General features: G+C 38.7%; 1 protein-coding gene across 2 annotated transcripts; it reads left to right on the top strand.

Moving 5' to 3' along the window:
• Nucleotides 1-36,402: 36,402 nt before the first annotated feature.
• Nucleotides 36,403-69,905, top strand: THRB (thyroid hormone receptor beta). Of its 2 annotated transcripts, none has more exons than XM_041411570.1 (7): nt 36,403-36,850; nt 54,214-54,314; nt 58,093-58,240; nt 59,637-59,842; nt 62,652-62,798; nt 66,828-67,086; nt 68,551-69,905. In XM_041411570.1, exons 1-7 carry the CDS (start codon nt 36,403-36,405, stop codon nt 68,790-68,792), a joined length of 1,551 nt encoding a protein of 516 aa, XP_041267504.1. In that variant the 3' UTR covers nt 68,793-69,905. The 2 variants fall into 2 exon arrangements, with proteins under 2 accessions (XP_041267504.1, XP_041267505.1); XM_041411571.1 differs by lacking the exon at nt 36,403-36,850 and adding an exon at nt 43,641-43,987.
• The last annotated feature ends 2,184 nt before the right edge of the window (nt 69,906-72,089 follow it).

Raw genomic sequence — 72,089 nt, 5'->3', positions numbered from 1 at the left:
AGCTGCTCAGGATGAGTGCTCTCAAACCACAGCTACAGTTCAGTGCTTCAGCATGAAATGAATGGGAACAGGGAGTAAATTATAATTTAGGATTGTGTTGTTCATCATGCAGGCTAAACAGTCTGGCTTAACAAGAAGAGGTCAAAATTCACAGGTCTACCCAATTCTTCAAGGGAGGCAATGATTTGGGTAAAAATTATGATCCATTTATAATCTACTTGAATTTCCAGAAGTTATTAAAAGGGTTCTTTCCTGAAGGCTTATAAAGAATTAAAGCTCCTGTGCAGTGAAAGGGAAACTCTTGTAGTGAATTAATAGCAGGTTAAAAGTTAGGAAGCAATAGGGAGTAAATCATCAAGTGGGGGAATCCTGTAAGGCATCAATCCAACATAAGGAAAAAGGGGTTAATATTGAAGTAATAAAGCCTGATGGTGGTGCTTGAGTCAACTGGGAAGAATTGTACAAGGATTTGACAGTACTGAGTGTGACTGAGCAATATGATGGCAGAGGGAATTCAGTCACAATAAATGTTAATATTTTAAAAGGAGAAGAATGCAATCACAGTGGTCTTACGGCCACTTAGGGAAAAAGTGTTGGTGTCTAATAGATTTTTAATAAAGGTAACAGCTGAATGTCCATCATATGTCAAAAGCAAACATTGTGAATTTTTAGGAAAGGGACAGAGAAAAATGTCATATTCTCAGTGTTTTGCTCTACATAGGACTGCAAGTAATGTGGTCTTTGTTCTGACCTGTTAGATTTTCATGTCTGTAGTGTTAAAACATGTATAATAGCACAGTGTTTTCTGTCCTCAGATGCATCTTTTTCTGACATGATCCAAAAGCCCTATAATATGAAGAACAAGTGAGGATAGACTAATGCCTACCAATGTTGTAACACTTTGATAGAAGCATCTAGCAGTTTCTTACTGGTAATTAAGAGAGGAAGACACTGAGAGCATATCTGAAAAATAAAAGGGGTGAAGGCTGTATGAAATTTTAGTGAGTGAAGGCTGGGAAAAACTACAAATGTAAACAGCTTTATGCTGAACAGAAGCCCTCCTTAGTAAATAAAGATAGTTCATCTGGGGACTTTGCTGTAACAAGTCGGTCTTCCATAATGTTTTATTCTGGAATGGGTTAGTCCCAAAGGACTTTTTGACTGTGTGGATTCAGATATGTGTAGATATAACTGCTGTACCTATCAAATCCTCTATTTATTTCAGAGCAATTTTACCCAGCAAAACTTATGCCTGCTACGTACTAAGCACCAGTATTGTGGCCATAAATATGCAAAATTAACCACTTTGCCAAGCACTTCCCGGTACAATAACTGCTACATATTTTGTATATATTTCAATTGTTCTCTTGGTTACAAACTTGCACATGAAGTATGGGATACATACTGCTCAGAATGATTTCTACTTTCCCCTGCCCATCCATCTGAAGATCTCAGATATTAAAAAGAAGAAAAATATTCTAATCATGCATTCATGAAAGTAATTGGTCTTTGGATCATTTTACTTATGGTTTTTTATAATGCTAAAATTTCACAATTTCTGGCAAAAAAATAAAATTACAAAATTCTTTGTCACCTACAAAAGGCTTGAGATTACACTGACCAGGCTGTTCTTCAGAATTATATAGGTGTATTCAAACAGTTTAGAAGATCATTATCATTGCTTCCCCAATTAAAAAAAAACAAAATTAAGAAAAAAATATTTATGCTCATATTGTTCTAATGTTCATCTAATATATACATAGAAGTAATAAGTAATTTTACAATTTACACAAATTTAAATAGAAAAAGATTAAAATTAAAAGCAGAAAACCCAATGGATAATAAAATATGTTTCTTCACAGAAAAAGTGATATGAAGATTTCTACTATATAAATAGACTCTGCATAGTGACAGAAAATGTTATTTCTACGTTGCTTAATTTCTCATTTTTCTCCCTGACATTTTGAATCTCGCATTAGTCTATAGAACAGATTCAAAATATCAGAGGTAAAACAAAAAGCCAAACTTTGTCTTCAGGATGTAGTTTCACTAACTTGATTGGGCATTACTCAGAGCAGATCCATTTTTAGCATATTGCAATTTGCATACTGACCTTTTCTGCACTGTGAATGAAAATTGATGCTGTGATGTGTTGATTAGTCCTTAAAATAATGTTTAAGATTTCATTTAATATATTATTTGGTGAACAATAATGACATCTACTCCATTACAATAATAAAAATGTCCACTACAATAATAAAATAAATCTAGATTGCTTCCAGAGAGCTGAAAAAGATGATCTTACAAAGCTAAGCTTTGTTTTCAGAAATGCTCACTGACATTTTCTGTCTTTGGTAGCTCTCAGTAAAATGCAGAACTGTTGAAAATTTAACAATCTTATGCAGGATGGATGTAGACATCAGGTCTGAAATGGGGGAATGCGTACATTTGCGTGTGTGCATATGCTGATGATAATAGTTTGGAAAAATGTCACCTCAAAACTTTAGACAGAGCTGCTACTCCAGGTGAGTATGTAAATGGATGCTTCTATTTCTCTTCCAGTGTGCTCGCTGCATAATTTAATATAAACTGAAGGCAGACTTCAGGGAGAATAATCTGAAGCAGCTAATGTGTAGATTGCCCTAAGTAATGACTGCAAAATAGGTGCATAATTACTTCGACCTGCTGAGGTCCCAGGTGCAGTACCTGCTCCAGTTTAGTGGGAGAGAAAGTGAGCAACAGGAGACCGTCTAGACAGGAGTATCACAAAATACCAAAGGCATGGGAAGCTTGAGTTCTAAGTAAGGTTTTAGCAAAGCACAGCTGCTTAGTTTTGTGAAAAGGTGATTGGGAAGACCATGACAACAGTTCTCATTAAATGGATATAAGTTAGCTGTGAAGCAGAGCCAGCATTGATTGTGGATCTAGCAGGACACTGACAGTTGTGTCATATACAGTAAGAGAACCCTGTGCTGGGAAAAACACTCAAAAGAAAAGAAGAGATGAGCAATACAAGATGTTGCCTAGGGTAGGTGTGGTGTTTGAAACTGGCATAAACGGGACTGGGTGTGCAGGAGAGATGCGCCAACTGACAGATCTCCCTTAGTCAGAGCTGGTGAGGTGCTCACTTTGTCTCAGGTGAGACATGCTATAGTAGTCCTAATAGGTACCTAATAGGTAGCCTGCAGAATTCATATAAACCCCTTGTGAGATGAAACCTCTTTTGATTGTTGCTGTCCTTCACTACTTCACCCTGCACTTATGCAAATCCTGCTCACAAATTACAGCAGTGAGTCTGTATGGACAGAAGGAGTAAATCCACTGCTGGACTGGAGCTGATCCTGCATTGAAAGAACAAACTTTAAACTTGTTGAAATGCTAAAATTCTGTTGAACGCTGCAGTTAATTTCTTAATGCATGGCTTAAGGATGTTTCATTACTATACAGAAATTGGGAAAATAAATGCAGATTGTACTGTTTCAGAGAGGTCATTCAGTGTTGAACTTTCAGCTATGTGTCTTGAAAAAAGGAAGCAAACTTTCCATCCTTCACACTCCAGTGTTCATTCTGAATGATGTTTAATGTACAGCCTACTGTGGCACCTCCTTTAATTAGCACTTGCTGCTTTTCTTCTTCTGAAGACAATTGTGATAGTGGCAGACTTCATGTCTTTATTACCAGCAAGATGGGAAAGGCTCCTGTAACTTCTGTAACGGATGGGCTGAGACAGTCTGGGTGCCTGTAGCTCCTAATGAGCAGCGCATGACACGGTGCAGAGTATTGGCGAGATTAACGAGCCCAGATTTCCTTACCAGCACACTGCCTTGTCATAGCAGCACAGAGAAGGAGTGAGAGAGCTTTAGCACATAGTCTGCAATGTGCCTTTGTACTGATGGGAAAATCCTGTGTAACCAGCCGCAGGAATAGATGCGAAAAAAACTTCAGGTTTCTATTTGCAAATTAGGATTTGTGCAAATGGTTGGGGACTGATGATTTTTATCAGACTGAAGCCCTAAAGGGGGAATCTGCCATTGACCTTGTTTTGGGAAAATATTCCCATACAGGAAAACAGATCAGAATATGCTCCCCTCCAAAACTGTTCCCAGTTCTCTTGGCAGCATGAAAGGGTGTTTTTTATTTTGTTGAAGTCCCTGTCAGTAATTTTCTGACATCTTTAACAACGTGCTTCATTTTAACAAGAAAACATTATCACATAAGCCCCTTGAATTAAATAATACTAATTCTGATGTTTTCTAATCAATAGATTCCTGCTAAGTTTTCCTCTGTACTGAAAATTTCCTCCATACTGAAATTGTTTTTTAATTGCCTTAGTTTGGAAAGCTAATGACACTTGCAATGCTTTCTGACTAAGACTTTGCAAATATCTGATTTTCATCTGAAGTTTCTGATTTTGTGATACAGACAGCTCTAAGGAAGTGTAATCTTGTGTAATCTTTAGATTGTGAGGACACAGAAAGACTCACTTGAATTGAATCACATATTATAACCATTCAACTCGTAATTTGGCATTGAAGTGCTTAAAAACACCCACTGATTTCTTGTATTTCCTGACTCTTGAGGAAGACCAGAAAGATGAAATGTTAGGAGGCTGTATGAAGTGGGATGAAAGAAGACAAACTTGAGTATGTGCTTTACCCTACCTCCTTCAAGGAGATGATCACTGGAGACACCAGAGACTTCATTTGGGATCAAAAAGCTAAGTGCTGTACAGGACTCCTTTGTAGGTAAATACATGAAGGGATTGCTTTGCGACACCTTGTGACACCTATTTTTCAGTCTGAAGGTTATTTCAGGTGTAATTCTTGGTGCTCTTTATTGCACTTACACACGAACCCCTTCCAGCTGCCCATAATGAGAGATGCCTTGGAGAGGAATGGAAGCAAAGTCTTACCCCTAAGATGCTAAGTTGGGGCTGACAGTGCTCAGTTCTGGAGCCAGGCAAGTTGTATCCCTCCGTGTCTCCCAAAACCAGGAGAAAATGCCCGATACACAACAGTGCAGGTTGGCAGCACTGAGGCTTTCCTAATTCTGTCTCTCATCTTGTCTGATCTCTGACTATGAGCTTCCTCAGTAAGTAGGTAGAATTAGCCAGTGTGGGTCTCCCAGCAGCCCTGATGAAGCTGTTTCTCTTTTTACATAAAATATTTAAATATTGCCTGAAAACACAGAAAGAAAATTATCAGTCTTTTCTGGGAGAAGTCTGTGCAGCATGGAACTGAAATCAATTTGGAGTTGTTTTACATAGATTTAGAAAACAAAACAAGACAAAACAAAATATCCACCAGCTGTGAAAAAGTACTGAGAGAAGTAAGCATTGCCCAGCATCAATTGAGGGTTCATTTGGTGAGTACGTAAAAACGTAGATTTCTTCCGATGATTTACATGGTAGTACTAATTTTGTAAGACAGAAAAATATTTCAGAAATCGGCTGTCCAGCTCCAGAGCAGCTGATACTTATAAACAATGGATTATAAACACTGGGTGAAATTTCATCTGAAAGGCTTGATCTCAGGCAGTGCATCTGAGTTGTGAGACAGTGCACCAGTGAGGGCTGTGGAATTGCAAATGAGCACCGTGCTCCTCTTCTCCTGGGTGGTGTAGGCAGCTTTCTGCTCCAGGCTGCTGCCTACCTTGCCTGCTGCCTTGAGCTATCTCTGCTTTTCCATGAAAGAATATAAGCAGTGGGTAGAGAAAAATTCTCTCCGGTGAAATGGGAACAGGATCAGGATCAGACTGCTTGTTGGGTTTTTTTTTGGTTTTGCAAAGTCAAAGCATTTCAGGTGAATGTCATCTTTATTCAACCACCCAAAACAGGGAATTGATGATCATTGTAAAGGGGCTTTCGCTTGAGATCATTCTTGTGTACAGCTGCTGAATGATATATATGGGCCTCAAATAAAATCTGAGTGTTATATCAAAGACCAGGAGAACTGTGATTGCCACTGCCTAAGAATTAGGAAAGTCATCCGCCCATATATTCATCATGTTTTTTTAAAAATAAAATTAGTGCAAGTTCTTTCCATCTGATTTAATTATTTTAAACTTTTTTGGGAATTGCAATAGCTTGTAATTAAGAAAAAAATAGTTTTACCTGCATGTCAGAAGTTTTCCCCACTGAGCAGTAACAACAAAAAAGGCATACAGGTTATTTTGTTACTTACCTTGTAAATGTGATTTTTGGCACTGCATGTAGGTTGATCTACTTCCAAACTCTTGGCTATTTCAGTGCTGAACAAATCCTAACAAATAGAACTTTTTGTTTAGCAGTTTAAAATCTTCTTCCTATTAACAAACACACTATGTATAAAATATCAGTCTTCCTGAGAGAGCATTAATAAAGATTGTATGGTACTGTTAAATATTCTAGTAGCAAAACCAAGCAAGAAATACGCTGGCAATGACTAACATCCCAAATCTCAGATTCTTCCTAGGAGTGCCTGTATTCTCTGGTATTATGCTGCTTTTTGTGCAATTGTTTGCATTTTGTAGCATTGAATAGTGCTTTTGCTCCGTTGTAAATGTGCTGTGAATGCAAGTGGACATTTTTTCAGTGGTTATTCAGAGACATTCAGTCACTGTGTCTGAAAAATTGAACAGATTTTAATAAAAAAAAACCTTGTAATTAATAAGAGTTAATACATTTAGTGATGTTTCTGGGTTTATATCTACTGTAGTTGTCTTGGTGTGGAAGCAGTCAGATTTCTTTCTGCAGGCTGGTCTCTGGATTTTATTAAGTCCTCTCCTTAATGAACAAGCCTCTATTTCTTCTTTTTGTCTAGCTCTCTTTGAAAGCTGTAGAACTCCCTTTTGTTTTTGAGGATAATGACTCTTATATATGATTTCTTTTTGTTCTGTGGCATCTCACTTCAGCATTTGAACTAAACTTCAGAAGCACAGATAGCACCCAAAGATAGAACATCTGTCTGCTGGAAAACTAAGCCTTAGTTGTTTCGACATCAGTACTTTACACTCTGAGTGGGGGCACTTTGATTTGATATCTGTGAGGATAATATGCTATATGCTCCTTTTAAGGATAATTTGTGCATTATCTAAAGGCAGTAATACTTATAGGAAAATTTTGTCTGTATGAAAAAAACTGGAAAGAGATCTAAGGGTTATTTTAGAAAAGCACCAGGGAAAAAAACAATTTGGAAGGAAGATACTTTTGCCTAGTTTTCTAGCTAAGTCCCTATTGTCCCCAAAATAATGCTTTCAATGTAAGAATGCAATAATTTCATGTAGCATTTTTGCTAAGAAATGTGCAATTCAGTTTCATTACCTGCTCTTCCACTTACTGAATTTGAAGACATTAACTCCTTCTTTGGGACTAGGCAAGCAGTGAAATGACTTCAGATGATTTTTCCAGCATGCATATGTTGTGTAGAGACATCTAAAAATAATCATCCCCTCCTAGCTGGTGAAATTATCCTGGCAAAGCCCCTAATACATACAAAGCTATGCCAATGGAAAAGTGCTGCCGCCTTTATCAATTTAGCTGATGCCATTTCGGGGAGATGACGCAGTGTTGGTGGGAGAGGGTTTCCTTCTGCTGGTGTGCATGTGAGGAGAAGGTCAGGAAGAGGCTGATGCTGTCAGGCTTGGTACATGCACCACCACGACAACACGGAACGCTCGATCCATATGCCTTGGATGTTCTGCTGTGCTCATCCCACTCAGTCCTCCCGAGTGCGCCGGCAGGTCAGCACACATGATGTGCTCAGAACAACAGGCTGGATTGGTTGTTCCAGTTTGGGACAACAGGCTGCAGTACTCAAGTGCACCCCCACCTCATGGTTACCCCCAGGCCGCCCTGGTTAACGTCATCTGCATCTGCTGTTACTGCTTCTGCCATTTCTTGACCCTCCTTTTTGCTGCTCTTGTGTCTCTTTTGTCCACTCCAGTCTCCTCGCCAATAAACAGCCCCGCCCTTAATTGCTTGTTCCCCACCATGATCCCATTTTTTCCACATCCATCTCAACCTTGTAAACCTGGCCTCAGGTGACAGGATTGGCCCTGATGGGCCTGTGTGGCTGTACGCCCAGCAGATCCTCTGCCCTCCCCCTTCCCTGTCTGTGGCACTTGGCCATCTCTTGCCAAGCTCCCTTTCACCCACCAGTGAAATCATTGAAACCTGTATAAAGGGTGCAGGAGTGACAGTCCCAGTAGACTTTATGGAGCCTGCTCAATGGAAATGAGTGCAAATGAAGAAGTACAGAATTTGGCATGAGAAGCTCTTCTTTGTGTCCTAATCCCTTGCTAGATGAACATGGTACAAAATAGCTGACTTCAGTAGAGACTCCATTGGCCTCATAGGCCTTCCAGCAGACACTTATATTTTCTCTTACTATCTTAATGTTGGCAGGATGACTAATACAGACAGATATCCTAAAGCTGACAATGACATCTTAAATCTGTCCTAAAGGATCTAAGAGAATACTTATTGCTACAGCTGAGCAGATTTTTTATGAATTATAGCCCATTATTCTACAAAAGAGTGCAAGGATGAATAAAATCAAATTAAGAAATACTTGTAAAATGTAGCAAAAGGATATATGATTGAAAAAATATAACTGGAAGAGATACACATATTTTGGCTATATCTGTTGACGACAGTACCTGAGAAATAAAGCCTAGTGGGGTTATGAAATTCCAGCAAATTGATGGATTGTAACCATGTCAGTTTGTTCAGGAGAGATGTCTGTGTTACTAAGGCATTCCTAATGATCCAGTGCTGTCAAATTCCAGCACTCAGGAACTGTGAATCAGGTCATTACTGCCAACTCTGCTATTTCATTCTGAATTTTTAAGACTTTTTTTTTTTCATTTTATTGTCTGTATGTAGTCAAGGACAGCATTTTATAGTCTACTGTCCCCTGTAGCTTCTGTGCCACTTCAGAAAATGCTGATAGTATACCAGTCTCCTTTTTGAGAGATGGTTTAGAAAAAAAGGTTTTTTAAACCTACAAAGATGGTTAAAAAAAAAAAAAAAAAAAAAAAAAAAAAGCCTGGTTTAAAAACACATCTCATTCTGTTTCTCAAGTCTTCTTTTTCTATAATTTGGATAGGATACCTCAAAGAAAATTCTATTTTTAAGTCATTATAAATAACTTCTTATGTAAGATTCTCCAACAACTTCACAGATACTAAAAAATAAGCCCTCTCTAGAAGCTAGTACATTTTGTACTTCCCATATAAGCAAACTGCTTTGTCATTTAGACCAAAGTCTCTTAGTGGATGGCAGAGCATGAAAATAAATCTGGGGATCCTGTTCTGAAAAAGTTTTCCTGCAGCTGGTTGCAGATACCTTCCACAATCAATACAAGGTGTTCTCTCATTCTGTCATTATCTTTGGGTTTTTTCTAATTAATCTCTCTGGTTTTCATAGTAGGGATACTCTGTTTTGAATTGCACAAAATAACAGAATCCTCCATGCTGTATTTTTTTTTCCACAGAAATTTCACTATGAGCTACTGCAATCTCCACATATTATATCTTGGCACAAAACACTACCTCAGCTTCTGGTTTGCATCATTAGCTATCAGATTGGCTGCTCTCTGTGTTTATAGGATACAACAAGAAATAGCCTGTTAAATCTGGCTGGCTGGTACAACTGATGTTGAATCATTCTGCTCCTGTGTTCTCACATCGTACAGAGAACAAAATCCCATAAAACTAATAAGCTGTAAAATAGAATTAAAGTCAAAGGCAAAGAATATGCCCAAGTGTTGTTAATAAATTGAGAATAACTTTCCTGAAGTCTAACACAGTAAACACTGAGAGTAGACTAGAACACTGAGAGTAGACTAGAAGTGGATTCTGTAAAATTGTTTTGAAGTAAAAAATGCATGCCAAGCATATATGATATTAATAATAGCAGTTCTGATGGCTTATCTGTGGATCTTACTGGCATACTGTTGGAACTGAGGCGGGTATTATCATCTCCACCTTATGGATGAGGAAGCTGGGTAACCGTAAGAATAAATTTTCAACACAGAACATGAGGCAGTGCTGATTCCAATTCCCATTGCACTCCCTAACTTTAATTATTTTTCTGTGAGCTTCAATTGTTTCTCTTCATTATACAGAACTTGTTCTTTCAGCACAAGGTAATTTCGATAACACTGAATGTAGATTAGATCCATCTATTAATACTTATGAAACTTATTAATTCTAAAATTGCTGTGATAGATTAGCTCCTTCCCATCACTGCATGGGAAAATGCCCACATCCTTAATTTAGACCGGTGGGTTGCTTTTCACACTTAATATTTTTCTTCTTGAGACACTATGGAAAGCAACAGGAAAAGAATGTCTCTGATGCTTATTTTAGCATGTTTCCAGATAAGCCTGGTGGGAAGTATGTGGAATATCACTTCTAAGATCATGTATTTCCACTGTCCTTTTTAATATCTATGTGATGCTGCTGAGATAAATCATGGGAAGCCTCAGTATCAGCAATACAAGGATGATTTCCCATTCTACTTCTCATTGATGTGAGTGGCATAAAAACTGTCTCTGAGTGTCTGGCAAAAATCAAACTGCATATTAGTTAAATAGAAATGATGCTAAATGGAGGACTGAAATCTACTGAAAAAGTAGCAATTTCCATCTTGACTTGCGTTTGGGACTCATTTTGCTTGTGGGTTCTCCCTTCTCTCTTTGGCTTTCTTACTGTCTTTATTTTCAGAGCAATCTTTTCTGAGATAAGCAGCGAAAATTCATCTGGTAATTTGACTTGGGTAATCCTCACATTTGTATCTTCCATCCCTTACCATTGCAGTGTGTTTATGTAGAGTTTTAACCAGAAAACTCTTCCGTTCCTTGGAACTGTTCTGTGTGCTGCACTTCTGGGAGCACTCCCTGCTTTATCACTGTCTTGCCCCTGGCGCTCCATACCAGGTGGGATTCAGCATCTTCCTGCTAACCTTTGAAGTCATCTCTGCTGGGTGCCTTAAAACAAAGTTTTCCTTGAATGGAGATTGCCCCTGCTTGCAGCTATGCTCTTCAAGGATCTGTTTGTTTGTCAGGGAGCAGATGCACAGGAGCAGCACACAGAGATGGAGTCATCAGGGCCATGGCTTTGGCATTTGGTAGTGAAGCCCCTCAGGAATGAAATGCAACATCCAGTTTTCCTGTTGCACAGCTACATAAAGAAGATGTGAAATTAGAACAGAAGGAGAGATTAACTGGAAAATTGGAAAGGAGGAGAAAGGAGAGAATTATGTATTGAAGAAAATCCTGGCTCATCCCACTGACTCAGGAGAACAAAGAAACTCAGATTGATACCTTGGTGTTACCTCGGTCACATAGCCATCATGAAATATTGTAGTAATGAGAGTTTAATGAACTTAGTAAAAGGGGTGGATAAGATTTCTGCATGTGATTTTTGGTGTTCTTTCTGGGGAAAATGTATCTGCTCATACAAGGGTTTTGCTTCAGACACTGGGAGGATGCTGCTTCCATACTGACCTCCCTCTGCCCTTTCAAGACCCTTGGTTTCACTGCTTTGATAAATACATCCTCTAAGTAAAAAATAAGGGTTGAATGCAGGCAATAGTGAAACTGGAAAGATCTGAGCCAACTACTGACAAGCCAGGGAAAGCAAAACAGCCTCAGATGTGCAACTCACAACTCAGGGGAAGCAGGTGCTGCTGTACAGGCCTTACAATTGAATTTCTCCTGCTCTATTTTTCCATGTTTTCCTTCCAGAGGCTTGGATTCTTTGTGTGTTGTCTCCAGCATGGACCTATGCCTCTGTACACCTACAAGTAGGCCACCCTTAAAGCTGTCATTTCTTTCAGTGGTTTGGCTTTCTTTATCATTCTAAGCTTCTAGAACAGGTTCCCAAAGCATCATCGTTTCAGGACAGGTCAATATGGATGGGTCATAGTGAAGCATGTTCAGAATCAGCTGTTATTTTGAGTCTTACTGCACTTCCACTGCTGCTTCTTTGATTCTTTACCTTTTATAGGCAAATGCAAGCTTTCTGAATGTATTCTCACTCTCTGTACAGAAGATACATCTATTTGTGGAGCTTTTCATGGCTTCTCTCTGACAGGCTTTGCTGTCCCTGAAGGCCACCCAAAAGCTCCTTGTTAAAAAATTAATTCTCCCGTTCTCATTTACATCATTCTGCAGCCCCTCATGTTCCTCCTCTGTACCTGTGAGCTGTCTCACAGTGGAAGTGCCATCACAGCAAATGCAGGGATGGGGTGTTCTGCCGAGGAGTGGCACAAAGACTGGGGGGTGGCAAGGTGAGCTTCCCAGGCATGCTGCCTGTGGAAGTGTGGAGCTGCTGAGATCAGCGAGGAGGGCATCAGGGTGAATGCAGTAGTAGAAATCTGGCAGCAACAAAATGCTGCACCAGAATTGTCTAGCCATGTCTTGGTAGCCTATAGGTGAAGGTAAAATACATAGAGGACATAGCAAGCTGAAGAGGTCAATTGCAGCTTCCTCACTGCTCAGAAAGATTGTCTTTTGGATGGGTTATTGTAGGTCTTGTTCAGGTGTGCTCCATAAGTTACTTTATTTATTCTGTTATTTTATTCATTTTACTCCTGATTTCATATACTTGCTTTTCTCTGATAGAAACAGGGAAGAAAATACTTAATGTCTAGGCTGGTCTTGGATTTTAGTGTTGTTAACAAATTTCCAGAACAAAGTTTGTGTGGCAAGTTCAGCTAGCTAACTCTGCCAGCTAAGTCCTTCCTGTGTGTGGTCTTTATTGTTTATTTGGCCCACTGTTAAGTTTGGGTAATTTAGCAATGATGTGGACTTGGGTTCTTGCTGGAAATGTATTCTTGTAAGTACTAGATTCATGGCTTTACTTAGTGCTAAAGGGAAGAATGACTACCAATTCCAGAACATACAACTAGCACTTTTTAGTGCCTTTCTTCAGTGTGCAAGGATCTAAACACAAAAAAGTTATAATTAATTGTGGTTTTTTTAAGTTTTTTTTTTCACAGTGCAAATCCTCAAAGGTGTTTCAGAAAGCTTCAGAAATAATTAACAATTTAAAAGTAATTTCAATGCATAGAGTCATAAATGCCCTAGTTTATTACAAAAGAAATCAACCCATCCTGCATTCTTCTGGTGTGCCATTTTATGAGACAGGGTGAGCCTCATCTCCATCCCCTTGCCTTTGAGCAGCTGTGGTCTCCTGCCACTTGGTGCCAGCTGTGGTGGTCACCAGCCACCTCACAGGGATAATTCAACTCACTAACCCAGCACAAAACTTACCCAGCAAAAAATGGGTATTTTCTGCAGAGTCAGTGAAGCAAGTCAGGTCATGCAAGGGGTAGAAGGGGGCTGTGCTACAGAGAACAAAATCTTTTATGTTTGTCCTCATTAAACATTATGCCTATCCTTAAAGTTATCACCAGTTTTTATAGTGTTTTGCATGAAGATTTTTAATGGGTTGACTGTTAGCCTCATACTTAAAACTCCCTGTGTCCCATGTGTTAGGCCTTCTTTATTATCTTTATTTTGAAATTTGGCTGTTACTACTAATTAGTTACTATTAATATATAGTTGTGTTGCATTTCAAAGAGTTATGGCTATACAGCAAAGTAAGCATTGTGGTATTGGCATTTTCTAGAGCTATTAGCATAATTATTCCTTTATTAAAAATTATTTCAAGCAATAAATTAATGCCTGATGTGATCTACATACTAGGAATAAAAAATGCCCTCCTGTATTTGCAGTAAACTTTTATCCATTAGAAATATGCCACTAGACATTAAAATCAAATCACCTAAGGAAAGCAGCTTAACTCCTCTTTATCTTCAGCAACTTCAGCAGTTTTGCAGAGCCACCTGTAACTCAGAGTGGTTCAACAGCTCCCCACTCATGACCCCGTACAGCCATACCAGGAACTAAATAAACCCTACTTACTAGCAATTAAAGTGATTTAATTTAAAACACACTGACAGATGCATAATGGGTTAATTAGAAAATAAGTAATTAGCAAATAGGATGGAAAAGGTTAAAAGGTTGTGGACTTTTGTTGTTTGCTTGGGAGAGATAGCAAAATCGTCAGTGATTAAACTTTTTCTTTTAATTTCTGGGCTTAATTCTATTATTGTTAGCTGTAAATGAGGCAGCAAACAAGAAGAGAGGGGTAAAAAAACAAGAAGAAATCACTGTTTTATCAGACATACTGAAAGGCCATTGTTAACACTTAGGCTATGTGATTTATTTCCAGTCTGCACACAAAAGTAGGCACACATCTATGATGTTTGTACTTAATATCAGTATGTATACATCTTCTGAGAAGAAGTAGTTGTCCTCTCCTCTCTACACTGTGCCCCCAGTGAGGTCAGGAAAAAGAGTATAAGACATGATGCCTTAAAGATTAAATCAGTCAATTACTTAGTTGGGAATATGCCGCAATGTGTTTGCTCTCAAAAAAAAAAAAAAAAATTAAAAAGGAATAGGACTTTGAATATGGCAACTTCTGAGCTGTGAAAATCCTCAGCTGAAATCCAGTTAATTACATGCAGTGCTGGTTATACAGAGCCAGCCATTACAGAGGGTATGAGCAATTTTCTGTTTAAAGAAAATAGCGAAATAAGAGTTTCTACTTCATTTTCACAAGTATCATTCCTTCTCTCCATGACTTTTGTCTGCCCAAAACCAGAAGAAAATGAGCATTTAGGTCATTTTAATACAGTCATATTTTATGACCACTAGCTTATTGCCAGGTAACTTGAAACTCTTTATTTATTTATAATAATTATAAATTTATTGATGTATCTATGAAACATGTGGTTTGTATTTTGAAATTTCTGAGAGAATGTTTGCAGAAAACCTTCTCCAGTCTGAGCCTAATTTTTACTGAAGTCATTGAATTTTTTCTTTTGAAAAATAAGCTTTTGGGTGAACCTCAGAAATAGCAATATAAAGTTTTCCATTTCAAAATATCAATTAAAACCAGGCATGATTTTTTCTTTTTAAATATAGCTGCCTGCTAACCTAATTATATGTCCATCAATAACCATTAGCATAATTTGACCAAATTTCCCATAGCAGACACATTCTTCCATCATTCCTTGCTCTCTTTTGAATATGGCTATCCCTGTGATCACGTCCTCGTCACTTCACCAAGCCGTAGTTAACTCTCAACAGATATTTGTCACTCCAGCCCCATAATCATTTAACTTTACATGTCTGTCCCTCCCTTTCTATTAGTCATATTTTTTGTGTCTCTGGTGTGCTTTCAATGTGCCTTCAGGGATGTTTTCTGCTTTACTGCTTGATATAAAGCCTGAACCTACACATCCAGAGATGCCTTGTCCTCTTTTGGTGTGTCACACTGTCATCAACCCTCTGACGCCCTTTTCCCTTGAGCCGCTTCTGGAGTGGCAGGCAAAGGCTCCAGGTCTGCCAGTTTGACTTGTGGAAAGGATCTTGCACAGATTCTAGCTAGACTTTATTTACCCACCATAGTTCTTGTTGGCTAGGGATACAGATCTTAGAAAACAACTAACTTTTGGTTCTGGTCTGTTACTTTGATTTTGTTGAAAATCAACTTGTTCAAAATTCTTTCCCGATTATAATTGAGTTTAAGCCATATATTTCATGTCTGGAATCTGTGTCAAACATTTCAGAATTTGGTGGTTTGGCAATTTGGCTATCAGTTTTTAGGGAAAACAGAATCAAATTTGGAAATTCATCAAGTTACACAATAAACAAAACCCATGACGCTAGATCCATAGCTATAAAAGCATCTCTTGTTTTGTTTTCCAAGGTTTTCTGCAATGTTCTATATATTTGCACGCTGTAATTCAAAACCTGCAATACAGGTAACAATTTTTCATTTAGATTTTTCTTTTCATTTCACAATTTATAATTTTTAGCTAAGTGGTGACTTTCTGAAGCTCTGGTTAAGAAAAGCAGAAAGCCTAAAGCTGAATTAATTCTGCTGTTCATATCTGAATCCCTGAAAATAGCTCAAACAAATGCCAGTACCAATCTTTAGGGTAATACTTATCCCTATTCAGAATGACATTTGTAGATTAGAACATACTCATTTCTGCTTCACTGATTTTTTAGGCACAGCATATATAAGATGCATTGACAAAATGCATTCATGTTAACAACAGTCATCCAGGTACCTCCCCTCCCGACATTTAGAAAATATTCTTTTTCTTTATCTATTCCATCATAAGGGGGGAAATTCACCAGTTTCAAGGAAAGTCTTTGAATTTTATTATCTTTGGGATTAACTAACATCAGTCAGTTGCAGAGTAGGTAGGTAATTCAAGACAGCCTTCATATAATATACATTTCTAAGTGAGTAATAAGAGAAATTAGCTTCAAAGATAAACTGTCCCCTGTTGAAATTTCAGGAAGAGCTAATGTTTCCTGAGTCAACAGAACAAAACAGACAAACAAGGATTAAGTTTTATGTCAAAGCTGTTGTCTGAATGGAACACCCGTGTGCTGGAGAAAGAACACAAAAGCCATGAAGTATCTCAAAAAAACACAAAATTATCACTCAAATTAGAGATCTTTTGTATAAACCCTCTCCCCCACCTTTGCTTTTCTATCATTCTTGGCCCTCCAGGATCCTTGCTCAACTGATATTTATTCAAGTTGGTAGAGATCTTTGTGAGTTAAGGCTTAAATCTTTAATGATAGAAACATCACTTAATTCACAGTTACAGATCAGCTACTCTTTGGCAAAGCTGGCTAGCTCACACAGTAACACTTCATGGTCAGAAAATCGCTCGGGGCGATAGAAGCCTGATTATCAGAATAGTGGCTAAACAGGGCTGTCTGCAGTTCTATGCTCCTCTCATGCCCTCCTGTGTACACATGTAGTAGGTCAAAGCAAAGTGCTGGAGAGCTGACATTTCTGCTAGGGGATGAAGTAAAGTGAAGAGAAGGCTGCAGCCCATTATGCTGACCTAGTGTTAAGCTGAATGTAAGTAGATTTCTTAGAGCCTTTACATCTTAGGGGCAGTCAGCAGCTTCAGATCATGATAATAAGTGACTTGAGATACTCTGGAAATGAGATAATATTACTCATTTCTGTAAGTACACGGCAAGAGGAGAATTACATATTCCATTTTCTGCTTGATGCCCAGGTGGTTTAAAGGTAATATTACAGTCTCCATTTGTGTCCTTTCAATGATACTTACGAAACTTTCTAATCTGTTCAGGCTGCTGGGAGACCAACAGACATACTAAAATTCTGTTTCTTTTTGCATACGAAGAGATGCATTATTATATTTTCCATGCATAATAATTCATTATTATATTTTCCACTTATAAAAAGATCTATTTACCCCAGTGCAGTAAGACATTAAGTTTTGATGAAATCATAAAGACAACTTTTATCTTGCTTCTGTCTTGCATTACTTTATTTTGTGGCGTGGGTCGTTTCGTTTTGTTTGGTTTTTTTTTGGTTTTTTTTTTGTAGCTATATTCAAATCAACAGCTTTATCACTCAGGCTGTCCTGCAAACCATATGCCAGATCCAAAGCCTTACTACAATGAGACTACAGGAAGAATTAGTTTTTCTGTCTAATGCAGTAGAGTTTATCCTGCAGATCTGCTTATTGAAACACAAGAGCTTTCAAAAACCTGTTAAACAGTGAAGTTACTGTTATCTTTTATGAGACTTATTGCTTGCATGTAAAAATTTTCTGACTTTCATGCTGTAAAAAAATCTGCTGATGCCTGCACAGAGCTGAGCATGAGTTGAGTCTGTGTGAAGAGGGGATATTACACAGAATTACTGGACATTCCTATTAAAAAGCTCAATGACTCTTTGCTTTTTTGTTCTTATGTTTTGGGATAGATTGCAAATGTTTATACAGATAGTGCACTGTGGTTTTGATTTTATGCTTTATTGCATGTTTTTGTGTCCTCATGAGCTGAGCTATATTAGCAATAAAAAGCATGAGTCAAAGCCCATTCTGAGCTTGTGCCTACAAGCTAGTTCTTATGGGTGCTTTTCATTAAACATATTTGGAAAACTAGATAGATTTTTATTTCTCATGCAATGCACAGTTGTTCATTATGTTTTGCAAGGGAGGAAATACTGCTGGTTCATGATAAATGTATCATGTACCAAAAGCCATGGTCTAGTACATTTTATACTGAGTATGTATAACTTGAAAAACCCTCTGTGTAACTTGCTCCAAAATACTAATTTTGCTTTGTTGTTAAAGATTGCAATATTAAATATTGAAACTAATTTAAAAATTCAGTTAAGCATCAATACAGCCTATGGGCTACCTTGTAATTTTTCCTGATGCGGAGTTGCTACTCTGGATTTTTGACTAAAGACGAACTTAAAAGTGAGAGCAACTTTCACAGAGGGAGTTTACAGAACAAAATATTCAGATGATAAATCCTATAATTCATCACTCCCAAGCCAAGATAGCCCTCAAGAAAAAAAAAAGGAAGTGCCATAACTTGTGGAATGGCAGCGCAAGAGAGGCTGGTGTCCTGTGGCTCCCGCTCTGGCTATGATAGAGCTTTCCCCCTGTGCCTGGTTCCAAAACCTACATGCTCTGCTATCCCCCCAGTGCCCTCATCAGCTCCCAGGATCTGGGCAGGCTTCCCCCTCCCTGTTCTGGCTCTGCCAGCAGCTCGCCCCTCTTCTTAGCTTCCCTGCAGGCAGCCCAGCGCCTGGCAAGAGTTGTGTAAGAGCGTTGTGTAAGAGTGCCAGGATAAGGCAGAGACATTGCGAGCTGCAGGTAGGGTTACAGGAGGGACTTGTGCAAATGAGCCAGGTTGCCCCATGGCTCTTCCTCTGGCTTTTAGAAGGGGATGTCAAAGAGCAGTCCAGCAAGGAGCTGAGCAGCTTGTCAGTGCTTCTGAGAGGTGCAAAAATGCTTTTCCCACCTATTCCTGCTTTGAGAAGAGACAGGAGGCAGCAGTGCTTGTCTGCCCTGTGCTGCTGCTTGATGAGTGGGAAGGGAAGCCTGGGGCCTTCCAGAAGGTGTGTGGTTCATGGTATGGACAGGAAGCAGGATTCAAACCTCAAAATTGCCCTGGCCTTGGCCTAGAGGCAGCCACCATTTAAAGCTGAAGCTTCAGAATATGGTCAAAAACACCCTCATCCCCTGGGCAGCACACTCCTGTTAGATAACCATTGGTTAATCTGATGCATTCCTGTGAAGGAGGAGGCACTTGGTGAAAGTGGGAAAACACCTAACTACACTGATTAATGCTAATTGGTTAATCGCCTTTCATTATGGAAAAAGTAAGGATGTGCAATAACTGGCAATATGGCTAGACAGTGCTTCTGTATTGGAGACCAGAGCCTGAGAATTAATTTGAAATATCATCTATTCAGGCCAGAGGAGCTCAAGATTCCAAAGATGCATCTTTTTAAAAATGTATTTAGGGCCAGCATAAGAATATTATTTTCCAGGAACAGGGCTGTAGATCTGAAATAATACTCCGTATCAGGATGCAGTATGCATTTTGCTGCTTTCATTTGAGGTATCCAGTGTGATCATGAGGACCACCTTGTTTAAAAAAAAAATAAGAAAAAATAGGGTATAATGCCAGTGATGGAGAAGGAGCACAGTGCTCAGTCTGCTGCTGGAACTCTCTAGCAGGGAGGTCATGCGGGATGTGAGATAGCAGCCTCTGAATTGATGCTGCAGCACTCAGGGACTGTGACTCAGAGCCATGAGACCTTGGGTAGCTCTTTTGTGGGCAAGTAAGTGCTCAACACACAAAAGATAATCAAACAGAGCCTGCTCCCTGTGACATTAGCAAAGCTTAGCCATAAAAATTGTGTCACTTGTGGCAAGAAAGGGACTCACTCTGCAGTGTCCATAAAGACCCCCAGACATTTCTGGCCTGATGTAGTGGAGACTTGTCTGTGACTCATCCTCATCCTTCCCATTTGTGCCTCCTCACGTACTTTTTAGCTGTAGACTCTTAAAAAGAAACTGATTTCCTCCAACATCTTGCACAACTATGCCTTCAAGAGGAACTGGCTACAATTAATGTAGACACCACTTAATATTCTTGCTCGTGTGAAATAGAAGCTCTGTTGGGCCTTCAGACGGCTGTGCTATGTATGTGCTAGAGTACATAAATAGTTCTGTATTTCCACAATGTTTCCATCTTTGGGCCACATTCCTTGGAAAGAAAAATAGGAAATTACTTCTGGCATATAAAATGCAGTATAAAAGCATCCCTTAGAAAAGATCCCAAGACATTTGGGAAGATTATTAAAATCATAAAAGATTTTAATTGTCACCATGATTTTAATTATTATTTATTACTATTTAAATTAATGGTTTAAATAATCACCATGATGATTAAAATCATCATCAGAAAGCAGGTATTACAAATGGGCTCCATTACTGTGTGTCTTCTGGCGGTTGCTAAATTGACCTAGTGGAGATGCCAGGTGGGCAAGATGCTGTACATTTGCAGCAACATCAGGACCTGCTCCAAGAAACTTTCTCTCTAGGCAGGTGTGAGGAGAAAAAGAGGATGCATACTCTCAGCTTTAAACCGTGGCACTCAAAAAGACTGCCAAAGCCAGATATGCTAGTGTAGAGCTTTGAAACAAAAGACCAGCTTTTCATGCAGTTATTTTGTAATTAGTTTTTTTTACACAAGTGACAGCTGCTTTTATGCCAAGTCCTAGTCTCATCAGGGAAAATGGCAAAACTCCCAGGATAAGTAGAATTTTTCTCTTTGTACAGAATTCATTGAAGAACATTGTATTTATCCTTTTTTATCATCCTTTTTAATAGACTGGTGCAAACCCAATAATTTTTAGGTTTAGTAAGTAATTATTTACAGGAGGGGCAGAATTTTTGTTTAAAACACTCAATTGTTTCCATCAAGTATGCTTGTGTGTCACTGAGTCACTAAACCACAATTAAATTCTGGGAAATGGCTTATTGTTGAAGTTCACAACACCCCATGACGTGGTGGGATGGGTCAGAGTCTGATTTCAGTTGGAGGCCTGATCTAAATTTGTATCCTTTCAAATCTGGATTGACAAAGTCTGAAGGATTTTGAGGTTCCACAAGATGTCAGCAGCAAAAATAATGACCTCTGGTTGTGTGGTTTGTACATGGAAATATCAAGCAGAGTATTTGCTCTTCCCTTATAAGATTAAAGAGATTCCATCTTGTCCAGGAGCGCAGATGAAGTCTTGGGTGGCTTGCTTGGGAGAAATGATGAGGTAAAAACACATTGTCACACGTATACTGGAGGATATTTTACCAGTTCACAGACTTGCTAGGGTTGGAAGGAACTTCTGGAGATCATCCAGTCCAACCCCCCTGCCAAGGCAGGGTCATCTAGAGAAGGTTGCAGGTGACACAGGAACGTGTCCAGATGTGTTTTAAATGCCTCCAGAGAGGGAGACTCCATGACTTCCCAGGGTAGTATGTTGCAGTGCTCTGCATCTCTCGTGTAAAGAATTTTCTTCTGTAAAACTTTAGTAGGCTTTGCATTGTGTTTGCTTTGCAAATAGAATGAACATTATGTCCTGAAATCAGTAATTTCCATTCAATATAATATATTACAGGGAGAAATTATTTCAGATTAGTAGGGAATTAGAAAGGACAAATCAAATTGTCTCCCCAGGGAAGTGGTCGTGGTCCGAAGCCTGTCAGAGCTCTTGGAGCCCGAGGCAACACCCTCAGACATGTGGTGCTGTCCGCAGAATCACAGAATCTGCTGAGCTGGAAGGGACCCATCAGGATCACATTCCTGGAGTTGTCCTGTGCAGAGCCAGGAGCTGGACTTCGACGATCCTTGTGGGTCCTTTCCAGCTCCGGATATTCTATGATTATGGGTTTGTTTGGGTTTTTTCCCCTACTTTTTTATTTGGGAGAGGGGGTGTACGTGTGTTTGTGTCTTGTGGGGGTGTTTTGTGTGGTGTTGTTCCCTGGGTTTTTCTTGGTTCTTTATTGTTTGTTTTTTTTCTAATCACGAACAATTTCGACCTTTGAAGTAGCAGTTGATTTAATTTAAAGCTATAGGCAGACATGCCCGGTTTAGTCAAGGAGGAGCGGTGTGATGGAAAAGTCCGGGAACGGCGCTCCGGGCTGCGCCGCAGGCCGCTCCCGCGCGGCCGCCAGGGAGCGCTGCCGCGCCGCGCCGCGGGCGGGATCGGCCTGCGGGAGGCCGGGGGCGCCGCGGCTGGGGCCGGAGGCCCTTTCCTGCCACGCTTCCCGGTGCCCCTTCCCTTCCGCCCTGCCTGCCCTGTGCTTCCCGGCCCTCCGTGGGCGCGGGGCATGGCCCTGCCTCACACCCCATCTCGACTCGGGTGTCCTGCCTCACAGTCCGGGCTCGGGGCGTCGCACCCACACGGCGTGTACCTGAGCGGAGCCCCGGCTGTGGGAGCGCCCCGCAGGCCGATGGGCTGAGGGGAAGCGGCGGGGCCGCGTCCCGGCTGCGTTAATTACCCGGTGCTGCCGCTCACCTGCTCTCTCGGTCTGACCCCTGCCTAAACACAGCTCGATGTTCAGCCCGCTGCTAGGGGAGGATAGTTATTTCGAGGGAAAGGCTCCCTGTGTGAGGAAACAGGGACAGGGCTGTGGCACTGAATGGATGGAGAGAAATAAAATCCACAGGTTTGTTAACAAAGACCAGTGTCTTACCATGAAGTGGTGATCAGGACAATTTAAGAGAGGTTCTACTTCCTCTCTAAAATGTCACCTCCATGCTAACATTAAAAGAGAGGTATTTTCTCTTCACAGAGTCACAGAATCAGCAAGTTGGAAGAGGCCTTTAAGATCATCCATTCGAAACACTCCAACCCAAAACTACCACTGTAACCACTAAGCCACATCATCCAGCACCAGATCCAGATGCCTCTTAAACCCTTCCAGGGATGGTGACTCCACAACCTCTCTGGACAACCTATTCCGATGCCTGACTGCCCTAACAGTGAAAAACTTTATGTAAAATCTCATCTGAGTCTCCCCTGTCTCAGCTGAAGGCCGTTTCCTCTGGTCCTCTCAGTGCAGTCATTCCTCACTGCATTCTCCTTTTGGTTGGTTGTAGGTAGGGATGAGGTTCTCCCCGAGCCTCCTCCAGACTAAACAACCCCAGCTCCCTCAGCTTTTCCCCATAGGACATGTTTTCTTCATGAGCCTTGTTGCCCTTCTCTGGACATGCTGCAGCACCTCAATGATCTTTTTAAAGTGAAGTAAAACTCACCCAAAACTGAGCACAGTATTTGAGGTGTGGCCTCACCAGTGCTGAGTAGAGGGGGATGTTCCAGAGAGCGACTCTGTTCTCAGGCTAGTTTTCTGCAGGCAGTATTGGGGTCACTTGTAGGCCCAGGATTTCTTACTTAAAAATTCTAATGAGATCTTGTCACTATTCTGGAGTAATGCCTTTAGGATTGTCTCTGCTTGGGTTGGATTGTTGGCGCTTAGACTAGGGAGCGAGCTGGGATCATCTAGCTGGGCATTGTGTTTTGGGCAGGGATGACTAAACAAGGGCATGCTGCCTGTGATGCCTCTGTGTGAAAAATGTGAGGGCTGGTATAAATACCGACACGGCTGAAGGATGTTGTCATAACTGGTATCCATGACTTTCTCTCCTGGCACTAAATTAGCTTGCAGGGCTTTGATCTTTGCTACCAAGCAGAAAAAGAGTATAGTTAGTGTGTGTGTTTGTGGACATATGAAAGGGGGACACAATCTAAATATCGAAAACAAGACTTTAAAATGCCAGATTCAGTTCTTCACAGATGCAGATGTCTTGTTAATAAAATAGAAGATATTGTTGTTCAAAAGTGTTAAGTACATGTAAATTAGTTTTCTACCATATTAACAAAATTATAATTTACATCTCAGAACTTTGTAAAAGCCAGTAGACTTTTGGGTTTCGAATGAGTGGGTAAGAATTGGTGTAACTGTGACAGAGAATTTCTAATTCCTTTGAATCCTGTGTTTTTACTGAACCTGAGAGTAATGGTATATGTGTATCATTAGAAACTGTAAAGTGGAAACCAGTTAGCTCATAAGGTCACATATGAGACTTAAAGGAACTTCTGCAGAAAAAATAATGTAAAGTATTCCATGAAATGCACAAAAGCCTTATTTATTTTTTTAGCATCAGTAGGCATAGGCTTTTGGACGTTGCTTCCAAATCCCTGTTAACCACAGTCCACCATGTTTTGGACCTGATTTACATTTGCTACCTCATGCAGCTAAGCAAAATGCTTTGAATTTAAGGTGTTACCATCAGACATCGACCATACTAGTCAAGATCCAGAAGCTTCCATCTTGGTTAAATGTTAATGGTATTCTGCAGATGAGCATTTATGAACATATTACATGGGGCTTCTTTCCTTTTTTTTGGCAGGTGACATTGGTGACGGAAGAAGGACAAGAATGATTACATATCCATAACTCCCAGCAGTATGTCAGGTAATCATATTTAATAAGAACTTCTGTGCAATATTTCTTGCCTTTATGGAGTGATTATTGCTAAATATTTATTGAAAAATGCTTAACAATTTCTGAATTAATTGGTGCTGGGCATGGAACTCTTTCCTCCATCCAGAGCATAGACATGTGAGACAAAGAGTAATCTTCCCCAACATTTTTGAAACTTTCATCGTCCTTGATTTGCCTTCTGGAACCTAGCTGTGTTTTGTTCTAAATGCAAATTCCAACTTCAGCTATCCTGCAGAAGCTGCTAGCACAGGAACAGTTTCTGCTGAGTGTCCTGGCCTAAGTTATTTTGTAACATGCACATATCCCCTGAGCTTCAATGTGAGACAGTCAAATTGCTTTACTTAGGTTGCCAAGTACACTTCAGAGAATTATTGGCTCGGTCTGCAGGTGCACTGAAGATCCAGAGTTGACATGACCATTAACCATTTTAAGCCTGCTTAACCATCTTATCCCTGCCAGTTGCAAAGCATCTGAAGGTTACACATAAATTAGCTGTGTCAGAACCCCCACATATCTAATCCCAGAACAGGGCGTCTAGAAAGATGTTCTTATTATGTGGAGATCGTATAGAAGGCCAGAGAATTTCAGACTTCCAGAATTTGTTTTAGTATTCATCAATTTGCCTAAGAAAGTGTTCTACTAAGTGTGTTTGTCAGTGTGTATTTCAAGAGCCAGATGCATAAATGGGACCTTTTAAAAACCTGCAAAATACAGCATACATAGGAAAAGTCACCACTAACAAGACTGTATTCCTGGTGTTCTGCCAAAAGGACAGTTTATTTTTACTTGACTATGAAGATCAATTTTCTTTTCCTTTTCCCTAGAAGGCTCCCATCCATTTGTACTGGCCAGCCAGGGGTAACAGCTGCATTCACCAACAAAGATGGTCTTCTGACTTTAGGTTTCTGGATAAGAGGTAGAGGGTAAAATTCATGGGAAGAAATGGAGTATTATGTAAATACATGCTTTCATAGTAAAACCTATTATTTGATAGCGTGAAAAGGTGTGTCTTTTTATGGTTACTTTGGTGCCCACTGAAGCAGAGACAAATATAGGAAATAGAGAGCATTGAGGCATTTTGTGGAATGAAGTCAAATACTGACCCTTGGCTGGTGTCTTAGGCTCTGACTTGGCATCACTGCCACATGACGATCGGGAATGAGTTAGTGTCCTTAGGCTGCATTGGCAGGCCCTGCTAGAGTGGTTTTGCATTGTCTTGCAAGCATTCTGGGCATGGTGATTTCATTTGGCAAATACCTGTTTTGGTAGAATTTAAATCACTGGCACGTAACTTGGTCTCTTCCAGCTCTGTTGTTCTCTCCCCTGTCTCACGGTAAACTGTGTTTTGTGGCATTTTACTACAGGGCTTGACATGGCTGTGGTTTTGGAGGGAGCAGTTATTACTTCTGCTGTGTGATGGCAAGAGATGAGGAAGGAAACACAGTGTACCCACTTTATCCTCACCTTATCTCTTGGGTCTGTGGCTTCCTGTGGAGGGTTGGTTTGTGGAGATTTTCCACTAGCACTCTAATCAGTCCCGTCTCCCTGGACTTGCCCCTGGCAGGGCAGCTCTGCTAAGCTCAGAGAAACACAAAGCCTAATTGGAAGGACCTATATTTTCTGCATTTCTTTTGACAGAAGTCAGCAGTGCAAATATGTGCAAAGAACATTATCATCAAGAAAAAAAAAAAAAGGGTTGAGATGGAGATGACTGTTTGTACAGCTGTAGATGTCCCACACTTTTCATTATGAGCAGTTCACATTTTCTGTTTCTGATCTTAGGAATGACATTCCCTACATGAGTGTAAATGTAAAAAGAAACATGGATGAAATGAAAGTCTTTCAAACTGTATAAAAACTTCATAAATGCCATGATCCAGAGCCAGACAAGAGTCTTTTTCTAATGAACGTTAATGGAAGTTTAGATTCTGTTACTGAGTCACTGGAATATGGGAGCAGAATCTAATACAAAACCAAACCAGCTGGTTAAAATAACAGGCTGTATTATTCTGTGATTTTGATAGATAAATTTTCCTCCCCATATGTTATGTTTCTACTGCAGTATGTATTTTCCACTTGTAGGCACTGCCTGAAAGCCTTCAGGTTCTAGTGCAATCTAGAGAACTTTTTCTGACAGGAGATTGTAGAATTTGACCTTGACAGTAAAACCAGTCTTTAGTACATTTGCAGACTAAAAATGCATCCCCACCTTTCTTATAGGCCCCCTTCAGGTACTAAAAAGCCACAGTACAGTCTCCCCAGAGCTTTCCCTCTTCAAGGCTGAACAGTTTCAACTTTTTCAAGCTTTCATTATAGGAGAGGTGTTTGATTCTTGTCATCATCTTGGTGGCCCTGCTCTGGACTCACAGGTTTGTGTCATTCCTGTTCTGAGGAGCCCAGAGCTGGATGCAGTGCTCCAGTGGGGTCTCATGAGAGGGGAATAGAGGGGCAGATCTCCTTCCTTGCTCTAGTGGCCACATCGCTTTGAATGCAGCCCATGGTGTGATTGCTTTTCTGGGCTGCAACAACAGTGTTCAGCAGTTTTACAGTTGACACCAACAATTGCTGCCCACAGATTAATGTCTGAGAAAAAAAAATAAAATTATCAGCATAATAAGATTAGTACTATCTTAGCAATAAGAGCAAATTCTTTTGTATGCATACGTTTACATAATATAATAGTAAAAAAGTTGGAAAGTATTATTTTCTCATTGAGAAAATAAAATAAATGTAAGTATGTAAAATACAAGAACAAGTATGTAAAATAATTTTTAAAGTTCTTTGTGTTTTAGCACTGTTATGAAGCTTCTTGTTTAGCATCACTATTCACTGGCCATAGCTATCACTGAAGGCTCCCTTCTGTACATTTTTTCCCAAAATGCAGGACAAACCTTGAGACATATTTTCATCTTACTTTGTTTACTACAGTGAAAACTAAAGAAGAAATTCAAGAAAGGGTTCTAAAACCTAGAAAATAGTATTTGTAGAATACAGTAAATCACATAATTTTTACTTTCATGGCAGATGAAGAGAGAATGTAAAGAGTGTAATAGTGGTTCCAGTAAAAACTGCAGCAGTTCTTTCACTGATTTCAGTAGGGCTGGGATTTTACTCTGCTTTTACTTGTGAGCTTCAAAATCAACCCAGTCATTGTGCTTCTACTCAAATATCCACACTGTTCTATTTGGTAATGACTGTAAAGTTAGATCAAGATAGGAATTATAATAAAATTAAGTGCTTACATTGGGGAATATAATTTAAATGTCATAAATGCATATTTTCAGTAAGTAGAATTTAATATGCAACGTTTCTTGAAACAGGTCCCTCATTTGGAGAAGAAAATTAATCAGCTTTCGTGCAACAAATCCATTTGAAAACCAGTGTCTCCAAGGGTGTTGCACGTAGTTTCCAAGAACTGGGAAAAGTAATAGAATAGGAAAGGTACCACATTTTCTTCATGAGTCTTTTCACTGTAATGCTCATTACCCTGTAAACTTGGCATTAATTCAGGCAGAGAACAGTTTATTGTTTAACATCAGCTGAGAAATTGTTTCTCCTGAATTTCTATAATGATTATGCTAGGATAATTTAATTTGACATACATCACTGTCTGACACTTCTTTGCCTGCCAGACCATGATAAAATCCGACTAATTCAAGTGTATTATTTCTTTTAAGTAATGGACTTTTTAGGAGGACAGTAAATACTTTAATATAAGGTTTTGTTATGCCAGGATTCAGCAGCTTTGTAATGAGCTTTTGGGGATTTTCAAAAGGTTAACAAGATTTATATTGTGGGATGTTTTTGCATGAAGCTATGAATCACTCCATGATGGCTCTTATTACTTAGAAGCGTATTTCTGAATATGCAGTTAAAAATATCACACTTGCTAAGTTCCAGGTTACAGATACTCTGGGTTAATTTTTTGGTTCAAAATTTAATATTTTTAAAAGTGCTTTGTGAAAGTGCTATATAAATACAAAAGCCAAGTAGTCTGGGAAACATTGTGTAATGTTTCAAATTTTATGCAATTCTTTAATATGTTGTATTTTCTTTCCAACTTATGAATACCTGCTGTTTTTTTTCCTCAAAAGATCACACATTTTCAAAAAAAAAAAAGGGGGGGGGGAGGAGAATCTGATTAGATTTCACAAAGAACAGAGAGAAGAGAGAATAATTTTTTTTTTTTTTTTTTTTTGTAATAGCAGTAATTTTTTTAGTTTTGTAGCATTTGGTAGTAATTTTAGGTACATTCCATTATGTTAATGCTGATACATTTTTTCTGTTTTGTTTTTAATAATCTATCAGTATATTTAGTCCCTTTCTATAGCAGTTTTATTTAAGCCAGAGCTGTTTCTTTTGATAACTCAGTTTTCTGAAATTTATTTCTATTGGGAGCAGACTGTTGTGTTTTAAATTTTGAGTGTAATTCTTAGACTGTGTAGTTGTATTTCACTACTGACATCAGGTAAGAAGGACTGCAAATTGTTGTCAGTATAAAATGTACTTGTTCATTTTGCAGGCAAGAAGCTTTTAGAACAGTCATTTAAAAGTAGTAAAATGTCTTTCTGTTTTTTCTAAGTCTTCTCCAATAGCCTGTAAAATAAAGCACTTTGCTGTGCTTGCCACAGGAGTTGCACCTGCCATTTTGTGGTCTTCAAAAGCCTGACCACAGCTGTCGTTTAGTTCTCCTGATAACTGTATGTCAGAGCAATGAACTTACAGCACTTGTCCTTGGTATTGATCCCTGTACATAGAGAGGACTTTAGGTTTTTTTGTGCCAATTGTAAAGCTGTTGGTAAATTGTAGGATCAGTCCACTCAGCATTTTTCAGTTGTTTCCATATAAAAATACCTTCTGCATTCACTGAATGCACTTCTCATTATGTTCTTTAAAAGCATCAGTTTGCTGCAGTACTGTCGTAAAAGAAGACAAATGTTTAAGGAAATGTGTAAATATTGCCATACACAAAGGCCTTTCACTATTGCTTTTTTGTGTTTCTGAAAATGGTTTAGACCTGTACCAAGCTTGAGTTTATTTGAAGTTAAAAGAATTCTCTCCTCACATCCAAGTTTGTCTTTCTTGCTGAAGAAGCTTTGACTGCATTGTTTGGGCAAACCTTATTTATTTCTTTACCTTTTTGTCTATAAAAAATTGCATATTTGTCAAGACTGCTGGTTTTAGTACCTTTGTTTGTTTTACCTGGCCATTACGCAAACCTCAGTCCTTCAATGGGAGGTGTTATTTCAAGATACTGGCTATCTCTTTAAGAAATTTTAGAACCAAAATAACTTAATCTGTTTCACCACCTTGAAAAAATAAAAAGCTTCAATTATGTTCTTGTATCCCCAGGAATTTGTTAGCAAGCAGCAGCCAAATTTACTGTCCACTCCCCAGTGGGGAGAAATGGAAGGTCTAATGAGAGATTATGGAAAGACCATGTGAATTTATTTGAAAACTCATGAAGAAAGTAATATTCAGAATCATGATTTTAGAAAAAAGTGGACGTGATCAAAAGTGATTTGTAGAAGTGATTTGAGTGATTTCCTAAATGGTTTCACTGTAACTTACTTGTTTTAAAAGATGTGGTTTATGAATTTTGAGACATATTGTGAAAATGGTGTTTTGTCTTCTCACTTTTATTTCAGTAGATTCCCAGGCATTACAAGGATTATCTAACACAACATGAAGAGAGTAAACATCCATTAACATTCCCGTATTCACAGAAACAGTAGTCTGCAAAATGAGCCTTGGAGAGGTGGATTGCTGTCTGTGGGGAATTAAATCAATGTTTTAAAACAAACAGAGGGAGGTGGTTCTGCACATGAAGAGACAGACACTGGGATTCCTTGCTAGAGGGGGCTGTGAATATAAAAAATGTACACAAGAGTAGACTGGGCTGTAGTTCAAAGAGAGATGCATTGGGTATTGCTGCACTTTAGAAAGGTCACAAGGGCTCAGGCAGTCCCTTGGGATGAGGAGTAGCTGGGGATTGAGAGACTCTTGGTGGGAGCTCTCATATGTGCTTTCTTTGTTCTTACTCTTCCCGGGGTATTCACCTATGACTCCTGTTGGAGAACTGCAGTCAGGTGAGCCCTGTGGTTCAGGTATAGCTTCTTCTCAGAAAATCTCCCTCCCATGTGTTGGGCAGAACTGTGAGAGGGAAGAGTGCATTTAGCATCTGTATTGGTTACCACCACCGTTCTAGTTCCATGGTGTGTCCTGATATTTTACTGCTTTTCCTCATATAGCTTTGGGCATTAATTTCTTTTGGTAAGTTTGTTTTATCTGTAGCTGCTACAAGATTCCATATTGGTCTATACAATTCTTGTTCATTTCTCAAAGGAAAGATTTTCAGAGAGCTCTTTACATACCAAAATCCTGAACCCTGAACCATTTGCTTCTCTATGCTCAGTACCTGCTCTGGTTAACTTACAGATGAACTGCCAGGTTCTTCTGGGTATTCTTTTTCTCTGATTAATTTTTTCTCATTTTTTAGAAATTTGAGCATAATGTCAACCCCAGCTCTTGATGAGATAAGTGTGTGTGTAATATTGCTTTAAAAGTTAATGGAAATTTAGCATGTTTTTAAAAAGTGATTGCACTGATTCACAGAGGAGCTCATTAAAATATATCAAGAACAAGGATAAAGCTATTACACTCTTTATTACAAGTTTCCTAATATTGCCTTTTCTTACACATTAGAAACTGTTTACAAAGTTTATTGTAATTATCTGTGCACTCTTCTTTCCTGGTGATTTAATACTTGTCCAAAAGATTGGAAATATTGAAATTTAATCTTTAAATCCATATTCTAAAATGTAATATTTAAATATTTTATAATATTGCCACTGCTAAAGCAAGTAGCAGGACAACAACCCTGGATTAAATAACCCTGGCTGTTTACTTCTACAAGCATACACATATGCACATGTTTCTGAAATACTGAAAACCACCTAATGGTTTCAGCAGACATGGCTCATTCTACCTGCTACAGTTCCTTTCACTCTACATTTTTTTTCTTAAAGGCATTGTAATTTTTATGTTTTAAAAATGCAGGAAAGAAATCACATGTTCTCAAAGGTTTTATTTAGCACATTTACAGAGGCAAAATCTGCATATTTAAGAAGAGTCTGGCTAGTCTGTGTGAGCTGGGCACCATCCTTCTGCTTATTCAATGACATATGAGCCTGGTTTAAAAGTTGTGAAACTCATTTCTGAAGTGTTTCCCTCTTTTATAAGGAAACGTAAGGAGTAAATGCTATGCTTTTTTGGGGGGGAGAAAATGGAAGGATAGGAGTGAAAAGAGGAAGAGGAAAGAAGAAGCAAAATAAATGAGAGAAAATAAAATGCTGTGAACTGACAGCAAGATTAATGAGAAGAAATGAAACCTTAGCCTTGGCTGGCACAGATGGTTTTGTCTTTCCCAGCATAAACACACAAGAAAACTTTACATGCTTTTACTTATAGTTTGTGGGGTTTAAAATGCTGGAACAAAGTATGAATCAGGTGTTAACTTCACTGGGGATGTGTCATTTAATTGTAGCTTGGTTGCTTTTTTCTTTTTTTGTCTCTCAAGTCATCAAGTAAAAATCCTCTAGTTTTATTGGACTGGGTCTATACACAGCTAGGCTGCTTCATCAACCCACTGTGCACCCCTCAGTCCTAATCCTGATTACATTTGCCTTAGTTGATCTCTCTGAAGCCAACCCACTTCAGTGTCCTTATACGCTTGCATACTTCAATGGCAAAACAAAAAATCAAACCTGTGAAGTGCTGTTGTCTGTGCTGCTCTTTTTTCAGTAAACCTCATATATCCAAAGAGGCAAAACTTTATTATGTACATTTTACAATCAAGTGAATTAATGACAATTGAGAGATCTCTAAGTTGCTTTCCTACTTGCCACTGTTTTGGTCAGCTGCAAATTGAAATACTGTATAGAGAGAATTTTTAGTGGAAATTTTGCTGTGAGCAGTTTTGGAATGTAAAATAACTTTTTTTGTTGTTAGAGGAAGTGTCTTTATAACTGGGAAAACAGCAATCCTCTGACAACTCAGAACTGTTAATTTACCTTTTGTCTAAGTTGCTGAGGCTGAAAAATAAATGTTTTCACTCCCCCAAAAAGTGTGAGCAATGTATTCAGTCCCTGAGGAGCAGGCACTAATTGCCTGTGTGGTCACAGCAGCTTTCATCACCAGTGCTATTAACTGGAGCTACTGTGGTATAAAGCAATAATAGTAATAATGGTAATGCAAATCCAGCCTTGATTGCAGCAGGGCAGATCCCAAGCAAGGAAAATTAGTGTAGCCCTCAGGGCACAGCAGGGGGAATTTAATGCAGTGCCTCTAGGGCTGTTGTGAGCATAGGGAACGGGCACTCTTTCAGTGTGGTTTTTTGTCCTATTTTGTGGACTCCAAGTTTTTGTCAGGTTCAAAGTTCAGGGTTGGTATACAGCTCATTCCAGCAGGAAACACTGTCTTCCTGGCTGGCTGGCTACCACCTTCCATCTTTCTGGAGATACAACTTAATGCCTCTCTTCACTTGAGTTGTACTGAAAATGGGAGAGCTTTTTGTGTATTGCTTCTTTTACCACTGTTGGAAGATACTAGTAGAAAATTGTGGAAAAGCGCCACATAACTGAGATGAAAATAAATAAATTCTTCCTTATTTTTTCTGTAGTCCTTTATATATTGACATTCAGATGACACTGCATGTCTGAGAATAGGCCAACCTTTACAATTACCCATTAAGGAGTATTTGCTTTGTCCTGTAATAAAAGAATTCTGAGGGATTCCCCTTCCCTATTCTTTTAGTTAAGCTTAATGGGCAGTTCATCTGCTAAAACTTTTCTCCTTCTGTAAAAACAAACTTGCCTTTAAAAAAACCTTCTGATAGGAATTTGAGGAAGTCTTTTGACCTGTTGACTGCTGAGATGCCAGTTGTTGCTACAATGTGCATTTTGAAATTTGTTGATTATTCCTTGGTGAGAAGAGCTCTGGCCCTGCTTGTTAGTCCCTCTTAACTCTGAAATAGGGCCTGTGGTTTTAGTCATGGTTGATCCCAGTAGGCTGTACTGCTTCCTGCCTTGATTATAGCCATTTTAACAGTACCTAGAGGGAGAGAGAGATGCTTCTCTTACAGGTAAGAAGTGGAGACAAAATTATGTTATCATCCTTTATCAAAGATTTTGGGTTGACAAGACCAAGAGCAGATGCAGGAGATTTCAACTGTTTGGGGTTTTTTGTTTGTTTGTTTGTTTGTTTAAAAAAAAAAGTAATTAAAAAAAGCCTTTGAGAAATTCAGGCAGTATTTGTTAGAGCCGATGGAGTAGAACAAACAATGTAGTCCTCTCATGAAAATAATTTAACATTATAATAAGAGGAATAGTAATTTAAGACATAAGCATCCACTGTGCCTCAGTATATGAAGTACAAGAAGAGAAGACAAAATATAAAAGCCCTCAGTGGTAGTTCCTTGCAACTTAATCTTTGATTAGCAAAACTTGAATGTGTAATGTCCCTGGTGATTGAGGAGAATATGTGAAATAAAGTGGAAACTTGTAAAATTAAATGAACTGTAACATGGCAGGCAAACTAGTGAGACAAATTTCAGAGGGAACTAAAAGGAAAAGAGAGAATATAGCTTCTTGATGTTTGGCCAGCTTTGGGAAATTCTGCCTGGGTAAATTCCAAATTATGGAAACTGTAATAGAATCAATTTCTCTTCATAGTTTAAATGTGTCTATAATCATATTTCAAAGTCTCACAGATGATTTGCTAACAAAGAAATTGGAATATATGTTTTGATTTTACTTTTTGAGTTATGAAGGGTTTTGGAGTTACTTGTTAAAAGTAAAAATCTATAAGCCTTGTGTGACACCCTCTCTGAATCCTTGGGGAACAGAATTTTTACTATAGTCGTGAATATATGGGTTTTGATCGAAGGTAACACAAATCCTCATAGGCAAAAAGACAGTAAAGATGGCCTTTAATATCAAAGATAAATTTGGGGAAAATATATAGAAATTTTGCCTCATGAGATTGAACAGCCTGGATTATGAATCACTGATCTTGAGGACTAACAGCAAGACCTGAGTAACTGTTTTCTAAACAAGGTCAAGAACTGTGTTGCATCACTGGCCTGCTCAAGGAGCTAACAAAGCATGGACCTATTTATGAGTGTATTATAGAAATGCCTATATTTTTAATATATATTGCACATGCCTGACTCTCACATTTTGAGAAGATGCAATGTCATCCACACAGGGAGATAATTAAGGTGTGAAGGAACTCAAGGGAGAGTAACCTTCTACTGAACCAAGTACACTGTTCGAGGTTATGCAAAGCCTAGAGGAAGGGTGGGTTGTAGTGCACAGTTCCTCTATGTGCCACAGAAAATGAAGTGTGTAAGTTCAGATCTTAGAGGGAAGTTCTCAGTTCCCAGAGGGCCCTATCAGAGAAATCCTGTCTCTTCCTCTGTGCTTAAATTTATAAAGTCAAGAGAATATATAAGTGTTCAAATTATGAAAAAAAGTTTTATATTCTGTTCTTTTTATATTTTTTTTAAATTGCCTAATATTTCTGGGCTACTTTCACTATTCTATTTTAAACTGATTATCCTCCTACAAGTGATATTCTATTGCCATATTACCTGCATTTAGAATTAGCTTTTAGTTTTACTTAGAAAATGAAGTCTGAACTATGAGCAGATCTATAAAGCTAGAAGTAAGTAGGTAAGGGCAAATTATGGAGGCAACTTACCTGCCCTTTGCATTGAAGTCCGTGATGCCAGGTACTTTCTCAAATTGTGTTACTGATGTCCAGCTGAGATACAGTCAGTAGAAGCAACAGACTTGTAGCTGCAAATGTCAGGTGAGCTTGTATTCCTAGCACCAAAAAGGTATTTACATCTAAAATTAATAACATACTGAGGAAAGCTGTACATATACAGGAATTAAAATAGAATAACAGTATGTAAAACTAACCATGATTAAGTTTTCTGAATTTGTCCTGTACTAACAATATTCCACTTAAGAGAAGTCCTAAGACAAAGGATTCAGAAACAGCAATATTATGATAGATCTGGTAACTGAAATCCCAATTTACTTGGAATCATTTTTTTTCTGGAAATTAATGACTTTGAATGCCTTTACTAATATGTTGTTTTACTGAGTGAAATGTATATAAAATTGACTCTTAGGTTGATTAGAACAGCAGAATCTGACTATGATTAAAACCACTGTGGGTATCAGTCATCAGATGTCTGGAATTTGCTATTTTTTTAATGCAAGTTAAACAGCTATTTTGTATTTTAATTTTGTTACATATAATATAAAATAAAATAATTTCTTAAATACAGAATATGATCTTTGATGGGTCATTTTCACTGATTTTAATTTTGCTGCCCAGAAGTAGAAATTAGGCTATATTTAGTTCTACAAATTTGTCACCTAGTGATATCTCAGTTTCTTTTATATGAAAGAATCAGCAATGACCAGTTAAATAAAATCATGCAGCTTTGGTATTGTTCATTATCCACACGGGAGCCAAGTGTCCGTGCTCCTGTGATAAAATTAGCATCTCTGATACTCCACTGTGACCACAGGCGGAGAAAGGCAGTAGGTAGCAAAAGCGGAACTGCTAAGCATGCCCACATAAGAATGTCACACTTAGGTAACTGAGTGTCCCTCAGGTCAGCCTACGATAAGAGCAAAGTCAAACAAGGCTGAATCCTTGATGTTTTGTGTTCTAAGTATCTGAAAATTGTTCACGACCAGCCTCGACCTACAAGACCTCAAATGATCATATGAGCAAGGCAATAAATCGGTGGTAACTTGCCCTGGGGCCCATGTTGTAGTTGTGATGTTGTGAAAGTTGCATCTAGTGTTAGCCTGTCCACATAGATCTGCCTGCTTTTTCAGGATTCTCAGACAGGAAAATTTTATATTCACTTTTACTGAAGGGGAACTATGGTGGCTGAATGGGCATGGCTGAAGGGTTCTGCATCGTATCAGTGCAGTCCAGTGGAGATGCACAGGAATACCACAGCATCAGGAGAGCTGGGGAACCACTTGCTTTCCAAAACTCCACACCTGAGCAAGATTTTGGCAAAGCCAACGGTTTGTAGTGCTGCAGTATTTGCCAAACATCCAGGACGTGACCTCCCGCTGTGGGACAGACTGATTCACCTTCCTGACAGAAATCAGAAATGGAATGTAGTGGGCATAACAGAAAATAATTTCTGTAGGAAAAGACACTTCAAAAATTATGATATCCAGAGGAATGGACAGCAGCTTTTGCAATGCCGACATGCTTCAACTTGGACTAGTACAATTTTACATCCAGGCTATACAAAAGCAAACTTTCAAATCATGTCAAGTGTCCAGGAATACCAAAAAGAAGAAAAAAAGTGTAAAGGTAACTGACGTTATCATGCAGCGCACAGCAAATGTTGTATTTAGAAAAAACAAAAAGCAAAACCAGCTTATGTCTTTGTTTACTCTCAGGGTTTTGGCCATTGGTAAAAGAATTACTATATGGGGATGTTTTCTAGCTACCAACCTTTTTTTAATTTTTTTTTTTAAATCAGTGATAATTGCGGTTTTTAGTTTTATCTTCTATTTAATTTAATATCTTTGTGAAGAGCCCTTATGACAATGTGGTGAGTACTTACTGGGGTTTTCTGTGTGATACCTAATACAAAATAATATTTCTTATTTTAGAGCTTTTAAAAAGTATTTGTCTGTCTCTTTATGATCTTTATAAGCTGATCAAAAATATTTTCTGAACTTGGCTTTTTTTATAAAGCATATATTTGATACATTAAAAATGGAAAAACAAAAGAAAATATTATTTTCTACTTTCAGAGTGTTCAGCTCTCACCTGTGACTGTGTTGTTTGCCTTCTTTCATAATATTAACCATACCCAAAGCCTCAGTAAGTGCATGTACAGAGCTCGAGTGGGACTTCTTGTTAGGAATATTCTCTGCCTCACTAGTCAGGAGAATAAACCATTTTCTCTGAGGTATGTTGTTTTGTTCACATCAGCACAGCATTGAAGGAATTTCTTTTAAGAATCACAGTTGCTAAGGTATTAGCACAAAGGTAGTGCTTAAGTTATTCTTATTCCTCTTTAAACTTGGATAAATAGTTCTCCATTGCTCTTCGCCTAAAAAATAATTACTGTATATTGGGAGGGGGGATTACAAGTTGTTTTCTTTTACTTAAGTCTTGCGTCACTCCAGGAAGAAAGATTACAGTGTCAGGCAGGATATCACCTCATGAAAAAGTTAAACTGGTCTAAGTACCTGATTTCTTTAGATTTAGTTGTGCTTTACCTCAGAATGCCTCTTTGCTAACAGATGTCAGGTGTTGATCGCTTTAACGTCTTACTAAGGGCTGTCAGGAGGCTATCAAACCCAGACAGTCCCATCCAGGAGCCTGTTAATTATGTTATGTCAAGCCAAATTAGCCTGTTTTCTGCTTGGTTTTATTTTTGAACAAATGAAACTTCTTACCTTGATGTTTTCATGTGAAGTTGAGGCAGGGAATGACTCAAAAAAGGTACATGTTTTAAGTATTGGCCATTACTTTCTCAAGAGATAAGCTCTGTAATTATCTGATGTCTGCTAACAGGGTCTTCCAATTATGATATATGGGGAGGCTTAACAAACTGGGTTGTCTGGGTTACAGGTCTATAATTTCTCTTAGTAATATTTGTTCAGGGACCATCTTAAAAGTTGTCCAAACTATTCAAGAATTTTGTTTGCTCATTTGTTGGTTGATGTCTCAAGGAGCAAACGCTTTCTGACAAAACTGTGTGCTACCAATCCATATCATGAATAGTGCAAGAAAAAGCAAGCACAAACCCTGGAGGAGTCCTGATCAGAAAAGAGCAAGCTTCATTCTCTTTTTACCAAATTTATTCAAGGTGTCAAAAATATTTTGAGGGATAACTGGAATTGTAGTGAATCTGAACTTTAAATATAAACGATGACATTCTTTGTTATTCAAGCAGACTAATGAGTCTGAAGTATTTCAATAAAAGGCACATCATACGTGCATTTTATGAGTCACAGACAAATTTAGTGTCATGTCATAACCAAGGTACAGTGGGTTTTGTGAGAGGAACAGTGAGAAATAACTAAGTTGGTACACGTGGAGAAAAGAAGTGTGCTGTTGTCTAAGTAAGATTTTTGTCTAGTTTGTACCACAGGGCAGCTGCTTTGAATCTTCCTTCATCTGTTGCCAACCCAAGGAAATAATTTTATGTCAGAAAAATTTAGCTTTTTTTCCTTCAACTATTATAAATGTAGCATAGACAAAATGATTATTTTTTTTAATGTCTTATCTTCCACTGAGACATACTCCAGGAACTGTTGAATGCTGTTGCGACTTTTCAGCACCAGAAGTCCATAATCCTACCTACCTTATGATTTAGTCACAAGTAGAGTTTTCAAAATAAAATAAATACCATGAAGAGTTAATTTTCTGTTCTTGTAAATGCTTGTTGTTATTTTGGATTCTGATGTTGGAGGTTTTCTTAGCTTAATCTCTAAATTTGTGTAGTCATACATCTGAGGGACCATTTTGAGTCTTTCATCATAGTGCATAAAGTGAATGAATAAGGTGGTGTAAATACATACATTAAAGAGAGATGGTAACTCATTTTGTGGGCACTGAGATAGTTGTATTTGACAACTTATGGGTGTTGCAACAGCCACATTAGTAGTTTTGCTCAAAAGCTGTTGCAGTTTTCAGTATATGTTCCTTATTATATGAGAAGATCTGTCTGGAATGCAGCCCATGTTATGAAAGTGCTGATTTGTGTTTGCTCAGAAAAGCCATGATCTAATTTCTTTTTTTTTTCCCCAATACCATCAGAGGTGGCTGAGACAATTCAGGCAACAATAAAATCTATAAATAGGAAATATAACAGTTATTTTGTAATGTGTAAAAATTCATTTTACAAAACTAGGAACTGATAACACAGGCATACAAAACTGTGAGGAGTTCAGAACGATATGTTTAATCTTTGCAACTACATGTTTAAATGTGCAAAATTTTTAAGTAAATCCTGAATTTTTATTCATCTTTATGCATGAGTCTGAACAGCAACCAATATAAGATCCTTCCATTTGGTCCTTCAGAAGTGGCACTCTGCCCTGACTGATTTGTGATTTGAATGCTCTGCAATACCTCCCACGTACTGACAGTGCCGAATCTTTTAGAATGGCGTGCAGGGGCCCTATCTGCAGCATTGCGATACCCAGGACTCTAGACCAGGGGTGCACAGTTTGGAAAAAGTCAGGAGAATAGGACTCTTGCAGGTAATATTCCACAGCAGATTAAATTGCACTGCATGATACTTCTTTTTTCTGTGTCAGGGAACTCTGTTGGTTGGGCTGTAGCATCCAGAGGGACGCTACAGGATTTTTGTCTTTCCTTAACATTTCTGTGGGTTCATTTTAGTGGGTTTTGCAACAAGCTAAGTCACAAGAGAATTAAGTGCATCTTAATGGGGGTATTTCATTGTTTGTAATTAAAAATCTTAGTCATAATTTGTAAAACAGGAGTTAATGAAGAGCTGAATGGTATAGTGTAAGGCGGTCTCTTCTGCAGATTCCCTCTTTCAGGCATTCACAGCCTGATTTCTGCCTACCAATTAATATCACTGACTGCATTAGACTTACTTCTGATTTACAGCAGAGTGAGTATATAAAAACCTTTGGGGCATTCCAGGCACAAGTTCAACAAGTAATTCCAGCCTTTTTCAGAACAATGGGCTAACACCTTAGACTGTGAGATGTTTGAGCTTTGGATCCTCTGCCGTTACAGCATCAAAATTTCTGTTTTTTTCCTGGCCTGTTTGCTTGAATTGAAGGGTTTATTCTGATGGTGATAAACTTCCATGTGTTCACATAATCAGACACATGTGAACTCATAAAATTCCAAGCGTGATTTTACATTGTTGGAGGCAACAAAAGCTCAATATGGCATGATGTAAAGACACGAATATTCAAATAGGAATACAAAACAAAGAAAAACTGTGAATATTATTCTACTCTACTTTTAGACTTTTGATAAAGATACTGTCTGACTGTCTTGTATCAGACAATGAATACAAAACAAAGAAAAACTGTGAATATTATTCTACTCTTTTGATAAAGATACTGTCTTACTGTCTCGTATCAGACAGTTTAATTCAAAGGTAGGCTAACAAATGAAATGAACCTACAGGATTGGACCCTAAAAGATTAAAATGAAAATATTTTAGGACTATTTCAGTTTTTAAAATCTTTGCAGTGTTCTTTGAACTGATTTGTTTCCAAGGGAACAACAATCTGCAGAGCTATAAGTCTCTTTAATAGTAGCATATCACAGGTAAGAAACCCATATTCCCTGGTAGTGTTCATAATTTTTTGTTTGTTGGACAAGTAATTTTTCATTTTTTCTTCATCCTTCACAGTTTCTTGTCATTTAATTTCCTTGTGCTGTTAGAGGAACTCTTGACAAAAATAGTACATGTGACACATTTCTGAGCATTATTGATATAACAATAGAAAGTAAGAAATATTTGAGGGATTTATTTTGGAGCAGAAAGTAAGTCACAGGCTGTGCCATGTTGAAATACCATTTCCTCAGGTGCCATCCTGGCTGGAACAGCTCTGTCTACACAAGGCTTCAATTCTGTTTAGCTTTCCAGTCCTAAACCAAATCCAGTCAGAGGGAAAAAAACCAAGAAAATAAAAGATTTGTGGAAATTTTGACTTTGCTGGCAAAGCACATCCACATGGGAGGAATTCTCACTGAGAATTTAAAGCCCAGCTCTCCAAAGCTTTTCTGGGAGGTGTAAAAGTACTTAGGTATTGTGTTTTGCTAACATGTAAAACACAGCCTCACCTCTGTGGGAGCTTACATAGGTTCCTGTTGGCAGTACAGGGGGTCTTTTCTTGGTAAATGAGCAACCCAGGTATGGTACTTGGGAATGTTTTATTGGGAGCATGGAGAAGTAAACTCAGCAAGCTGTATATGTTACATACACTACAGCTTTACCAACCCATCCCCTCAGTGGGAATGGTTTGGGGGTTTCAGTATAAACAACTATTGCAGAATTTCTTGAATGAAACACAAGCATTTTTTATTAAGTGCTGAACGTCCATTATTGAAAAATCAGATCTTTCATGAGACATGCTTTTTATCACAGACAAACTCACTGTTTTTAAAAGCTAGATGATGGGCCTGAACTAAAATGAAAATTAACTTTTATTGTGTGCTTTTTCACACTGTATCTTACAGTGGTATTTGTTGAGTTAGACAATGGTGAATGAATGAGGGTTCATTAGGGCTTAACTTGTTGGATTTCAGTAACTGTTTGTGGTCTTCATGAAATAAAATGTTTAAATTATTAGAGTTTTAGGAAAACAAGTTCATTTTAGAGGCAACCTCATTGACTTCAGTAACACTGATCTCAATAGAGTTCAGTTTGACTTTCCGAATGTATTATTATTTTATGAGCAAGTTAATAAGAAATGTATGTTAAAGATGCTTCTTTTATAGTTAGAGAGGAAAGAAGATCTCCAAGTATGAATTTTAACTTCTCTGATCATTGGAAGGACTTTTCCTGGATTTGGTATTTAATTAGACATTAACTACATTAACTGGAAATGCTGCTTTTTTAGATAGGTTAGTTACAGTTGTGTGTTGGAAGGAAAAATGTCTCTTTCTTGGCTATTTTTATTAGTCTGAAATATTTAGCAATATTGGATAGGGAAAAATATGGATATGTCATGCCCAGTTCTTACCTATTGAACTGAACTTTTGAATACTGTTTTAGAGTATGTTCATCAAGATTGTTAAATGTATGCTTAAGGTCCTAGAAGAAAAAGGGCCAAATTACACAATAATTTTAGCAATCCTGCAGTTTAAAATGAGTGAAATAAGAAAGTTTTTGTTATCAAATCAGTAATAACGAAACTCCCTAATAATAAGAGCAGATATTAGAATAGGATACCAGTTTATTACTGACTTCACAAGTTTTACTGTATCTTAACTGTGCTGTAAAGAAAAAACACATTTTTCCTCATAAAAAAACAAATAGCAGTTAAAATAAGTTAAAAATAATTTTTTTTTTTTTTTTAGATCAAAAGAGTATGGCTGATTAAAGAAGGTTTAATAACCATACTGAAGCTTGGGGTGCATTAAGCAATTAAAATGTCATACAGTTTTTGTTGTGGTGGCATTGTCATGTTCATAGTTCATAGGTGAGCCAAAACGAGCAAAAAATGTTCCTTCCTTTCTTCGCTCTGTTATCAGAAAAAAAACCTCTTCTAAAAGTACTTCATTACTGAAACAGTAAAGATAACAAAGCAGAATAGCAAAGCAATTAGCTTATTGATAATATTTAAGCAGTGTTCTTTTTGCTGATTGTATTATTTTGAAGTTTCCCACCTGTTGAACTCAAAAGAAATTACTTCTTGAAATCACTGAAGTTTAGAAAAGCCGCTTTCCTGTAAATTCATTATCAGGCAGTGGGGAGGATTGTGTATGTGTGGAAGGCTGGGGAGATTCATGCATGTAATTCTGTAAAACAAAATCAATAAAGCTGATAACAGATTAAGTTGCTAAATTTTGTAACACTAGACTACTGTTTGGGTCATCAGCACAGCACTATTGGATTTTCTATGGTTTAATGCTGAAAAACAGGATTATTGATTTTAGGATTTTCAGCATATCCCCTCTGGGAGTTCTTAAGCAGTCTTTATAATTCTTCACACTTAAGTTGACAACTACAGTGACATAACTGTGTCCTTGCCTTAGTAATCGTTTTCTAATCATATTGGAAAAGGCTGGAAATGGTTTATAAAATGATTATTCCAGACAAAGGGGGGAACAGGAGGGTTGTCAGGATGTCACTTCTTTGTCTGGTGGTCATTGCTACCTGACTGCCATCTTCCCTTGGAATTAACTTACAGTCACAGATTAAGACCTTTGACTGTCATAAATCTGCTTCCCAATATGTTTGACTGGCAGGGGAGTTCACAAGCCGTCCCAATATAAATAGGATTTTAGCACATCAGGTGCTGCTCCGAAGTAAAACGGGCTGTTTTGCAGTCGACTTTGTTGGTGTATATTCATTGCTCCTTTCCCGATCCATGTGTATGCATGCCTGCGTGTGTATGCATGTGTGTGTGTACGTAAAGTAGAAGCTGAGATAGGCTAACAAAATGAACTACTGTATGCAAGAAATATATGAAGTGCACCCGGCTGCTGGTAGCAATTGCTACATGCAGTCCACTGATTATTGCACATATATCGAAGATAATCAGGGTTACAGCAGTTGTGATGCTCAGGTCCTGCACAGTAACAACATATATATGGAACAGGCCTGGGCGGTGAATCAGCCTTATACCTGTAGTTACCCTGGAAACGTGTTTAAAAGCGAGTACTCTGACATGGACATGGCCCTGAATCAGTACAACCAACCTGAATTTTTCACAGAAGAAAAACCTACTTTTTCTCAAGTGCAGTCGCCATCGTACTCTCAGAAGAAAGGTAGGGGCATTTTATTTAAATAACAAAAAAAAAAAAAAATAATCTCTGTTTTTGTTTTTGTTTTGCTTTAAACTTACAGTTGCATCAGTTGGCTCAGATGCATCTTTGAATGTGAAGGCTGCCTGTTCAAAATTGAAAGCAGCAGTAACATAGGTTGCTAGGTGATTGTAAGGTTTTCGGAGAGCGATGAGGATTTCCAAGCACTTTTTCTTAATATATAAGAGACATTTGCAAGTATATTGCTTTTTTTTCCTGCTTTCCTTGGCTATTAAGTTCCTTTGCTATTCACCAGTGAGCTTGATAAGAAAGTTTCTCTCCTGAAATGTCATCATTATATATTCTGCATCTTAAAGCTATGTTTCTGTTTACATACAAACTGTGTAAGTCCGTGTTTTCAGTAAATGTGAACTCTGTTTGCTCAGCAACTCAGGAAAAAGATTTTGAAAATAGGACTGTAAATATGTATGGGAAAATGTGTTTGAGTTACTGTCTTCTAAGTGAACACCATAAGTTTTTGATTATGCAGAGCAAAAAGGACTGAAAATTCAAGAATATATCTATGCAAGAAAGATGATTTTGCATCCAAAAGGTTGATCTAATCAATACATTTGTGAGACAAGTGCAATGTCTGCTCCCTAGGGGTTAAATTGTTGCCAGTTTTTAGAATTTATTCTTTTGATTTCAAGTAAGCAAATGAGATTTTAAAAGAGCCCAAAATACTAACAAACACTTGGAAATGTTTTTAGTGCTGCTTGTTTTGAACTCGGTAACCCAACTTACGCATACGAAGTATACATTCTCTGTGTTTGTTTAAAATCACATTATTGAAGAAGAAAAAACCCCTCTATGTTATACCAAAATAATATCCTTTTCTGTTCAGACAAGATATTCTGTATGCAATTTTCCAAAGTCCAGATGAATCTGATGTAACTAGAGAGATAATGAAAACACCATTTCCTACTTTTGAAGTATCTTTGTAGTGAAAAGCAGACTGTTTATTTTTATTAACTACATGGAAAACTGAAGTATTTTCCTTTGGGCAGAAAATACTCATTAACCCTTGATGCAATAAATCTCTGTGATTGATAGAAAAATGTCCTAATTTTATACACGGAGCAGCATCATATTTCACAATAAAGAAAATTATTTTTTAAATCCTTCTTGGAAGCTGTAATAGTATGATCAAATTGTAGGCTAAATGTAGTTGTGGATAATGCATGTTTTTGTGTTATGCAACATTTTAAATGCTTTTTAAGGCTATTTATCTGTTGTTGGGTTTTAATTAATGAATTCATAGCCTTTGTAGACTTCTCCCATGTCTTGTTTTTGGTTAAGGGAAAAGTTTATCTCGGGATTAACTTAGAAAAAATAAAGTCTTGCTGTTGCAAAGTCACTGAAGGAATGCATTTTTCATAATAGTGAATGCTATAAATAATACTTAGTACACCTAGATCAGAACTTTAAGTCATTTCAGTGCTCAGACACCCGACATCTGCCCCGTGTAAAGTTTTTGAACTTGTTTGTTTGAAAGAATACAGAGTTGTTTTTAAAAATGGTTTGTATGCCCTTATTTTCTACCACCTCAGTTTCACTAAGAAATGGCTGGTGGAAGCCAGCTCTCTAGCAGGCTTTTAATTGATCATTCACAGAGACTGAGCAGTGTGTTTTGGGATTCTTTAGAGCCTTATTACTGTGATAATCAATAAAAAGTGGCCTCCCTTCTGTCAAATCTTTGCAAATGCTGAATTTGTTAAGCAGAAGAGATCTAAACTGCGTGGAACATGTGCATCTTCTCTTTTCTTCTTTTTTTTTTTTTTTAATTTCCATGTTTTAAGCAAGCTATCGTAAAACTAACAAATCTTTTAATCCTGTCCTAAGAACAGAAGGCTTTTCACAGGGCATGTGTGTCTGTATTGATCCAGAATTGATTGGGGGAATGAGTGAGTTTGTTAGAGAAGCCTTGGTAATAGCCCATTAAAGCAAAATTAATTCCCTAAACAGGTGTTCAAGAGGAGTCTTGATTGTTGCAGTTGGTATTTTTGTTAGTCCCCTGAAATTTGTCATAATCTTAATAATGTGCTGTTCAGATCAGATTGTACTTTACAGTAGCACATGGACTTGTTACTTGTTTCCTATCAGAGCTTTTGCTAGTTAGTAAATGGTTAAACTCTTGTTTTCCCTCTGGGAAGAAAAAAAAATCAACATTTTATATGTTGAAAGGCTTGTAATTTGTGAAAGGGTATTTAATTACTTCTCTATTTTTATGTCACTTTGAACAAATTCAGAAAATAACTTGAAAAACAACAATCAAAGACCCCAGCAATGTGTCACTAAGGGGGGGGGGAGGGCGGGGGGAAGCATGTATAAAGCATAGCCAGTTATTCTAAATATCAGAAAGCTGCTTCAGTTATTACTGTACATTAAAAACTATTATTTCCTGACTATCTGTCAGAAATTCTGATGAAAGAATTAACTTTTAAAGAAAAAAATTGTAGTCCAGAAAATCGGGAGGTGGGTGGAGATGCGGGTTTAGCTTTGCATCTACTTGTTGCTCCATTACGTTTTGTGCTCTGGTGTACACCGTTAAAAGGTGACAGCACAACATTTGTGCAAGAGCTTACTGTTTTATTAAGGAAGACCTTTCGGACCTGATCCTGCCCTGGGAAACAGACACTTTGTTTTCTGCGTAATGCTGTGAAATCTGATAAGCAGAACAGGGCTCGTCGTTGTGAGAACGAGGTGCTATTCTCAGTTTTGTCCCAAAGAGCTTAAACTAGAATATTTTTCCCCTCACTCAGTGCTGCTAGCCATGGTGAGCTTGCAGCATTGCCTGCTGGGTGGGTGATGCTCAGGGGGAGCCTGTGCCCCTCTGCCCCAGTGCAGAGGCTGAGCAGACAGATGAAAATGTCCCTGGATCTCCTCAACCACCTATGCTGTGAGGAGGAGCACCCAGTTACTGGGAGGAGTTAATGCAGTTAGGAAGGTACAAAAGAGATATGTACAGCAGTCCAGAAACATCAGTCTCCCCACACTAGGTGTCTGCACAGTGTTTTGCACATTTGGACAACATGGGAGAAATGTCTGCAAAGTTAAAACTGGGATGAGAGTTTGCTTTTCACTTTCCTTTGCATGGTGATTTCTCAGACACTGTTAATGAAAGATGTCCAGAGGTGTCTGTGAGGTTAGGCTTTAATTTCAGATTCTGTGGGGCAGAGAGCAGTGAGCAGAGGCTGCCCCCCAAGCCGAGGGTTTGCAGGGGGGAATTCTTGAGTTTAGGCTGTAGCAGAGCCAGCTTCTCATCCCTGCAGCTCATCTTGCTTCCCAGATACCAGTGAGATACCGGTGAGGTTAATGCCATGTTTGGAAGGGCTCTTGGTATGGTGTGAGAACGGGGCTTTGAAAGTTGTTGTTATTGTTGTTATTTTTATAATTGTATTTGCCATAATTATTTCTCTCTGTTTTTTCTCAGGCAGTTAAGGTGCAGCTGAGAATATGTAGTGTGTGTGAGTGCTACAGAATGCAACAGAATTAGCCCAAACTGGCAACAGAATTAGCCCAAACTGAGTTCTCAGCAGTGTGAGAACATTAGGGTACTTTCTAAATAGCTAAGAAAAAGTAACATGAAGCTTATACCAAAATGTCATCTCATCAGTGCAGGAAGTGTGTGTGCATATAATCAATTTACAGAAACACTGAGAATTTGTCATCCTGGCCTTTTCAGCAGAGAAGCTCTCAGTATGTTAACGATTATTCAAGCTTAAAAATATTAATTTTGCTCTTGACCACCCATCTAAGGAAATAGCACTAAGAAAAATTGCATAATCCATTGCATAAATCATTACGCATTTGGAGTTATGTTTCTTTCATAACAAAAGTCAATGGAAATTATGTGTTTTCGTCCCCTTTATTGTAACCTTTCCGCAACCAAATGAAGGATGAAAAAGTGAAGTAAGTTATACTTTGCTTTGTTCAGTGAGGCTTAGATTTCCAAACAAATAACTGTCTTGCAGTACTAAGATACTGTCTCCAAAAGCATTTAAATAATTTGAGGGGTGGGGAAACAGCATGATTTGACCCTTAAAGTGGTGTATTTTGTACCTGTAGTTGGTAATGGCTGCAGGTACAGTACTGATTGCAGAAGTTTAAGTGACAACACAGTTTGGGCTAAGATGTTTTCAGCACATTCTCTGCAAAAGCACTGTTGTTGATAAGGTTTCTGACTCAGCCTAAGGAGCAGAGCTAATGCACTAAAAAGTCATGGAGAGAAAAAGTACTATAAAATGCTTCAGATTTGATCTTTGCCAAATTTTAGTAATTTCATAAATCAAATAATGTCAACAGAGATCAAAATTGAGGACATGCAAGCCAGTTAGCTAACAAGAAAAGTGTGAATCTGCTCAGCAACATTCTCCATGCTTCCAAGCTTGAAGGAGAAATAAGCCATTTTTCTCAGTGGGTGTAATTTAAAGAAAGTGGGAAACAAGGATCAGTGTATCTGCCCAGCCTTTCAGATCAATGTTGATAATAGCACAAATAAGAATGGAGTATGCTTTTTCTCTGTTGGCTCTATGCTTTCACCAGCACTCCAGTTAAGCTTTTTCTGCACAAGTATGTCCAGGATGATGCGTGGCTGGTCCTTGTAATAGTTTATAATTTGTAAAGAGTTCAAGGTGACTGTGAAAGCAGTAGAACAGCAGTACAAAATTACATTTCAGTTTTAATACAGTTGAGGATTCTCAAGGTAGTAATTAATTTCATCTTTTTCATTTTCATACTGTAGTGTCTAGTAAGTGAATACCAGCTTACTGGTAAATCCTAACTCCTCATTTTAGTGAGTGGTCTCTAGTCATGCAAACCATACCAGATGGGAGAAAGAAAGATTTCAGGGAATATATTTAATACATGACTCTGCCAGTGTACACTGAAAACTAAAGTACTGAATAATGGTCTCGAAGTGTAACTGTCCTTCTGCAATAGCAAAAAATGGCATTTTCTGCCTTCAAGCTATAAATCTGTGGTGGATTAGGAACAAGCTAATAATGAACATCTGGCAGACAGGCATAATTTGTTTGCATCGGTGTTACTCATATCCCTGTTTGGTAGTCAAATACCATTTGGTTCTACAATTTTTTTAAGGTGGGGATTAATTCCCTAGGCGAATATCACATTATCTGTACAGATCTGGAGACATAAAGTATGTGCAATGATACTTTAACAAAACTGAAATTGGTTCTTTACTTTTCTTAAAAGATGCGTTTTATTGTTAATGTTGTTAATGTATACCAGGTACAGAGGAAGAAGAAACACTATAATTTTTCAGAGTTTTTTATAATTGAAATAGTTTTTCTTTGCTTTGTTGAATGGAGGAATAGGCGCTGAGTGTCTCGCTTGTGCCTCTCCAGCCTTTTACACTGTGCAGGGTCGTATATGGTGCTTTAAGTCACCATTTCTGCAAATGGTAATTCTAGAGTGCATGCATACAGTATTAATGGAGGAGTACCTCAGATGACTGCATGGGGTAGCAGATCTCCTTCTGTCCTTATGGCTGCTTGGGGCAGACGCATTGTACATTTTCCTGTTGAAGGGAATTGTTTCCTGCCATGCCTCTACAAAGCTGCACTTGTGATTTAGATTGCTCTCAAGATTGGCTATAACAGATTATATGACACATTCTTCTAGAGAGGGGCAAGTGGTCCTACTGTGTGCTTAGCCTTGCCAAGACAGTAAGATTAGACAGACTGGCAGGTGGGAGTCTGGGAACCAAAGGTGTTAGTTTAGGCTACAGGGGAAACACTAGACATGGCAGATCAAGGTCATTCACTATTATTCTCCACTCAAAACAAAGATTCCATGTGAGCATTGGGATGAACAAGGTCAGGCCATACTTGACAGATAATTAAATTGGAGGATCATATGGGATGCAACAAACAACAGTCCTTGAGGATACTGAATACAGCAGACAGAGAATTGAAACAAGGAACAATATTGGTTGTTTTTGTACAATTCAGTGAGGTTGGCGTTGCTCTTGAACAATTTCTCTTAGCTAATTACTTAAAAGTTTTTGACCAAGAAATAAAAGATAAATTATGACCAACTGAAATAGGAATATACCTGATGTTTTAATGAGATTTATCAGACATTCTTCTTTAGTAAGAGAGCACCAGTGTTACTCTGTCCAGACAGCATCTGCTTTTCCACATAGGCATTTTTATCTTTGCTTCAGTGTTATTACATACATATGAAGCAAAAGTACTTGTTGATATGAGGGACAAGTTACTAATAGTGGTGCAAATAGTGAGATAAGCCTGTTGTTCTTCTCCTTCCTCAAAACATCTAACAGACAACTCTACTGCCATCCATGGCTTCTCCAAGAACCTCCACTTCGCTATTAATTTCTTCCATGCTGGTACCATGTTTAGAAAAACAGTGTTGAATTTCTTCTTGCTAATACTGTTTCTAACTCTGAGAAGCAGAAAAAATGTACTGAGTCTGTTTATCTGCACGTTTTTCAAACGAAATTGAATTGAATTTATACAGAGGTCATACAGGATATTTGCCACTGCTAGAAATTACTTAGAATGGACATTAGTGTTTGTAAGAATTGAATGTAAATCCACTTACTCCTTTTGCAGTGATTTCTGTCTGAATTGTATCTTTTAAAAATACTACCGAAGGTCCAGTCTTCCCAGTCTAACTGTTTCTGACCCCATTAGCTGTTGGAAGAAGTGTTAAAAATACAGAAAACTGTAATAGAAAGAAAAGATATGTGTATTGCAGACTTGTGTTGCCATTGATTTCTTGGAATAAGATTTTTCTATTCAGGTTTCATGTTGAAGTACTAGAACAGTTCCAGGTGTGTACTTCCCTTGTGACATGGAGTCAGTCTGTGGAAGTACTGAACAGAATATTTAGGTATCTTAAGTAGGTGGCACTTAATGCTTCTGATGCAAGAAATTGGCAATGTGGTCACATGTAAGGATGCCATTTTTAATTTCTGATTAGGGGTGCCCCTAGGAGATTTTGTGTTCTGCCAGATTGGAAACTTTATATTGGATAAAGTCACGAAACTCCAGGAAGGAGATGGACAGCGGTGATCATAAGCATGACCTACTGTATATATTTAAGGAAGCAGCTTAGACAAGTGTCTCCTGCTCCTCCAGTAGAACAAGTTGCTATTGCATAAGCAGCACTAACCAGCTTGTATAATTAATGAAATATCAAGCCATTTAATTCAAAAACAATTCTTGAGGAAGCTAACCAGGGATACTGAATTTTTGAGGATGTAGTTTGTGCTTACAAAGACTGTATTTCTTGAATAGCAGTAACCAGCAATAACAAGAAGCTATTGATCTTTACGATAAATTTAGGGGAAAATTCTGCATCCCTTTGCTGTGTCTTCTGCCCACTCTGTCAGCTCTATGTTGTGTATGTGTTGCATGTGCAGAGGCAGGTGTGAGCAGAGTGGGGGCAGGATGGAGATAATAGCCTCTGCTAATCCCCCACTGGCATAGTGTCTATTAGGAGTCAGTGATGTAATTAGAGTTGAAACCCTGCTGTCTCTCATCTCTCAATGTCACATGGCCACCAGTCTATCCGAGCATAATTTGTCCATCATGGGGAAATGTAGCCTGAATATAAATCTGCTCTTTTGCTGTCTTGTAGACGGGTTTGATACAACATTAAGATCGTAGCTCATTCCCCCACTCCCCTTTCAGAATATTGGCAGACCTGAGATGCCTGTATCCAGGAATGGCTTCCAAGTACTACTGCTTCCTTGTTTTAGAGAAGAGGGATATGTGTTCCTTTATAATTTGAGGTTGTCATAATTATACTCAAATTAGGCCATACAAATACTATTTGCCTTCTTTACTTTCTCCTGATTTACTCACCAGACTCCATAAAGTTTAAGCATTTTAAGCTCAGTTAACTTTAAGTGTTTTGTCTAATTTGGACTTTCCTTTCTGGAGAACCTCTGGAAGCATAGCCTTAGGAAGGCATTTGAATTTAAACTGTTACTGAGCTTGACCTGTAGCATGTTAGTTGCAGGAAGATGATGGCCACTCCTCTTGCAGCATCCGGCAACAGCCTTCTGCTGCCCTGAGTCTTGCTGGTTGCCCTCCAAGTGACTGGTGTCCCAAGTCCCCAAGCTGTACCAGCCCATACTGCTGTGAGGGCTGCATAAAGACATCAACCTCTATGTCTAACCTTATGTGTGGTGCTACAGATGGATTCAGCAAGCCAGTGGTAAGGGATAGTGTTACACGCAGCTGCATCCAAAGGGCTCTTCTTCATTGCACTCAAAAATTCCACTCAGACAGCTGGCAGTCGATGCAAAACCAGGAGGAGTGGCTGGAACACCAGATGGGTGTGCTACCCATTCAGAGCCACCTAGGCAGGCTAGGAAAGTGGGATGAGAGGAATCTTGAAGTTCATCAAAGGGAAAGGCCAAATTCTGCATGAGGGGATGAGTAATAAACACAGCAGTGCAGGCCCAACTGGCAGGAAACTGCTTTGCACTGGAGTACCTGGGGGTTCGTGGTGGGCAGCAAGTTGCATACAGGCCAGCAGTGTGTTCTTGAAGCAAGGGAGGTAAATGGCATCTGGTCTGCTTTAGGAAAATCATCACCAGCAGCTTGAGGGATATGATCCTTCCTTTCTGTTCCACTCTAGTGAAACATCTGCAGTGTTGGGTCTAGTTCTGGGCTCCCCAAGAGAAGAAAGACACAGACATCTTAGAGTAAGCCTGGCAAAGGGCCAGAGAGACGATGAACCGGAGCATCTCTTCTGTGGGGAGTAACTGAGAAAACTGGGACTCTTCAGCTTTGAAGCAGAGAGGGCTCAAGGGGACATATCAGTTTGTGTGAATACCTGATCCCCCACACTGCAGAAGACAGGGCCAGACTCCTCTCAGTTCCCAGTGACAGAACTAGAGGCAGTGAGCACAAATAGAAGTACAGGAAATTCCTTCTGAGAATAATAAAAGAGTATTTTCTTTTCACTGTGGAGGTGACAGAGCAGAACAGTTGCACATATTGCCCAGAAAGGTTGTGGAGTCTCCATCCCTGGAGATACTCAAAAGCTGTCTGGGCCAGGTTCTGGACATCTGGCTCTAGGTGGCCCTGTGTTGAGCAGGGGTGTTGCAGCAGTTGACTTCTAGAAATTACTTCCAACCTCAGCCATTGTGGGATTCTGTGAAATGTTTATTACGCTCCACTAATCTTACACAGTAATACCTGTAGTGCACTACACTGTAGTGCACTTTCCTCTCCCCCCTCAAAGGGAATCTGACATCTCTATGTTACATCTTCACAGTGAGATTTTTCAGAAGGTAAAGTTATGAACTGTAACTCCATTAGTTATGAGTCATGGAAACATTGATTTTGAAACATTTGTATTTTACCCTGTTTAAAAGTTGTTTGTGGTTACAATTACTTTTTGCTTGCCATCAGTATTGTTTTGGTTTTTTGCTCAAATTGAAAATATGTTTGTGTTTTCAAAACAAATGTCATTGTGGGAAAAGAATCAAGCATTGCCAATTTTTTTCACAGCAGGAATATTTTCACTGGCTGGATCTGGTAAACCACTTCTGAAGAGAAAATTTCATTCTAACACTACATGTACACACACACACACATAAACATATTTGAACATCCATGTATTTTGCTTTAAATTCAGGCTACGTTAAGTATTCCTGTGGAACACATCCAGGTCAGGCATGATCAATAAAATTTGGGCTATATGTTGCTCGTACCTTTCTGCTTTGAAACAAACCATCTGTCAGTAAATATTTCTTACTACCAAGTCCCCCAGTCACACTGAAACCTGGGGTCTCATCTGCAGTGTACAAATATATTGAGGTTTTTTCTGATATACAGAACAGAAACATATTGTATGCCTTCACTGCTATTTTGTTATTTCACATCAAATCTTTTGAAGAAATGAGTATTTGCTGATGTAGTATTTCACTCAGGAGAGAGAAATCATGTTCCGACTTTTCTCTCTTGACGAGTAGACACTGAATCAGTGTGAAGAATAGAAAATCTTATAGACTGTGATTAGTTAAGTCTGTAGCGTAGTACAAACTTTTATTCAGGAAATTCAGTGAGTTCAGAAGTATGGCACTGGTAGACAGGATATGCAGTGGATTTTAATACAGTCTTTTTATATCCAATGTATCCTGTAATTTTGTATGGAGTTTACATGCCACATCCTCTTTTTCTTTGCAGGGTACATACCCAGTTACTTAGACAAGGATGAGCTATGTGTAGTATGCGGGGACAAAGCCACCGGATATCATTATCGCTGCATCACTTGCGAAGGTTGCAAGGTAAATGGCACAGTGGGAAAGTGGGAATCAGAAATAGCTCTCCAGCTCCTCCATTATACAGACTTCCTGAACTGTGCTGTCAAATCAAATAAAGACAGATTAGAAGCTAATAAGAACATCCAGTACTGATGATAAGCCGTATCTGACCATGCTGCTATTCTTCATATGCATAAGGACTATAGTTGGTTTTTGCCGTGTTTGCTTCTGAAAAGAAAACAAGAAATTTAGATTGTTGTTGCTGCTGTTTAACAGTTAGCTTTTGAATTTCCATTTTTTAATGTTTCTTTATCCGTGTTCGCATCCAGGGTACATCAGCATGTTCCCAGCTACTCCACTGAAGCTGTTTATGCAATAGCTAAGGTTCTGCTTATGTTCATGAAGTCTGTAGCGATTAGCAGTGTTCCAGTGCCTCTCACCATCCCTGTGAAGAAGCAAAAATCAAAATCCTTTCCACATGCTCATGTTACAGTAACATCCATCAATTTGGGAAGCATTGACACCCAATTAAAATAGTTTCAAAAAGATTTTGACTTCTTTAACTTAAGCATATTGAAATGTGCTTTCAGCCCTAAAATGCATCTCCAAGAATACATGCAAAATTAAATTTAAAAAGAGATTGCTTTGGGCAAGTAAATAAAAAAATGGAGTAACACAATCAGACACATCTTACATGATTTCACTGCCATGAATTTGCCTGAATAGCTTGAGATTCTGTAAGAAAGCTATTCTTTCCTGCAGAAAGTAAAAAACAAAAATGTTTTTCTAAACAAATGGGACCACACATGTCTTGGGCTAGTGTCATGAGACTAAGCCATGAAAGTCTCATTCTGTTCACCCACAAAGTCTGGAACATTTGGATCTGATATTTTGGGTTTGGATTGGCTTTAGAGCTCCTCATCACAGTAACTCATGAAGTAGTTCTTTTGGTTGTACATCATTTCCCTAAGTTACATTTGTGAAATACACAGAGACCTAAATATCCTATGTATAGCAGATTCATGGTAATATTCATAATGGTTTTATACATATACTTACATACAAAGTATAAAAAAGTACTTATATCTTTAAAAAAAAACTTTGGAGCTGCACAAGTGGTTCTTACACATTTGCATCCTGAATACAATATACAGATGATAACAATACATGTATGGCTGTGATTTAATTTAGATGTAATGGGAAGTAAGCAGTACTGGGGCAGTATGAAGTATACTTAGCTCCCAGCTGAACAGCTGTACCTATTGCAAGCTTTCCTGCTAAGGTTTTCATTACTTCAAGTCAAGCAGTTCTTTTTATGCCTACCAGCTATTTTAGAGACATAGCATACAAATTTGCTTTTATCTTCACATACAGTTCTTCTCTCTGATGTACAATTTTAAATAATGCTTATGCACACAAGGACCTGAGATAACAATTTGCAAAAGTAATTATTTTCTTGGAGGAGCTGCATACACATTTCAAGCTGTATGATATATCAACAAAATTATATGATTTATCAATACACAATATATATAATAAATTTTCAATTAATTTGATGTTTACTAGTTGCTTCCACTCAAAGTCACTTTAGTTTCGTAACAAGCATAATCAAGGCTGACAACCAAAGATTTGCTTTGGCAAGTGCTTTCATGAACAAAGCATCCTCACACATGATTTCTGAAGAGTAAATTGTGAGGAATTTAAACACAAATAAATGAGCAGTGAGTTCTGACATCACTGAAATGTTTTTCCTGACTTTACCCATTGCATCTACTGCTATATATGTGTGTAGTAAAGGAGTTTAGAAGGAGTTACTGCTTACTGTACAATGTGCTTTCTTTTATTGATGAGAATAACCCTTCTGTGGTGAAGTGTTTAGAGAGATACAGAGAGCAGCTTCCTTAACATGTATCTAGAGATGAACAAAGAAGGATTTTTGCAAATTTTTTCTGAGAAATGCAAAGAAGTGAGAAGGCGAAATGGGCTGTCCCAGCAGAGGTGATGGAGACCCTTGCCATCATAAAGCTACAGCTACATGAAATCCCATGCAAGGTTTAGAAAGCAGAAGCTCACTCGCTGAGATTCATTAGAGAGTTTTCTAGCTCTTGCTTCATAACTATTGATAACCCTGTGACCCTGGTTGTCCACAGCCATCTTAGGTGTTCAGGAAGGGGTGGAGCCTCTAGGAATTCATCTCAGGGTTGAGAACAGAACAAAAACTGGGTGTTCAGTAGATGAGACTTTGAGACTTATTCCAAACCCCACATAAGGATATCTTGCCTGTGATTTCCTGGATTTTATCTTAACACAACTGGTCCCAGTCGTGCAAAGGCTCCCACACAAGCTTTATGCCACGCAGTTTAATTAACATTTCAGGTTTTACCATAATTAAGGAAGAAAGAGTTGTACTCTTTGCTCAAGCTGAACCTCGTAAGATAAAACTCTAATGAGGACAAGTCTCTTCATTGTTTTCACAGGAGTTAGGAGTACAAACTGAAATGCAGACTTATCTGTACATGTTAATTCAACATTTTGTGTTAAAAGAAATTGTGCACTGCTTTAAGATTTTACTGGGTATTATTTAACATGATTTAAAAACAGACCTTTCGCCTACTGAAGTGAAGAGACTATTCATTAGACAAAATCCCAGCTGAAGAGACTATTCACAAGGTAAAATCTCCCTTGAATTTTGCCATTGTTTTGACTAAAAGCAAAGCCATTCTAAGCAGCCTCAGTCAAACAGGACCAGAGTGTCAGTGTGTTCTCTGTGTCAAGGTAATCCCGAGCTGCATTGCTGAATCTAGACAGTCTCAAGTAATGGTGAAACTTGAAATTAAAGTGAAGTCTAAATTTTCTGCTTGTTCATATCTTGCAGTCTTGGGGAGGTTATCCAGCCCTTGCAAAAGTCAGTGAGAAAAGTCATGTTGAAATTAATGCCAGGATTTTACCCATAATGTTCAGAGATAACTTTTATCTGATTTTATTACCTCCAGCAAGGTTTTATGGGGCACTTGAATGAGTGAATTCAGTGGGATTGCATTAGTTCATATGGTCTTAGGATCTGTTTAAATTTGCAGGATAGATCTGTATTATGATAGATAGATAGATAGATAGATATAGATAGAGAGATGATAGACAGACGAGTCTTTGGTGGTGATGGGGCTTTTGGGGCTTTTGAAATTCTGTGGTAAATACAAATTAAATCTGTTTCTCAGAAATACAAATAATTTGTAAATTAGGGATGCTTTCAGTTTAGAACCAAACTCAAAGATTGTGTAGACTGTATTTGCAAAATCCTTTTCTTGCCCAGATTTGGTTGGTTATTTGGCTTTTATGGAAATAAAGGAGTGGAACTGTTTGTCCTCAATCCTTTAATAGCACAAACACACCACCATACTTACTATTTGCAGAAGCTGCTTTTTAATTAAAACTATGTGTATGCCTTTCAATATCCTTCAAAATAATTAAAGAGTTTGAAAAGGGGCTCAAAAATACTTCATATACAAAAAAAATTTAACAGTAAAAAATAAGACTACAAGAAGACAAGTACACAGTATTTGTGTCTCAAGACAGCACTACTTGCACCTTTACTTATCTAAGGTGTCTTTATGTTTTCAATTGTTAAGGAAAAGCAAGAGAAATGCCGTACACTATAAAACTGGTTTGAGAGCTTTGAGAATTTTTGGTAATGAAGTGTGTTATCTTGCATACTTAGGTACATGCCTAACAAATCAAGCAGCTCCCAATTTTTAAAAATTGCTCAGTGCTAATGCTTTCCTATGTATTTATTTTTTGCACCTAGGGTTTTTTTAGAAGAACCATTCAGAAGAACCTCCATCCAACCTATTCCTGTAAATATGAAGGAAAATGTGTGATAGACAAAGTAACAAGAAATCAGTGCCAGGAATGTCGCTTCAAAAAATGTATCTTTGTTGGCATGGCAACAGATTGTAAGTATATTTTCCTGGTTTTTCTTTATTTTATTTTTTTTTCAGTGTCTGTGTTTGCTTAAAGTATGTTGATTGATGAAGCTTGTGAAAGTAAAGTAGAACTGCCAGCCCTTTTCTGGTTTTAATAATACCAAGGAATCATACTCGTTGCATTAAGCCACTTTCACAGGGCTGTAATTTTCTGTTTATCCTTCATCAGGCTGCACCTTCTCCTGGCCTTACCAAGCTGAGTAACAATAGGAATGTTCACTCTTTGGAGGAGAGGAGGGAGAAATGCATCTGGACGGACACTTTGCTTGAGATAAAAACATCTTGTTTAGAAAATTCTGGAGGATGTGAAATTGAATGTCATTGTATGAGTCATCCTGCAGTTGTTTGTTTTATTTTTAGCCCTGAAGAAGTTATCTGCTGGAAAGATTTTGAGTCTCTTCTAAAGAACTAGAAAATATGGCTGTAAGATTAATCCTTAGGGGTCTTCTTTTCCTGCCGTTGCACAGGGATTTACACCAATAACTTCAATTACTACAAATGGGAGGAAGTCACATAAAGCCCCCAGAAGTCATATAAATCCTCTTGTGCCTTCATGGTTGTTGCCAGTATTATCCTTTGCAGAAGAACTGACAGGAAAACAGGCCCAGTAAACAACAGAAGAATAGTCTAACTTGGTATTTTCATTGCTAATGTAATGTATATCAGTGCCCTCTGTCTAGAGGGAAATAGAATAAAGGAGACAATTTCATTATAGCCAGGTAGACCTTCAGGAGAGGGGCTGGATACCAGTGAAGGGGTAAGCAGAGCAGCCCTGGGGCCTGTGTATCTGGAGTCACTGAAATTAATGGGGCTTTACAGGAACACCACTTGTGGGGATTAGGGAAGAGCCAAAGGCATCTTGACCTGATTGTGTCATGCTTCAGCCAGATGACCCTTCTATGAATAAGTGCTTCCACTTTCTTAGATCCATTTTACCTTCTGTTGGCATCCAAGTAAATGTTCTGCACTTCAGGGCAGTGAGTGTGAACATGCTGATATGACTTCAAAGAAAACAGAAGTGCATCTTTCCCAATATGGATTACTCCAAGTCCGTTATAGGAGCACTTGGACACCTTACAAAGCTTTTGCATATTAGTTTTATTGGTGGAACAACCCCTTGAGGGCAGTGGCAGTATACAGGGCATTACCAGGACGGTAAGTCACTCTTTGCTATCCAGGCTTCTGAGAAAACAAAGTTTGAAGAGAGAAGTAAGAGAACTGTCTCAACTGTTGGTCTTGCCAAGGTACTTCCTTACTGATTAGTTAAGGTGTTTGTTAGCAACTGTTACCTCAGGCACACAAAAGACCAGAGTTTTGACAGTCTTACGAGCTTCCTGCCATTTTTGTATGTTTTTTCCCCTGCTAGTGGTGTTGGATGACAGCAAGAGGTTGGCAAAGAGGAAGCTGATAGAAGAAAATCGAGAGAAGAGACGGCGGGAAGAGCTGCAGAAAACCATTGGGCACAAACCAGAGCCAACAGATGAGGAATGGGAGCTCATCAAAATTGTCACTGAAGCACATGTGGCCACCAATGCACAGGGAAGCCACTGGAAGCAGAAAAGGAAATTTCTGGTATGGGCTGTAGCCTTGTACGCTGCTCTTAAAGCCAGGTTCTGTTCCTTCTTCTGCAGTGCTTTCCCAGCATTGCAACCCCAAAAGAGATTTTATCACCAGTGTTTTTTTGTGAAAAAAGGATGATTTTGTGTAGTTATTACTTCATTTTTCGTGTCTGAACCTCAGTGTTAGATCAGACTATGTCTTTCAAAAGATAAACAGCCTGTTGCTATGTTAAGGCTTACTCAGCTGGATACTTTTATTATTATGTGCTATTTATTATTATGTGCTATGATAAGAAAAAGTAGAAAAATTGTTTCTCTCCTGACTGAGAACAGAAGTAGTCTATAATTCATACTGTATTTTTTTAATATATTCTATTTAGGGATAGTTGTCTTTATTAGGGACTATCATAAAACATATTGAAAGTGTTAAAGCAATATAAATTTCTAGATAAAAGCTGGTGCTTTTGGTTAATAACTCAGGGGTTTTGCCTCTTTTGGTTGATGGTGAATACAGTAATGAAAATAAATTCAGCAAGGAAAATTAATTTCAGTGAGAACAGGATGATACATATACCATACCATTGGGATTGCAGCCTACAAAACAACTCAGATTTTCATCCTACAACTAAGGGTCAGAAAATAAATGGTGATTTGTGGTGCTCAACCTTAAAAATGGATTTATTTGATTTTTCTAAATTGATTTTTAAGGGAAATAAGTGCAGAATGCAAAATGCTTGTACCACAAAAAAGAGGGATTAGAGACTGCATTTCAGAAATACACAGGAGTCTTTAACAGTCAGTATACTAAATCAGATAAAACACACTCATCTTTTTGCAAGCCTAGGCTCCTACTGCGTAATTCACCGTGGGAATTTCAACTCACTGTTGAATTGCTAAGAGAAATTATGTACTCAGAGCAGCTGATCTCTTTTCTAATGTTGGGGGTTTTTTAATGCCAGTGACACCATCTAAATTTCTATATGAATGGCTCGTGTTCATAGTAGTCCACAGTCAGGAAACCACAGCCAGTCATCACTGACAAGAACCAAGAAAGCACTTTCCAGGGGCGTTGCAGAGCAAGGTGTGAGCAGATCAAGAAGCAACTGCAGTAGTACTTTTGGTTGCTTAGACAGGAGTGCTGTTCTTCACTGGTATCAGCTGGTTTGGGATAAAACCTAGGTAGCTAGAGTTTGGGGCTGGGAATGAGCTGTTGAAGAGCAGGAGAAGCTGACAATCTGCCCCAGGAGCTATGGATCTGTCCTTACGTGGCTGAGGCAGGTTCTTTGACAACAGGGACTTCATTGGGGTCCACACCTCCTTTCCTCTTGAGTTAGGTGGAAGGAGCTCCCCTCCAGTGTGTTAGCTTTAGCTGGCTCTCCTGACTTGCTTTGCCTTTCCCAAGAAAATGCTGTGCTCTTCCTTTTTCTCCATAACAATGGTTCATGTGGTTTAAGCATTCGGTATTTTTTGCTTGGAAGCGATGAAGGTTGTTTATCATGAGCACACAAACAATGTGGTTTAGTTACCCAAGATTCAGGAAGGGAGAGAGCCTAGAAATGAGTTTATTTGAGTTTTTTAGTAGAAACCATCAGATAATTGAGCCCAGTCTTTTTCATTGTTCCTTTACAATTGGTGCTTGCTTTAGTAACACATTGCTGAGTTTTTTCTTGTAAGAAGTTAGATTTGGATTCAGATTGGTTACAGAAGGACCTTTTATGATGTGTTTCTTTAAAAAAGTGGTTGAACACAAGTTTTTATTACAGACAGCACTTTTAGCACCTCCCCTGTTTAAGTGTCTTCTATAAATGTCATGGGGCCCATCAGTCTTAAAGGTCTGTTTCTCTGGATTTTTTCTAGTTTATGACCTTAGTGTGAACAGAATGAAACCTCTGCATGGTGTTTAATAAGCGTTTGTAATTGCAAAGCCACACTTTATATAAAAAAAAAAAAAAACAGCTTTGATGTGCCTGTTTCTAAAATACATGGTAACATTCGCCAGCTGCATAAAAAACAGGTGAACAAGTTCAAGTACATTTGGAATAAAAAACCACTCCTTATAGATTCTGCTTGAAACTGTTTCATTGTATATTCCTATTGAAATCCTCAAAATATGATTTGTTTTTCATTTGGAGAAGCCTTGAGCTGAAATGATGCAACAGGCAATTTTCAACCAAAACTTACACAGATGAGTTCAAATTCCATTTACATTATCCAGGGCACCTTTAGGTTAGCGTGTTCTTTCTTGCTCATAAGTTGTTTTAGCTTTGCACATTAACTGTTGTAGCCTTTTGGAAACTGGCCTTGGCAATTGCTTGGGGAGGGGGGGGGCCTGTGATACCTGGCAATCTCTTCTGGGGAGACTTTCTGAGCTTTGAGTAGGTAAAGAGCCTAATCCTGCAAAGCAGCAGCATCTTCTCAGGGGTAACACATCTCCTCACCTCTCTTTGCTTTTAGAGAAACTTGAGAGCTTTCAGCTCCTGTAAGGAAAACGTGCCTATGTTTTTCAAGCAAAAGATGCATGTGCTGCACCCATAAAATACATGGATACAGACACAGGGAAGAAACTGTGCGCACAACAGTCCAGCTGTCCACAAAGAATGGGTAGAAGCATACCAGTCACCCATTTCTCTGTGCAGTCACCTCTTTCACAAATGCCTTACAAATGAATTCACATTTTGTGATGTAAATGGGCTTTACTTATAAAGCAAATAGTGTTGCTTTTTATTTTTGCATCTCTTCTATACCAAGCAGGACTTTTTGGAGTATAAAATAGTTGCTCTAAGACAGACTGCTCCTTTAAATATCTTTGTTTATATCCTTAGCCAGAAGATATTGGGCAGGCACCAATAGTTAATGCCCCAGAAGGTGGGAAAGTGGATTTAGAAGCCTTCAGCCAGTTTACAAAAATTATCACACCAGCGATTACAAGAGTGGTGGATTTTGCCAAAAAGTTGCCTATGTTTTGTGAGGTAAGAAGACTTTCTTGCACTCCTCATTTATATGCCTGTTGTTAAAAACTACTCAAAATACTCTGGCATGGAACTTAAAAATTCAATGTGTCTAAAATAAAAAAATTAGACACTCAAAATCAATGGGACTAGAATAATCTGTATTTTCGTAAATTTTCTTTTTCCTGTGATTACTGAAACCCTGAGTGTGTTAATCTGGAAGTCGTTGTGGTTCATTAGGGACTCAGATATGTCTTTAGAGGTGGCCTTGAACAAAGCAAATGAACAAAAAGATACTGTCTAGAAGCATTACTGATATATTTAATAAAATCTTGCAGCACATGGTTCCCTATGTATCTTCTGGCTCCTTGGCAGGTACAGTATTGTAGAGTTGGGTCTACACAGTAAAAAATTCTTGAAATTCATGAAAGTTCCCCTGTCTGGGAGTGGCACTTGCCTCATTGGGTTCCCTAGACTTGGTTTTCCTGAATGGGGAGGTTGTGCATAAAAGAGTCTGTGAAAGCAATGGATTGTCATTCCAAGTAGATACTCACATGTAAATATGCAGTAAATAGACTCAAAGGCTTGGCTGCACATTAGGAATACAGTGGCCTTACACTGATCACATTTGTACCAAGGTATCGTTTTTATTGAAGGACCAGATGTAATGGCTGATTATATTTTTTTTCCTCCCATTTAATAAATGGTATCAAAACTGCAGCCTGAAATAATATTTCGGTCTTAATAATCTAAATAATTTTCATAGAATCATAGAAAGATTTGGGTTGGAAGGGACCCTAAAATCACCCAGTTCCAACCCCCTGCCATCAGCAGGAACACCTTCCATTTCACCCTTTGAGGTCAACACCCTACCAGAAAGGAAGGGTAAGGCAGCCATCAAATTTTACTCTACTGTGGCTGGCAGCTTTTTTTTGAAAGTCAGTCAGGGAGGGCTATGTGTGTTCTCTGGCAAGCACAGAACAAGGAGAGGTCAATATCAATAGTAGTCATAGTGTAAATATCTCACCCTGGCCAGCCTCTGCATTGGTGCCATCAGTCAAGGAAGCACGAAATAGTAGGTAAGCATGAAGATTATAAAATACGAGGAATATGTCCATAGATCATGAACATTTTAGAGTCTGAGGGAATCTGTCTCCTGTGATCTGGCATTTGTTGGTGGGAAATTGCAGTGACATACCAAGGTAGTCTTTTTAATTTAGAAAGCTCTGCCAGTCACACACAGACTTCAGTGCCCATCTGACATCTCCTACCCCTCCTGGCTACCATGGACCCGCTTGTGTCAGAGCTAGGCAGGAAGCATGGATGAAGAAGTCAAGGCATCGTTGAGCATGACCTCTGTGTGTTATGTGGCTCAGCTGGACAGGCTTTGTTTACAGCTGAGCCACTGTGTAAACCTGACACCTGCCCATATACAGCAAGATCTGATGGCAGGGTGAGGGACAACTCCTCATGAACACAAAGCAGTGGGACAGCTGTCCTCTGAGTTGTCATATCACACTTCCTGTAGCATGAAGTAAATGGCAAATGTTTACTCCTTTTGAAGGGGCACCCTCCTGTTAACTTTGTTTCCGTTATGATCTTTAACCCATATCTTTTTCTTAGAAGCGACACTGTGCGGGCTGTAGATTTTATACAGGAAAAAACACTTCTTTTTTCCATAGGACCTGCAGAGCATTTAAACATTAACTCAGTTCATAATTCCAGAAGATGTCCGAGAATGCAGTAAATCTCTATGAAAGAGGGACGTGACAGGGAACATCCATGGCAACTTATATTTTCATGGCTACTTTTCCTTCTTTTTCACATCTTTGGACACATGTAGAAGCCAGCAAAGCACTGTGAGTGCCCAGCTTAGTTTATATGCACCCATTGGCCCCTACCTAAAACTAAGTATCCAATCCCAGACTAATCAAAGTATATGGAAAACTTGATTTGCTTCTCAGCATTTCTCCTGTTGTTTCCTTCCTGCTTTTCTTTCTGCTTAGAAGATGAAGATTGAAGAGACTATAATAAGTTTAATGTGAATTTTAAATGTCAAGGCATCAGTGGTTTCATAGTGGGTGAAGCTGTGTAAATACTCTTTGAGGTCACTCAGCTCAGCTCAATTCCATGGTGCTGAATTGCACATGTCCTGCAGAGGTGAGCACTTCAGGTTCCTGCCTTGTGCCTTTTCTCCCTGCAGAGAGAAAGGAAAGGACAACGCATGGCAGCGTTTCAGTCACATTTGTTGATCCTGCTACTGGAAGATGCTCTGGTAGCAACACTCAAGTGGATGAATGTAGGTAGGATTAAAATCTGCACAGCTGGGAGCAGAACTGATGTTCAAGCCTCCAATCTCTAGTAACTCCTGCTACTGGCAGATAAAACCTGAGGGCTGGCATCTGTGAAACAGGTGTCCCATGTATCCTTCAGAATTAGAAAAGGAGGTGAAAAACAGGCATAGTCAGACTGCCATTACCATAAAGAAGTTTTAAGAAGGATCAAGTAGAAAGAATTCTCATTAGTTTCATAGCTCACTAATAAAACAGCTGAATCATCACAAAATATCTTCTCTACTGTGACCTTTCTTTTCTACTATTCTTTCTTCTGTTTAGAGGCTTAGGGGTTTTTTCATTTCTTTTCTTCTCCCTTCTCTCTTTCTTTCTTTCATGTTCTTTTTTTTCACTTCCATTGCTTTTTCCAGTATCTCTTCACGGTTCCTTTCACATATCTATTCTCATTTTAATTCTTTTAAACTCTGTTTCTTTCCCTACTTCAGTCTCTGCTGACAAACAGTGGAATTGTCATTGGGTAGCAAGACTGCTGCTGTGCCTCTGCAGTCTTCCCCACACTGCTGCTGAGCTGAGGGTCCTCTGTAGGGAAACTGATTTGCTCTGAACAGGATGAGTCAATTTTCTTGTGTATTAAACACTTCACACCTGAAGCTGGCATTGCTGGAAAAGCAGCTGCATGACTCAACTCATTTTCCTGACCATGGCTAGCTCTGTGCTTAAAGCTCTTCTCTAGCAGGGAACTGCTTCCCACTTGCATTAGGTAGCTCTGCATCATTTCCCACCAAATCAGTGCAGTTGCTTTGCACGTACACCGTTGCCATGTAAACCTATAGTTCAGGGGGGTTTCATTTTTGAATTGCAAAACAGGTAAATATAATAATTTTATATAAATCAAAAATAAATGGCTTTTTGCCTCTTTTCAAGACAAGTAGAAGTGTGTTGCTCTTTCATATGTGGGACCCTTTCTGTTGTCTTACAGTCTCAAAACTGTTTTGGTGGGTTTTGTTACCATTGAATAACCTATGAAAACATAAAGACATGCTTTACAGAACAAGTTCTGCTCATGTGTCAGCATCCTGGTTATACTCTGTAAATACAGAACCTTTGGACAGCTTGCCTTTGTAAATGGCGTGGAAAAGACACGTGCCCTGAAGAGCACAGTTTATGCACCAGCATAAAAGCTGTAGCTATACTATAGATTTTATGTCTGTCTAGCAATAGTGTAGGGAGCTCAGGGAGAACAGCCTTACTAGATTAAGTCTAGATTAATAAATTCTCTGTTGTTAAAATGGGCAGTGAGAATTCCTGCTCCACTGTTTGAGGTGTATCCCCTAGATATAAATATTTGTTTGAAACACAGTCCACCCTTACAGACCCTCCCAAATGTCTTTCCTTTCCTCTGGTCAGGTAAGAAATAAGTATGGCTGGTAGTGAATTTAACTGGGATGGCTGAGGTCTGCACCAGCCCCAAATATAGTTTATTCTGCTGTGATAAGTTGTAAGCTGAGGGAGCCAACAGCTGTGTTATTGCTAGATTTCCTCAGGGTGTGTGGGGATGCTAACCAGGGAATGTTGGAACCAGGAACACAGATCCTGGGGCATTGTGCAGAGCAGCATGTTTGGAGAAGAACTGCACTATATAGGGCAGTGTCCTGGGCTGTGAACTGCAACTTTGTGCTTGTGGATCTGTTGTAGCTGTAAAAGCCACTCAGTCTGACAAACATGAATTTTTCTTTGCCATTTATAATTTCTGCAGCTGCCATGTGAAGACCAGATCATCCTTCTGAAAGGCTGCTGTATGGAGATCATGTCCCTCCGAGCAGCAGTTCGCTATGACCCCGAGAGTGAGACTTTAACACTTAATGGGGAGATGGCGGTGACAAGGGGCCAGCTGAAAAATGGGGGTCTTGGCGTAGTGTCTGATGCCATTTTTGACCTGGGCATGTCTCTTTCTTCATTTAACCTGGATGACACCGAGGTTGCCCTTCTTCAGGCTGTTCTGCTCATGTCATCAGGTGAGAACAGAAATATATTGGGGTCCAAACAATTTTGAAACTCTTTGGTCTTTGTCACAATCCTCTTTGTGACAAAAAAGAAATAAGATAGGTTAGATCTTGTAGTGCTGACTAGAGTAATGTGAGAGAAATTTTCTCTCAAAACCCCAGTGACTTATGTTGGTGAGCACTAGGAAAAAAAGTTCAGGGTGTTCAGAGAGTTGGAACTGGTTTTGGTAACACACCTTGCTCAGTTTGGTACTTAGGAATGAGCCACGGATGATCATCAAGATGAAATCAGTTTTGATTTTGAGCCAGTTTGCCTTAAATGAAAAATGGATAATTTAACAACACTGGTCCTTATGTTAAGTTCCCTCTTCCCCCAAGTAATGTCATGCATTGGGCATTCATACACATTTCCACCAGTCTCATATGTTTAGTTTGACTTGCCCTCTTGTTTTCCTAATTAACAGCACCACTGCTTCCTAATGGGCACTTACGAGCTGTACTGCTTCCCTATGTTGGGACCATTTGCAACTGGTCATGATAAAAAAGCAGCACAGACAACTTCCTCCAAAGAGTTTCTAACCTTCTCAATTTGAGTATGTTTTTGTATATGCTTCCAGTGATTGTGCCAGCCCAAAGAGGAAATTCCATTCTTGGGCAGTGGCAGATTTGGCAAGATTTTATTTTAAGATGGCTTTGAAGATTGGGCACTGAATAACAATACACAATCAGTGATTTACAAGCATTAACTGCATCTGAGATTAAAAGGTTTCCACATTAATCACGACACAGCACTTCATTTTCCCCATCAAAACATTTCTGTTTCTTTTTAGGTCCCTACACACTGATACTGGAGCAGAGTTTCCAAAAGGCAATTCAAAAATTACCTGCTTTCCCAGAGGTGCCTCCTGAGAAGTGGCGTGAAAGGGGCTTTCCCAGTCCTCGTCTGGGTGCCAGTTGAGACAGCCAGACTTTTAGCCTTTGTTGTTCCTTGATGCTCCATAACAGCTCATCTAGGATCAAAGCATGATCGAAGCATGATCAAACCATTAGACAGATTGCAGAAAACCAGATTGAAAGGAACTGTAATTTAGATACCTGACAAGGATTTTTTTTTTGCTTCTTTATTAGTTGTTTTACAGAAAAATGTAGATAGAAGCCCTAGCTGAAATCAGGGCTCTGATGTTCTAGTCACTGTAAGGAAGCACTTCCCAAACAGCTACATTCTGTGTAAGTGTGTGTAAGTGAGCAAATCAGGCATTGCATGAAGAAAGGAAGGATTATCTTCTTCTTTTAACAGGTGTAGTACTAGCAAGTGAGTTGGCTGGAGTGAAAGAAGTTTGTGGCAGAGCCACAAATGTCCCCAATCTCTCTCCTTTCTTTCCTAGTGTCAGATCATCCTATTTCTCCTGTTTTATGATCAGACATTTGTTAAAGCAAATAAATAAGAATGATAATTCTGCTGCTTTGTATCTACAGATCGCCCAGGCCTTGTTTGCGTCGAGAGAATAGAAAAGTGTCAAGAAGGTTTCCTCCTGGCATTCGAACACTACATTAATTACAGAAAACACCATGTTGCACACTTTTGGCCAAAACTGCTGATGAAAGTGACAGATCTGCGAATGATCGGAGCCTGCCATGCCAGCCGCTTCCTGCACATGAAGGTGGAGTGCCCCACAGAACTGTTCCCTCCATTGTTCCTGGAAGTGTTTGAGGATTAGAGACTGAAGTGGTTCTCCACACCCCCGTCGCACTACTGGCTGTCATTTCATCCCATTGCCCAGCTCTTCTCACCTGTTTGTTCTTCTTCTTTCGTGGTCTTCTGTTTCTTGAGATGGGGCTGGGGTTTTGTTTGAGTTTTCTTTTGGGGTTGCTGGGGGGCAGTTGTATACACATGGATGAAAACATCCCTTTAATGCGGGTACTTGTGACTATTGCAATTTGTTCTTCAGTCCTTTGATGTGAGTGCTTTGACAGCTTAACAGTGAAAATACGAACAGACCAATCTCATTCACCAGCATTTGTGTGGTCACCAGCTCACACCCATCATTGCCTGGAAAATAGGGGAGAGAGATTGAAGTGGCAGAAAAATAAATTTGCCTTCAAGTTGAAACAGCTATTGTTAATTTGACCCTGGCAATTCTGTCTTGTATTATTCCTTTTGCAGGGTACAACTGACCAATTCATAGTACAGAATTTCTGGTCATTGTGATGGTTTCTATTGTAACAATTACCACTATGGTCTAGAATCTTCATCATCATTATGATCCCATCATTCTCTGAGGTTTTTTCCAGCAGATGCAGTTTAACTCTGCGCCATAAATCAAGTACTTTAAATAATGCAGAGTGTTAGAAAGGACTGAGTCTTTTTTTTTTTTTCCATGTGTATAAGATATTAAGATCTTCAGTTTCTAAATTTGGACTCCAGGTAACTTCACTGGAAGGTTTGTTGGAGTGAGGACAGAAATTTGATTCTCTGAGGTGCTCCTGATAGTGAAGGGGTCTGCTTTTTCTGAGGTGTGTGTAAAATCCATCACTCTGAGGGAGAAGGCTCTCTGTCGGGATAGCAGGCAGTGTCTCAGAGTTATTCAGGGATATGAGAGCTCATGGAATGATGACAAGGAGAATGAAACATATGGGGTGACCTTCAGATAGGACAGAAACCAGCTGTGTTATTAACAACACACAAGACTGTAGAGCTTTATCCCAGGAATACAAATAGTGTTGCTCAGCAGTAATCCTTTGTTTTATATATATATATAAAGTTTATATGCACGTATATATATAATTATATATATATATAATTACAAATCTTCAGCAGATGTCTTAAACATATTTTTGTATTTTTATCTTCTCTCTCTTTTTCTGACTCTGCCCTGTGTGTGTGCATGTAGATCAGCTGAGTTCTCCCTCCCTACAGGTATGTCTGTATGTGTTTCCTTGGGCTAGATGCTCTCTTGATTCTTTTAATTTATTTCCACTAACTGCACTAGCAGGAACCAAACTGAGCAATGACAAAATGTCCTGCTGCCAAAGTCAGCAAGCCAGTACACACAGTCCTGGAATGTTTGGAGGCCAGTGATAAGGACATTGTAGGCAGAGGTTCCTCTCTATCACCATCTCCATTCAGGGATGTCGTCCCTGGGTTTTATAAACTTGATATTAAACCATCCTCTGAATTTGTATGACACTTCTAAAACATCTTTCTCTTCTTCCTGGGAACCAGGAAGATTTAGTTCATGTTTTTTGCACTGCCTCATACCCTACGTTCTTTCATGTTGTACATTGATTTGTACCAGTTTCTTTCTCTGCTATTTATTGACCCATTTGCCCAGTAAGTTGTGGGCATTGTTAGGGTGGATGTGTTGACTTTCAAAGCTCATGGCCCATATCTGAACCCATATGTTATGTGCTTATCCCCTCATAAAAACAGGATACTCAGGAAAATTAATAGATGGAACACGATATATGTGTGTCAGGAGTTAAACTCTTCCTACCATTCTTTCCCTACTTCATTGATAAAGCATTTGGAGTGATATTGGTCACAATTTTAGGGATGTGGAGTCTTGTTCTCTCTGTTGTTTGATACCATATGCACCTGTGATGAGCTGTGAGCACTAATGTTATCACTTAGGGTTTTTTTTGTCAGAACATGAAACACATTGGGGTGTGTAGGAGTTTTTCTGCAGGCAGCAGTGAAGACACACCATTGGAGATTAATTCTTAAATATTTGGTGTAGAACCTCTTTTGTTGGCTGTGTTGGCTCCATCTTAAAGTGTCTAAACAACATCTCTATCCAAATTCCTTGTAGAGCACTGTCCTGGGGGCAAAGAGTCAGAAACTGGCTTTTTGGATAGGTGATTGGGGTGACTTGGTGGAGGACTTAGAGCATGTAATAGGGAAGTCAGAAAAGCAGCCTATCCCTTACTTGCACTGATGCCTTCACATTCTAGAAACAAAACAACACACTTTTGAGACAATATTAATATAGCAAGGAATATAAAAGCAGAATTGGAGGCCTCCAGGTGCAAATATGGCAAAATGCACATGTGATACAGGACTTCCACAATTTTATAAGTTTAATAAATTAGCATATTTAGCAATAGTGTCCAATTAAAAGAGCATTTAGTTAAGTAATTCCCCCTTTTGGTTTTGCCCATTTGGAGCCCCTCCTGAGTTTCCAGCCATATTTATTATGTCTAGAATACATGGTAAAAGGAAATAAGAAATCCTTGGCTAAAGAGGCAGGAATGTAGCATAATATGTCTTAGAAGGTTATCTTATTGATTTAAATGTAGGGGAAAAGGGGTAGGAAAAGTACTGGGAGCTACAGCCATGTGTCAGAAATCTTCAAAGCTTTAAATATATGGCAAATACATGAAAGGCTTAGGCATCAGTGCCTATGCCCACAGTGGCTTGCAAAGAAAAGAGGAATGTGCGTGTCTGGTTCTGCTATGGATCTGAGCATGGAATTCCTCCTGAAGCCAGTGCAAGTATCTCGCCTGTTTGCTTAATGTAAGCTTGAGTAGGCATTCAAGCTTGTGACTGTGCTGCAGGTGAGACCCAGGAGAGGAAGCATCACATCTCTTCTTGTTCCAAATTACCAATGCAGTTTGGAGCTGTGCTAAGTCAGGGTTCAGAAAGTCAGGCCTCCTTCTTTAGGTGATTGCAGATGGACTGAAGTGCCTAAAATCAGGCAACTGACTTAGACAGTTCTGGCAGTGCTCTAAGCAGAAAGGACATACATCAACATGTTTTTCTAGCTTTTCTGGTTAAGTTGGAGTCTGGCACTAATTAACAGACTGAGTTAGTAGTATTCCCGAACTGAAAACTAAAGCTAAGCTTGTAGTTGGACAGATTTGATGAACTGACATCTAATAGCCTCTGATCTCCTACCAGTCTTACTTTGTGTCACTTCCTTTACTTCCTCAGTGTGACTGCTGATTTATGTGATCATGAGGGCGAAACTAACTGACCTTAGCTCTGCAAAGATGTACTTCTAAATATCAGTGATCTC

The sequence above is a fragment of the Onychostruthus taczanowskii genome, unplaced genomic scaffold, assembly GCF_017590055.1.
Source record: "Onychostruthus taczanowskii isolate IOZ18803 unplaced genomic scaffold, ASM1759005v1 scaffold36, whole genome shotgun sequence".
In the NCBI taxonomy this organism is placed as follows: domain Eukaryota; kingdom Metazoa; phylum Chordata; class Aves; order Passeriformes; family Passeridae; genus Onychostruthus; species Onychostruthus taczanowskii.
The sequence above is the reverse complement of the archived record's forward strand: the minus strand, read 5'-3'. Positions and strand labels throughout refer to the sequence as shown.

Bases quoted from the DNA above. Each gene is read 5' to 3' on its own strand.
- THRB (XM_041411570.1), top strand. From the start codon at position 36,403: ATGGTGGCTGAATGGGCATGGCTGAAGGGTTCTGCATCGTATCAGTGC. The intron at 58,241-59,636 runs GTAAGTATATTT...TTCCCCTGCTAG, and splicing joins TGTTGGCATGGCAACAGATT to TGGTGTTGGATGACAGCAAG. The intron at 62,799-66,827 runs GTAAGAAGACTT...TAATTTCTGCAG, and splicing joins AGTTGCCTATGTTTTGTGAG to CTGCCATGTGAAGACCAGAT.